We start from the raw sequence: 60948 nt of genomic DNA, 5'->3' as shown, positions 1-60948 counted from the left end.
TTGTTGAAACAGTGGGTCCTTGTAGCTCCTCTCACCTGAGGAGGCCGGCTTCAACTCTGCAGTCTCGGGGATCTTTTCATCCAGCAAACAGCAATCCTGCAGAGACTTATTCCGTTCGCTGCACTGAGTCATACTTCAAAGCCTCGCTCGGTGTGTGTGCCTGCGGTACGGGCGAGAGGGTATTTATGTGTGTCTGCTGTCCCAGTTAGAGGGGGGGGAGAGGGACTTGGGAAGAAAAGGTGCTGCTTTGCTCACTTTGATGAGGCAAGAGGTGAAAGGGAAGGGAAGGGAAGGGAAGGGCTGCGGATACTTGGAGATCTTCACTCCAGCAGATAGTCAAGATGTACTTACTAACACAGAGCAGGTTGCTGCTGGTGCGTCCTACTTCTACTGATGTGCTCTCATGGCTACAGGCGCTGCAGACAGACGCAGTACTGACGTCCACCAGCAGAGGGGAGCAGAAACAAACACAAAAAACAACGCACTCTGGGCTCATTTCACTTGGGTAATATTTTATTTACTCATTAGATCTTCAAAACTATTTTTCATAATAAATTTCCACTTTATGTTCATCAAAGAACTGTAACAATAAAAATAAAAGTAAATACTGTAGAAAAATTGTACATATAGAAAATAAACATGGTTAATGAACACCTAGATGTAGAATCCCATTGGTTCAGACGCCTCCTTTTGTTTCAAATGGCAACACAACAGAGATAGAGGGAAAAGGAAGAAAGACAGACACAGGGAAGGATTGTTTGGCAGATGGGGAGAGAAACTAAACAAGGGGAAAACAAGAGAGAGGAGGGACACAGTTAAGGATAGGGAGAGCGAGAGAATACATGAAGTTAATCTTGCCATTATACTTTGAGATTCCATACATAGTCCATTTGTATCCTTGCCTGCCCTGTTCTGATTTGCATGCATCTGATTGGTTGGTGGCATTGCTTGGACGACCTGGCTGGGGCTTGTCCATGGCACAATATTTATAGATATTTCATGTGGGTTCAATTTGTAGAGCAGGCTTGGTCGTAGCAGAGAGTAGAGGGCTCAAATACTACAAAAGTCCATAAACTCACAAACCCCAACACAGCCCATCGGAAACCCTTCAGTCTGTCTGGGATCGGTCATGTCATGAGTATAGACGGATCAATCAACCAATGGCGTGAAGACAAAGGACGCAAAGAGAAAGAGAGAAAGAGAGAAAAGGGAGGGGCAACAAAATCGAAGCAACAGAAATCCTCATATAGCCAATGGCATCATGAACTGGACTTTTCTATCTATCAGCAACACATGGTAACATTTACTTTGTTCTGTTTTTGATTCTTTTCCTCGGTTGGATTTTGCTATAAAAGGTGGTTGGTTAGAGCAGGTATAGTGGGCGTGGTCTATAGGACATCAGGCTAGAAAACAGGGCGTGGCCTGCGGCGGGAGCACACATCCAGTCACTGCACCAGGGTTACGCTGCAACCCGCACCCCCCCACCAACAAACCTACCACCTCTGGACTCAGTGGGACATTCCACAGCACGGCTCAGAGACTCAGGCATGCAGCACACTCGAGATGGTCACACTTTGTCAATGAGGATTTAAACTGAGAGTCCGTCTATATGTTAAATCATTTTTGAATCCCACGGACTGAAAACCATTTTAAGTGTGTATACAGGAATACTTCAAGCCAAGGTGGTAAGTTTATGATGGCGGTGCGTTGAGGCAGAACCTCTGGAGTTTCAACTCGGTATAAATCACATGGAGTAAGATAATTCACGTGCAATAAGTCCCCCCCCTCCCGCCCTCCCCAAAGAGTCTATACTGCCCAAATGTTCTTCATATTCATCATTATCATCGCCATAACAATAATCATAATGGTCGTTGTCTTTTTCACCATCGTCCTTTTGTATAATCAAGATCTTCAATGTCAGTTATGAAGATATGGTGGGTATCTAGCGTTGTAGGTATGTGTGTCTGCATATTTGTGTGTGTGGGCGTGTGTGTGTGTGTGACACCACAGTCATGCATGACTGGCGTCTGTAGGTAGCATCTGAAGTCTCAAGTTTCCTCTCCAGGAAAATATCGCTCAGTTTTCTGCTGATTCCGTCTTCGTGATTTATAGGGCGTCGTAAAACAACATCGGCCCTGCGGCGTAACACGCAGAGCAACACTCGCAGAACATCACACAACTCATTTTAACTGCGCCAGCCTGCCCCATCGTAATTCACTGCGTGTCTATGGCTACACCCTGATTTCCCGTCCTGTTGCTTGGGGTTACGCTTGGACCATCGGTGTGCTTCTTTCCTCAGCATCCTCAGTGCTTTGTCTTGAGTCCCGGCCGCTAAAGGAGAGGAAGGCCGAGAGGCTTGGAAGAGACACTTAGTGTTGATCTTGGTGCTTTTTCATCGTCTTTGTTCTGGTGCTCTCTCTCTCTCACTTTAACACTGAACACAAGCCTGCTGTGTGCTTCATTTTAAGTCTTCCCCGACCTCTCTGAGTCCAACATGAGAGTTCCTACTGCGGCAAGGGAGTGACTGGTCGTTTCTCCTGGCTGGCCCCTTACTGGTTCTTAACTGGGAATTGAACTGGTGCTTTCTATATCATTTGTACTGGTGTATGTGTTCATAAAACAAGCCTCTCACAGAGACTTTGCTCATTGGTTAATACTGTACAACGTGGGTCCATGCCCTTGGGCCAGTCTGTGTGTGTGTTTGTGTGTGTGTGTGTATGTTTGTGCTTGAAAGTGTGTTTATGCTTGTGTGTTGGTGTGTGTGTGTTTGACTGTGTACATGTTTATTGTTTATTGTTTATTCGGATCCCCATTAGTTGCTACCGGGGTAGCAACTATTCTTCCTGGGGTCCACACACAAAACAAAAAAAAAATAAAAAAAATAAAAATGTGTGTTTGTTTGTGCTTGCCAGCATGTGTGCAAGTGTGAGTATCGGAGAGTAAACATTAACGTCAGCATGTCTATGTCAGTGTGCGTGTGTGTATTTTTTTTCGAGAGTATATCTATGTATGTACATATACCATTATATATAAAGGTGTATGCGTATATGTCTGCATGTTGGACCCTCCCGCCTCAGACGTAGTACTCCTTGTCCTTGTTCTTCTTGTTCTTGGAGATCTTGGCGATGCCCAGCGGCTTGTCCTTGGCGCTGCCGTTGGGCTGTGTGGCCGAGTTGCTGATGTAGTTGCGGCTCTCGTCCACGTGGTACGAGCCCTCGTCGCGGTTGCGGTACTTGTACATGGCGTAGAGCAGGATGAGGATGCAGAGAGCGGCGGCCGCCACGATGCCCACCACCATGCCCGTGGTGCTGCTGCTCTCCCGCACCACCTCAGAGGGGCCCGGGAACACCGTCACCGCCGGCGGTGGAGGGCGGGCTGGGAAGGCAAGGGGGGGAGATACGTGATGTTAAATTATAGCACATACATTATTAATCTGGGTTATGCATGTCGAGGTGGTGGGTGGAGGGCTGGAGCAAGGGGATACAATGCATCATCATGATACATTATTTTACATGTTTTTTGCATGATGTTACATGCAGCTAGGGGGAAGCTGCAGGTTAGGACTAAAGCTATTTCCTTATTATCATAATATACAAATAGATTATATTACACATTGTTGCAGGTAGGGCTACAGCACAGGGCAGCATTATATCAAATTATATTACACACATTTAGCATTATATGACATGCACAGGCAGCAAGGGCTGCAGCACAGTGATATATGACATCATATTAAATGATGGTTGGTTAAATAATTTGCATCCCAATTCTGTGGGCTGCATGGAGATGAGGTGAGGGAGAGAGGAGAACGACAGGGAGAGGAAAGGAAAGGAAAGATGAATAAAAGGAGTGGGAAAATGAGAGGAGAAGGGGTGAAAGTGAGGGAGAGGGACGGAGTCAGAGATGGAGAAAAAGAGAGGGGAGTGTTAGGTAATGCCTGAGACCAGAAATGGCTACCTAAGTGGAAATGAAAAATTCATTGTAGTGACGAAAAGAGAGGAAAAAGTGAGAGACGGTGAGTGTTTTGCAGAGTGTTGGGGACATAAATGGAAAGAGCTCTAAGGAAGTGTGTGTGTGTGTGTGTGTGTGTGTGTGGGTAGGTGGGAGGTAGGAGGTCTAACCTGAGCTGGGGTCACAGGGGTCGATGTCCTCATCATCACTGGGACACTCAGCCGATGCCACCAGCAGGTCGTCTGTCGACTAGAGAGAAAGGAGGAGAGAAATTAGGAATATGAAACACACACACACACTCAAAGATAGACACATGGTATGTGATGGAGAGGTGCTGTGAGAAGAGATACACTCGCTGCTTCACACCACTACCTCCAGGGCTCCATAATGACCAGTAATCGACACCATGGTGAACACTTTGATTCCTGTTTATTTTCTACATGTGTGAGCACACAGCACCAGTCCACCGCCCGCCCACTTCCCAAATCGCCACAGACACTTTGCCTGCTACTGCCCCCAGCAATGGCAAGCAGCCAGCATTACAGTGAGAGAGAAAGAGAGAAGGAGGAGAAAGGAGGAGGAGAGAGGTATAGGTTCCCAGCTGTGTTTTAAACCACAAGGGACAGCCACCGTTATCTTCTCCTCCTCTCTTGACCCTCCCCCTGCTTTTTCTCCTCTGGCATTCCTATCTTCTGCACCTCCCTCTTTCTCTCTATCTGTTCTCTCCATCTGATATTGACTGAGTGATCTGGGCTAGCGCGTGTGTGTACGTGTGTAGGAGTGCTGCGGTTGTAGCCTATGCACGCTGTGAGGCTGAAGAGGAAGATGAAAAGCGGGAGTTTTTCTCCAGTTTTCATCAAGAATTCCAGCAGAGCGTTGGGGAAGATGGGTAAGTCAGTCACTCGATAGTTAATCAAACCTCCTTCATTTAACCCCTCTCCATAGGCCTCATGTCAATACCCACTCTTATTCAATATCTAACCTACCACAACCCACTATTATCTCAACTACTCTATCTCCACCTCTCTCTCTCTGCCTCCCTTCCTTCTCTATGGAAAAGGCGCCCTTTCTCCACTCCATCCCTGCTCCTCCTGTTGCCATGGCAACTCTAAGTTCAGGCTGTTAAAAATGATGGGGAATAAAAAGGGAGTGTGCGCGCTCAGTGGGGACCTGTGCATCGATTTACCATTCCAGCCAGAGTGGGGAAAGAGGAGGGAGGGAAAGATGGATGGATAGATAAAAAGGAATTAAGGAAGAAGTGATTGGGGAGAAAGAGAGAGAAAAGAAGACAAGATAGGAGGAGGACTTCAAAGTGCTGCGGTCTTTACTTAACACGGTGCTAATGTGCTCCGCATATTCATGAGCTACTGTTAAACATCGGCCGCCCTGACGCTTCAGCATGAGAGATATGATTGTGTGTGTCAGTGTGCGCGTGTGTGTGTTTTAACTACGCTGGGCGCTCAGTGCCAGCACTAAATTAAAATTGGATTGTGATGCATTGCAGTAGTTGTTACTAACCCACAGAATAAAGGAGAGGGGAGAGAGTGGCAGAGCTAAAAAAGAAGAGGTCTAGAGGCAGATTACAACCAGACCGGCACAGAATTAGAACGAAATCAGAGTTCTAAGTGTTTGATGATGCCTTCGCTGAAACCTGTGGGCAATATTTCAAAGTGGCATTCATTAAGCTCTATTCTCTTTCCTTGTTCTCTCTATTTCTCTATCTTGTCCTTATAAGACAATGGATTATATAAGATTAGAGGTGCACTCGGCAACCAGTGCTGATCCCAATTCAGCTAAAAAAACCTGGACTTGCCTGGTATGATGTGGTGTGGTCTGGTTTGCTCTTGACAGGTCTACTGTGGTTTAGTTTGGCCTGGAACATACAGTAAGCTACTGGTGCCTGACTCTCTCTCTTTCCTCCACTGCCTTTCCAATCAGTTCTGCCCACTGGACTGTCAAATGCTGCTGGAGTGAGCTTAGCCACTGGAGCCCAGCCAGTCAATAAACCTCTGTGCCTTTGCCAGGATCCAAATAGCACAAGAGCCAATCAGCCGGTAGAAAACACATCACCCCTGACATCTGTCACAGATCAGTGCCGAGCCACCCTGCTTGATTATTGATCCAAAGACACCTATGTGTCATCCACAGGAACCTGTTGGGTGTCCTGATTTGAGCTGAAAAAAAGAAGAAAAAAAGAAAAAGAAAAACAACAACAGATAAATAAATGTAACCAGGCTCCTCCTCTGATCTGTGACATCATTTTGTCAGCTGACCGCTCCATTCAACAGGGAAGGTGTCAATCGGACTATTGATCCACCTATCACATGGGAGACATTGAACAAGGGGAAAACTAGAGGCATGCCAAACAAAACTACAAGCACATCAATAAACCAGTCCAAAGTGAGACAATGTATTGAGATGTCCCTGAAGAGAAATATATCCTAGAATCCTCCCTTTTCCTTCCTCCAACCACCCTACATCTCACCATCCTTCTCTCCCTCCCTGTTCTCCTCTTCTTTGCAAGTCTTTTCAAGCTTTTCTTGTCTAGCAAGAGAGCATGCTGACATGCCTACGGACACAGATCGACAAAGATGGAGAGAGAAAGAGAGTGACAGAAAGAAAGAAAAGAAACAAAGAAGACAGAAAGAAAGAGAGAGAGAGACAGAGAGATGTCTGCATGCTGAAAGAGTAAAATCTCTACCTGAGCAGCCGAACAGTGCCAACGACCGTCCATGCCTCCCTGACTGCCTAGTTCACACATAGGTGCACTCTTTTCACACACACTCTCGCTGAAGATTCACCGCCTTGTCTGATACTTACACAACTGGAAATCACACACACATGCACACACACTGCACTATAACTGGCAAAACTCCTCCATTGGTCTATTTCTATGCATTTGCACACGTTCCCAACACACACACACACATACACCAAATTAGGTAGAAGTTGGCACGCTGGTGAAGCGATCCTGACGAGAGAGAAGAGCAGCTAGCTCCACTACTGCAGATGGTGAGATAGACTCATACACCGCCTGCATTAACAGCCTATCACTGGAGCTCAACCACAGAGAGAGAGAGGGAGGGAGGGAGGGAGGGAGGGAGAGCGAGGGAGGGGAGGGCAGGCGACGGGTAAATATGGAAAGATATGGAGAGAGAGATAGCAAAGGAGAGAGAGAGAGAGGAAAAAATGAGCAAGTGAGGAGGGAGCAAGTAACTCCAAATGATGGGGAGTGAGAGAAAGAAAGGCAAGAGGGAGAAATAGATGTGAAAGATATAGAGGGAGGGAGGGAGAGATTGGGGAAAAAGAGAGAGAGCAAGAAGGAGGGAGGATGGGAGAGAGGGAGAGATGTTCAGAAGGCTTGTAGATCTGTCTGGGTCAGCTGATTCCCGATACCCAATCAGACACCCCGCTGAGCCCGAGGTTTCTTCTATCAGTATTACCCATCAAGCAGAGGTATACACACACATGCACACGCACACACACACACACACACACACCACACACACAACACACACACACACAGACAGTCAGACACCAAACATCAAAACCAAACTGAGCACTGTGAGTCAGAGCAGCCTGTAGCAAAATACCGAGCCAGATTCTGCGCACAAATAGACACTCACTCACACACACACACACACACAACCCTCCTCTCTGGTGCTCCACTGTCATGCATTATTAATCCCTTCCACTTTTAACACACAAAAATCTCAACAACACACAAAAAAATCTCAACAAACTGTAGACTGCAGGAGGAGGCACATAACACACTCTTATTGCACTAAGCACCGAGGGTAGGAGTAAACCCACGGGGAAATTTAGGCTGACCCACTTCAACACACATATCACACAGACACACACACACCCACACTTGGGCGCGTGCATAAAATCGATAAGTTGCTTGGACCAATAGGACCTTGGGAAGACGGCGCTCACTGCCCCTCCTCTGATGCAATGTACTGCAATTCAAACCTATTGTTCTCACTCCACCTGTCTGTTTGTGCGTGCATGTGTGTGTGCGTGTCTGTGCGTGTGCGTGCGTGAGTCTCTGTGTTCCTCTCTACATTATACGTGTGCGCTGGTTAAGGCCAGGTTGGTTGCTAGGCAACCCTAGGCAGCCTCAATGGAGAACGGTAGATTCTTCTTAAATAAGACAAACACACACACACACACACACACAGTTTGGGGCCAGAAAGAGCGATTGCACTTACACACACTGCAGTATATTGAGCATATAATGAGTGTGACCTAGTTCCCATATAGTGATATTGACTCCATTGCATAGCCCTGCATACCAGATGCAGCATTGACATCAGCATATCATAGGTGCAGGAGTACTTATGAAACATACTTATACATGCACAGAGGCATGCACACACACACACACACACACACACACACACACACACACACACACATAAACAGAGGGAGCCTGAGAGGTGAGGTGTGAAAACAAGCCCCTGTGACACAGTCTGTCACTCTGGAGCGCCATCCATCCAGCTCTCATATCCATTATTGATGCCTGAGGCTTAGCTCACAGCTCTCTGCATTCTATTATTTATGTCTGAGACAGCTGGCGGCTTATACACAGAGGAGTTATTCTCTATGGGAGACAGGGAGGGAGAGAGAGAGAAAGCAGCGGGTAGTGGGGTTCACTATCTCCATGGCAACTCGTATCGCTGGGAAAAAAAAAATCTTTTTCAGTGCGGCAGACTCACGGTTTTATAACACAGAAGAAGAACCACGGCACACACGTACGCCCACGGAGCTCGACAACATCTCAGTAGTGATCATAACAATAGGCCATAACAGTCTGTGGTGTAGCTTGTGATAATGTATTGCATTAACATTTGTTGTGCAGTTACATCCACTGTCAATGAGAATCAACAACAGTTATGTGTTTCCATTGTAGAGTGCCATTTGCATCAGTTTACTCAGCATGTATTGGGAAAAGCTATTACAGCTTCCATTAACACAAACATTCCTCCTCTGTAATTTAGTGGGTGGGTACCACTTACTTTGAACTCGCTGAGAATTCGCTACCTAATCCCCTCATCTGTGTATGTGGGAGAGCAGGGATACGTGTATGTGAGCCTTCTACTGATGAAATAATTTTGGTCTTGTTTTGAATCTAAAGGACATTTGAGAGTCATGTAAGTTTTAATATAGTTAAAAGATTATGTTACATGACAAATAATACAAAAAATGTGAATTTTCATTGTCTTAATCATCAGAAAATGTTGTAGCTCTTGTTGAAAAAATAAGCTGCAGGTAAAATTCATCTTACAGCAATAATTTTTCTTACGAGCATCAATCAGACGCTTATGTCAGCTAAGGTATGAACCATAACTACTTGGATCTGATTCATGTACAGCTCACATTAGTTGTTTATAACACATCTCAGCGGGCTTTTTAGCTGTAGCCCAATTTATTCTGATTTTATCTGGTGTGACATGGCATAGATTTGTGAATCAATGATTGATTGACTCCCAGCCTCATCAAGGCGCTAGCATGGGAGCTTAAAACCATCCCGCGTTTGCCACTTCTTGCTATCCACTAGTCCTTCAGTAGTGGGCTGTCTGCATGCTAATCCTCTTATTGAGTTCAATAAGGAAGTTATCACAGAAAATTAAAGCTCATTAATTACCCATTACCACCGTGAAGTATGTTGGCAGTGGGGTGGTAGATATATGTACAAGATATCTGAAGAATTACATAGGAACAGTAAATCTTATTTTTAACCACACGCAGCCTGGATTTAATGGGTTTTCCTGACATAAATAAAAGATTAGATGGGGTTAAAAATCAGACCTAGTGAATGTGCCGCTGTACTGACCTGCTGCGTGGCGCCCTGTTTCCTGTTGGTGGCCGTGGTGGTGGTGATGTCACTGATGGAGGGGGCAGAGTCGGAGCGGTTGCCCCCGGCGGCGGCGCTGGACTGGGGGGTGATGGAGGAGGAGGGCATGTCTCCCACCAGTCGTGCGCTGCCCTCCACCCTGATGTGCGGGTGGCCCTCGGCGGCCATGTTGAGGATTCGCAGGCCGTTGTAGTAGAGGCCAGACAGCTGGCCCTGGAACATGCCTGAACCCCGCTCACCTCCGCCCACACGAACCGTCGTCTGGCTGTTGAAGATGGTCAGCTGGCGACCTGCACGGACACAGACACACACACACACACACACACACACACACACACACGCAAAGTCACACACAGGCAAAAACACACACACACACACAGACAGGCACACAGGAAGGAAGGTGGACAGACACACGCATACACAAATACAATCACACACACATACATACCAGTGGTCACATACGTGCATACAGACACACACAAGAGTGTTTGAGTGTTACACAATCTACCACCCCCAAGCCACGGTGAGAGGATGGGATAGATTAAGCATGGCAGAGCAAATCGAAGCCGTGGAGCACCGTGGAGGGGGCTGAGACTGAGAGAGGTAAGAGTGAAGAGAGGGGACAAAAAACAGGAGAGGAGAAAGGGGGGAGGTGTGTGAAAAGGCTGAGAAGTCGAGGAGAGGAGAATGAAGAGGCGAGGGAGAGAAGGAGGAAGAGGCAGCAGATGAGAGGAGTCAGAGGGCCCTGAGAAGACGGGGCTGACAGATGGTTGCTATGGCGATGGCTGTGCGGCACGACATTGTGTTTGAAAGAGCAATAGACAGGCAGACAGAAAGAGAGAGATCTAGAGAACTGTTGTAACAGCCCTATGAAGCATGCACAGGTTATAAGCTCTGGCACTGCTCACTGTTAAAGGGACTAGAGGCTAATTTAAGGAGCTCTGCCGAAGTTTAAGAGGAAAACTTTTACATTGTTCAAAAAAGCAATGCTCTATTAGTCATTTCAAATTTACATAATTCTTACATGTCACAATACTTTGCAAGTACTTTAATTTGATTACAAAATTGTTTTTCAACATGGGTAAATAATCTTTAGTGAATGCTTTATAGTTTACAATTTGATAAAAAAAAAACAAATCTTATTAACCAGTCTTAATAAAGCATCTTTTATCAGTACTTGTTTTCTATTTTCTGATTTATTCACATTTAAATCTCTCCATCGTCCCTTTAACCTGATATTATCAGATACACACTAACAAGATATGTTCACAGGCACTACAGTTTACACACTATTACACACTACAGCTGCCCCACTTTTAAATACTTAGTTATGGATTTAGATTTTTAGATGTTAGTTGATGGTGCACAGTATAGTATATTCAACTGGCTTCAAATTGTATTTTTTAAGCTCAAAGTTTTAAGGAATTTTAATCAGGGTTTTTACCTTTGTCGAGTAGCCAATCGTCAACTACTCGACCGAGCCGATAGGGGATTCGCTGTCTGGCGATGGCCAGGCGCTCGTTATCAATGTTGCCTTTAATTTAGAGATGAAAACACAGTAGTAATTACGCACATCCAAACGTGGTACAGGAGCTGGATACAAAAAGAACAGCAATGAAAAGAAAGTAATGGTCTGCTCATTGTTAGCATGTCGCTGCGTTAAGATAAGCTTTATCCAAGCTTGATGTGCTATGAGAAAAGGAGTTGAATTCACTAGGTTTCCAGTGAGCGGACTCTTACTCTCTGTTCATTGGGTTTAATTTAAAGAGACATTTCAGGGGTTAACATCTGCAAGAGCACAGGGAAATAATGTTACAGCTGCCACATACTGTCTATATGACTGTCTGAGTTTAGAGTTACATACAGGAAGAACCCTCACACACACCTCACAACAACTAGCATTTAGCATTTTAGCTAACAGCTACCTAAAACCTGGACCTCAGTGTGTTAAAGGTGACTACCTAAGATTACAACTTTAGGATGAAATATAAAAACAAACAAATATAAAACCAAAGACTATGTTCAACAATATACACTCTTTTTTCTTTTTCTTATTTTTTTTCTCTCTAGTTATACATTTAACTCAAAATATGACATCTTTTTAAATTATTGTTTGTCCAACAATGCACCAACTGTTATTATTTTCTTTTATGATGAGAAAAACAACTGATACCTGAATTGAATATTTTCATAAATTACCTTTAACACTATTTAACAGGCCTAACATAACATAGCTGGCTAGTACATGTCTATTGTAATAAATATCTCATTTTATGGTTTAAACATTCATGTTTCATATCATATCACACATATTTCATTTCACACACAATAACATAAAACAAAGCTGTAATTATATTTCTAAACCACAGTGTTTGAATATAAACATTGATAAGAACAAAGATGTGATTCATCAATCAAGAAGTGGGCTGTTTGAAGCCATATGTGATTGGCTCTGCCCCAGCTAGGCAGTGCTGTGGTTGGTGGGTTGGGTTGATGTGGGCGGGGCAGGGCCTACCTGAGGGGTAGCGCTCAATGACCGGCAGGTCGTCCAGCTGCAGGGTTGCATTGCCTCCGCTGCGGGTGAACCGAACTATGTGGTATTTCCCGTCGTTGACAAACTTGGAGCTCTCCTCGATGTTGATGTCATCAGTACCAACATTAAACACTACTCTAATGTTGCCCTTGTCCTGAGGAGGCAAAAACAGTGAGCACGCTATGTCAGCATATGTAATGTAGAGATTAATCATTAACGGAAGAGTACTATGTTTGTCCTCTTCCTTTAAATTAAATTGTATGCAAGTATATCAAAAGCACCATTTTCACTCTGCCTATTGTTTGTATGTGTACTTACTATCTGCAGCTGGAGGTAATCTCCCAGGCCAGACGCGCTGTCCACCCTGAGCAGAATGGCGTGTTTCTGCTGGGTGCTGAACCCGAGGGCCAGGCGGTCTGCCCTGGTGCTGGGACGTTCATTGGGGGGCCACGTGTACACCACCACGCCCCCATCACGGCCAAAGATATAAGTGGTCCCAGCTGGGCCAGACAGAGACAAAGATTTAAGGGCAGTGACACACTTACATATGTCATGAACAGTGGTAGCTATCATCAAAAGTTCCCCATCAGGCATCTATCTGGCCTCAGTCCTGCATTAGCACTGCAGAGGCAAATTCTGCCTATTCTTTCCCTAAAGTTTAATATACAATGGGCATACTGACACTAAAAACTTAAATGTCACAGTCGACTGGCTGCCCAGACTTTGCTTGTGCCTTCTGCAGGCTGAAAAAAAAAGAATTAAATTTGCATTTTCCAAACCACTCCTCAGCATCAGGCGGCAGGCAGTAATAAGTGTGACTCATACAATGGCTACATAATGAGATATCTTGCCTCTCAGGCTGAGGATAATTTAGTGTCTGAGGCTAGAAAGTGTAAAGAGGAAGTCATTCTATGTTAAAGTATCGACCCTCGTGAAACCAAACCAGCTTTTTGAGTAGGTAGTAGAGAACCTTTTAGTGCCAGTTCAGAATCAACAGTTGACACTGCCCTCATGTGGTGGCTCTGTTCAAATGCACCCAGCAGGGCTTCGATACAGTGTTTGAAATTTACTTGGAGGTTTAGAACTGGCACATAACAGAGGCAACCCTATAATCAGAGGAACTCTAACTGCTATTTACTGAGCATACCTGGGTCAGACATACTATTAAAAATGTTGTTGATTCTATGATCAGGCAAAAAGGAACTAAAATGCAAAGCCACCCCATCTTGCACTCCCAGCTCTCTACACTATGAGCAATTTAAATGATTCAGTTTGATGAATAACCTACCCAGGTCAGAGACATGAAAACATGAAACGGGAATCAAACAGACTCACCATCATTGCACAGTGGCCCAGCATACGAGGTCATGCTGCAGTCACAGCTGAAGCCCTCCCACTGCTGCAAACAAACTCCCTGATTGGAGCAGGAGTCTTCTTGACAGGTAGTGCTGGGACCTGGAGAGATAGAGATAGAGAGGGGTAGGGGGAAGTGGGGGGGTCACAGAAAGTTAGGCAAAGATGAACACACACCTTTTCTTGACTTTGTCTGGAGCCCAGTGTGTTCACTACAATGTCAGAAGGGTATGGTCATATTCAGACCTGCTTTTCCTTGAATCAGCATTATGCAGTTCTGAACGGGTTGGTAGACTGTTGTGCTGCATTGATGTTAATGGTACTTTGTAGTGATTAGTAGTATTAGTAGAAGATCATTGTGAAACTAGGTAGTATTATTGTTATTGGCGGATAGGCTCCTATTCTTTACCTTTCCCTTACAGAAGATACTAGATTTTACAAATAGACTGAACTGGGATGGAATTTATTGTTACTGGTGAAAAGAGCCAAATGTGGAAAGCATGCAGGCGGTGGGGCTAGATTTGTGTGGCAAGGACAGGAGGAAGAGTTAAACATAAGAGGGCTGAATTATGTTTAAAGGACTTGGCCTTCATCTCAATACTCTTTCCTCAGCAGTCTAGCACCATTCCCTCCTTGCCTCGTGCTGAAACCACGTTGGAGGAGAATGTCAACGCTCTAACCTTCTCTTTCCATGCGTTCCCAGTATGAGGCACGGAGAAAAGGGTATGAAAGGATTCACAGATAGAGTATTGATATCCAACCAAGGTTAGGTTAGGAGTCAGTGGGAGGGGTTAGAGAGCATGCTGCTAGGCATGGAGGAGGTGTGGTCAAACTCAAGCGGTGGTGATGTCACTACTGTGATGGTGTCACTACGGTGGCCAGGAGAGGACAGGTCAGTGTCCGGTAACCTCTGACCTTTGACTTGGATCACTGGGATCCACACAACACTGGGCACCACTGGGAAGTTGTAACACACGCGCACACACGCACTCACATACACACACACTCACACACACATTTTCCCATTCACACACGTGTCTCACATGCACGCACAAAGTGATATACCTTGCAAGTCAGCTTTCATCAATGCAACTTTTGTCGGCCAAACAAAAAAAGCAAACAAGCAAATTAAGTTAGATGGTTAGTCAAAGCACACAGATGCCTGTGAACTGCTGAAAGAGAGTGTGACAGAGAGAGCCATAAAAGATAAAAAAAGAGAACACAATGTGCAGAACGATAAAGGAAGAGATGAAAAGAAAGATAATACAATTCACAGCTAAAAGACCAAAAGCTGGGTTAGCGGGTTAACCTAATAAGAACAGAGAGCATGAGTAAAAAAAAAAAACAGAAAAAAAAAAAAAGGTTTGATATGCAATGGGGATATGGGAGCAGGCAAGGTTTTCTAGTGTGTTTTCAGTGTGTGTGTGCCTCACCTTCACAGCCTCTTTCTACTTGTCCTATGGTTGCCAAGGCATCAGCCAAAAGGTCAGGAAGACGGCCGTTCAGGTCAACTGTTGCTAGGCAACCCTGGAAGCCCTCACGGGAGTGGACCAGCTTAGGCAGGTCTCGGTACATCTCTTTGGACACGCCCCCAATGTAAAGGTCACCTATGGGGGAGCAGCACGATCACAATGCTTTATCTTAGTCAAATTGTATGAGTATAGGTTGATATTGTGTCAAAATCAGTTACATACCAAGTAATGTATGTGTATGTTTTGTGAATATGTGTACCAATGTGTACAGTATGTATTTTCAAGTGAGTGTTGTATTGTATAGCGGGGTATCACTGTGTACCCTGTTATATTGCATGTATACATGTGTGTACCCTTGAGGTCGAGGTTCTTGGCTCCCATGGTGGTCTGTGTGGTGACCTTGGTGTCGATCTTGACCGTGTGGAGATTGTTGGTGTCTCGAGAAATAAGCACGTTGTGCCAGTGGTTGTCATTCAGAGGGGTGTTAGAGTTGCCCTTTATCAGGTGGGCTCCGTTGCCCAGGTCAGAGATATAGTGGAGGTATCTAAGGAGGGAATAAGGAAAGGAGACAGGGAGGGATTAATCAAATGAGGAGGGAAAGGTATTAAACTAATGAATTGTATTCATGATGGAAAACAACATGGGACCATGCACTTTTTTATTTGTCCTGCAAAAACCTCATTTCAGGAATTGAAAAAAGCTGCTTGACGTGTGCATTTTTGACATTTTTTCATGTCAGTTTGATTGATTGATTGGATTATTCTCAGTCAGGAGACATTTCTGTACATGAGGGATTATGTTAATTGAAATTTACAGTAAAAAATGGCAAAATTGGATATACAAAGTTTCTGCAAGACACAGACATGTATTATAATACATGCACATATGTTTTTATTGTGCATACGTTTTTACATATTTGTATTGTTGTTATTATTGTTTGTTTTTATCTGTTTTTAATGCTCTTGATTTTTTTTTAATCTCTGATGTTAAGCACATTGCACTGCATTGGATTATACGAAATGTGCTATATATATAAAGATTGATTGTTTGCTAGATATTGTGGTTACATCGTATACACTGTACATTGTCTAGCTCACCCTTTAACCAGCTCTACCACTATGAAGTCGTTGCCGTCTCCCCTGTTGTAGAGGATGAGGCCGTCGGGCGAGGTGGTCTTGAACTGCAGGAAGAGGTGCATGGAGTAGTAGGCCTGCAGTGTGGGCAGCGTCACGAAGCTGGAGCGCGAGCGGAAGGTGACGGGGTCGGCCACGATGCTCTTGTAGCCGATGACGGCATTGAGCTCGCAGTAGTCGATGTCGCCGTTCTTACACAGGTCGATGTAGGGCATGCCGTTCAGCGTCAGGCCTTGCAGGTGGCCAATGAAGTTGGAAGGCACCGCGGGCATGAAGCGCTTCTCCGTCACAATGCCCGTCTCCACATTGTGGAACTCCAGCTGGGTGTGGTCGCCCGCCATCTGACCTGGTGGCGGGGGCAAAGGTCAGAGGTTAGAGCTAGGGGTTTCATGTGGAACTATGCTAATAATAATGCTAATACTAATATTATAACTAATACAAACACAAATAGTATAACTAATAGTATAACTAATACTAACACTAATACTAATATGAATAGTAACACTAATACAAATACTAGTACCAACACTATAACTAATATTAACAGTAACATTAATACTACTACTAATACTAATACTATAACTAATACTAATACTAGTACACTACATTTCATTCAATTATAATTATAGTCATAATCATAATCATCATAATTCAGGATGATTATTTGAACAACTCTTTTCTATACATAGAAATGGCATAGCATTATTTTCACTCATGTAAAAGATAGATATATCCCATAATTTACTGTGCATTCAATTATGGATGCACAGTAAATGGCTGAGAATTGAATAACAAGCATCTCCAAGCAGTTCATTATATAAAAACACAGGTTTCCATACAGAATGCTAAGCAGAAGCCAATACACAGTCAGAACAGACCAAGACCTGGGTAGAGTGTTGAGATAATTTTGTGGTGAAAAGCTAAGGGGTCTAGCTAAGTTAGGTTGCTATGGTTACCTTCGACAGGCTGCAGGTCGTCCACGGTGAGTTTGAGGCTCTTGCCACGCCGGACCACTCTCACCGTGTGCCACTCATTATCATTGAGGCCCACCCCCGCAAAGATGGTCTCTGGGCCTTTACCTACACATAGCCCAGAGCACCATTAACATATGCAGAGGGAGAGAGAGAGAGAGAGAGAGAGAGAGAGAGAGAGAGAGAGAGAGACATAGATAGAAAGAGGCATAGAGGCAGCCAGGCAGGTATAATTAAGATGTAAGGACAGAAAGAGAGGAAATGGAGAAAATAGCAGAAGGAAGGAGGGATCACACGCATCCTGGGGAGACAAACATCTCCTTGTCAACACTCTCTCTCTCCACAGATACACTGGCAACAAGACAGATGACGCGACAGAGATAGACAGAGACAGACAGAGACAGACAGAAAGATTAACATATATGGATGCCATGAGTGCCTATGATGGAGATTGTGAGTCACACCAGGCCCACGCCAAGACAATCCATCTGTGGACAGGATAAGTCACACCACCATGACAACCAACCTACTACGCACACATACACAGACACCACACCCCCTCCTCAATCCACGCCCTTCACTCCTAAAAACCCATATGCACACAATACAACGGGCCTATGTATGGGCTTACACCTGTCTTTTTTCCCCAAAACACAGAGTGCAATACTCTCCTACGCCACATGGTGGCACCAAATACACAGCGCAGCGGCATCAGAGCTCTCCGTGGTGCTGAATTGCAGCAGAATGAGAGAAGTTGAGCTGTTGACTGCACACATTTGACAGCCTGCCTCTTCCCAAAACCTTGCTGTCCCCTCCCTCCCACCCACTACATCCCAAGGGTTAAACACCCCACCAACCCCGAACACGACCCCCCCCCCCCCCCCCCCCCCACACACACACACAAACTTCCACTCCCTTCAAGCCCGTGTCCGCTGGAGGCAATGGCAGTGACTCTGCTGACAGTGACCTATAGGAGGTAATGGGGGGGGGGGGGGGGGGGGTAAGAGGTAAACTGCCCCAAACAGATTCTGCTGTGGAAAATGTCAAGCATGGACACACGCCTACATTACTCATGCACACACACACACATAGACAGACAGGGAAAGAGATATTCAGGCAGACTGACACACACAAACATAATTAAACAAATATGAGAAGTCCATCAAAAGGGATGTGGGACTGAGAGTCTCTGTGTGTGTGTGTGTGTGTGTGTGTGTGTGTGTGTGTGTAAGTGTGCGCACAGCCAAAAGAGTGTGTTGAGTGTTCAGAGAGGACATAGGGGTCCCCTGAGGAGACTCAGCTGTGCTCTGGGCATGAGCATTTCACCCTGTTACCATGGATCACTGCCTGGCACTGAGTGAAGGAGAGAATATGTGCATGTGTGTTTGTATGTGTGTGTGTGTGTGTGTGTGTGTGTGTATGTGTGTTGATGTCTGTGTGTTTTTGCATATGTAACCGAACACTGAAAGGGTGAACAGGCTGATGTGAGAATGAGGCAGTGATCCGTGTCAACCTGGGAACAGGCAGAGGCGCACACACACACACACACACACACACACACACACACACACACACACACACACACACACGCACACACGCACACACACACGCGGGCACACACACACACACGGGCGTCTGGGGTCAGTGCTAATAGTGCAGTGAGTGACGTGGCGAGCTACTAGTGTTCGGTGTTACTGTGGTGTTCAACACACAGCGCACCTCTGTGCCGTTATACCGAAAGAAAACAAGGCGAGATGATTCAAACAGAAAGACAAGAGGGACTGTTCGTTGCAATGGAAATACAATTCAAATCAAATGACAAAAGCTACTGGAGATTATAAGAGCGAGATAATGAAAACAAAACGACAAAAAGCTTTTCATATTTCATTAGCTCCAAATAACAAATGGCTTTTCTACTGGATAAGCCTCAAATCTCTCCCACGCCGGGGCTTTTATTTGACTGCTGAGTGGACTATTTCAGTGGCGCCTGGCTTTTAAATACGTTTTTTTTTTGCTTCCCCCTCGAATATCAGATGTATAATTTATTGTATGCACACGGTGTGCCAGAAAAGTGGCTGCCTACTGAAATGTTCATTGAGACAACCGGTCTAAAATTGGCCGACAGACGTGCGGGATAGCAACAGTGCTGTACAGCTAGTTGGGTTTCTATGGCAACCACAGTCGTCCATTTCACCACCTCTTTGCCGTCACAGAGCATTCCTGCCTCTCTCGCTCTCTCTCTCTCTCTCTCTCCCTGGTCGTGAGAGAGAGAAACTCCACGTGAGGGAATTAAACTTCATCAGGGATTCAGCTCCGCTCGTGACAACATGAGCAGATACACACACACTCTCACACAGGAAAACACACACAAAACACACACACACACAGATGGGCAATGAAAAAAAAATGCACAGGCATGTACTAGCTCACTCGCTCACACATACAGGCGTGCACACACACACACACACATACACACACACACACACACACACATACACTAAACACATGGAATGAAACACTACCCAAAGTCCCACATGTAAGGTTTGGAAAGAAACAACAAGCTAACAAAGAAAGCCACCAGACAGACGTTGGGATGAAGGTGCGGCAGAGGGAAACAGAGGGATAACACGTCTTTTGTCTCCGGCGTGAAGGAGAAGTAATTAGCCGGCAGCTCTAAGTAGCATTCATCCAGCACCTAGCGCTCTCTTTCTTTCGCCCACTCCTCACAACATCCCTCGCTTTCCCTCCCAAACACCTCACACTCAGCTTTCGTCCTCATAGCTTTCTCTTTCTTTCTCTCCGCGCTCCATCACATATTCTGCTGTCCCCTCGCTTCTCTCTCTCTCTCTCTCTCTCTCTCTCTCTCTCTCTCTCTCTCTCTCTCTCTCTCTCTCTCTCTCTCGAGTACCTCTGCCTCTCCTTCCTTTCCTTCCTCTCTCTCTCTCTCCCTCCTCCAAACCCCCACACCTCCCCTCCCTTCCTTCTATTTCTCCTCACTAAAATGGCCGACCTGGAAAACCCTGGCCCTCAGCAAAAATCTCACCACTCCTGTGGAGTAGCTGAACAGGCGGACACACGCGCGCATATGTGCACGCACACACGCACCACACACACACACAGACACACACACACACACACACTCACACAGACACCTGTGTGTATGCCCACACATATACACACATATTCACACAAGCACATGGTACAAAGATATTTTGAATCAAGAGACAGAGGAAGAGCATTAGATGGGTTGACAGACAGAGAGAGTGTCAGATAGACAAACACACAGACAGACTGATGGATAGACAGACAGCCACACACACACACACACACACACACACACACATAAAGACATAAATATACACACGCACACAGACACACACACACACACACACACACAGAGTGAGGGGAGGGGAGTTAGTTGAGATGGAGGGTCACTTACTGGCTGTACAGTTTATCCTGATACAGTCTGGAGGGAGAGCAGAGCAGAGGGTTAATGCTGCACACACACACTCCACGCCCTGGGGACGCACACATCGACACACCCTGCACTCATATACACACACGCACACACACTGCTGAGAAAACACACACTCTCCTTTGTCATAGGACCTCAAACTGGACTGTGCACTTCCTAACAGTGCAGACTAAAAATAATGATTGGTACCTTGGTTTTAGCCAATAAAGAGTTAGGACAGTGAAATCTGGATCATGATTGGTGGATCTATATGTGGAATTGATGTATTGGCTAAGGAGAGTGGTGGGTCCCAGCATGAGCAGTGTGGTCATTGGCTGCTCTAGCTTGAGCGACAGTCTCAGTCACCAATCAAAAGCATCAGGAGTCTGAGATGGGTATGTGTGTCAGTCTGTCTGATGACATCTAACACATCCCATAATTTAGTCGCCCATGCAGAGCACCAAACTCCGCAAAGGGAGGCTCACGGTAGGCCAGGGGGTCACAAGATTCAGCCCCTTTTTTACCCATGATGCCTTGGTGTGTCGTGTGGCGTCAACCACAGTAAAGACGCGGCTGCAAACAACCAGAGACCAACACATGCACCCCTCTGTGAGTCTGTGTGTGTGTGTGTGTGTGTGTTTGTGTGAGAGAGTATGCTTGTGAAAGTACATGTGTGATTGTAATAGACCGAGGCTGGAAATGTGTGCAGGAGCTGAAATAAGAAAGATAAATGTAAGAGAACGAGAGAGATGTGTGTGTTTTTCATACTGTCTGTGGCGTGTTTGTGTGTGTATGTGTGTATATGTCTGTGTGTGTGTGTGTGTGTAGTGTCTGTGTGGGTGTTGAAGGCATTAGGGATGCACAGGTCATCTGGGAGTGAGCAGAGAATGCAGCCTGAGGCTTGACCCTCTGTTCAACACAAAAACAGACAGCAATAATATTTATTTGTGTGTGTGTGTGTGTGTGTGTGTGTGTGTGTATGTGTTTTTGGTTGGAATATAAGCTATAATTACATCATACTGTCAGCCTCAATGCTAAAAGTGCCTTTCTTTCAATGCTGGTGAAACAAATGTCTTGAATATAACCAGTCCAGGAAAATGTCCATTATCTATGCTGGAGTCTCAGTTTATTTTCTAGGGATAATATATTATTAATCAACATTTAATGACGTTTCTGTAACTGAGCCAGAATTAGCCAAGAGGCCAGTTTCAGCTGTAGTCCCCTGACAGGTAATTAAACTATGTTTGAGAATGTACGTGGGTGTTCGTGTTCAAGTTCGTGTGAGCGTGTGCATGTGTGTACCTAGGTTGACAGTGAGTCGGACGCGGCCCCCGTCCAGCTCCAGACGAAGGGTGTCTGCGGAGTTACGAGATGTGGTTGCCATGAGAACGCCGTAGGCCCGCTGGGAGCGGAACCGTAGCGACACGTCCTCCGCCTCGGTGTGCATCGCCACGGGCAACTGCACCTTCATAAACTTACTGCCGTCGTATGACAGAATCGTAGCATCTATACGAGAGAGAGAGAGAGAGAGAGAGAGAGAGATGGTTGAGACAGATGCAAAGACAGGCAGAGAGAAAGAGACACGGATGATAGTGAGGGAGAGTGGGGTGGGTAGAAAGAGATACACAGCGACAGAAATAGATAGAAAAGATGATTGACAGGGAGAAAAGAAAGGGGGTGGGAGGAGACGAAGGCAAATTTGACGTTGAGTGAATCGAATTTAAACATGACAAAGTGCGGCGCAGAGTGGCTACACTCCCTTGTTCCCCGCCACATAATGTTGAGTCTCAAACCCTGCATCCAATTCCTACTAAATTACCCCATCTCTTTTTCCCTCATTCATCACTCCCTCTGTCTTACAAAAGAATATGTAAAAAGACTCGCGGCTGGTTGGCTGGCCCCACTATCTGGTTAAATCAGCATGCACAGCAGTGAGTGTGTTAGCCACTGTCGCTGACATCCCAGACCCTGGAGTCATAATGTAACAAGCTCAGGTGATCCCACTTTAATGTCTTTTGCATACTCATTTGCATATCTCTCCCCGCTACCTGCTGGGGCCAATCCCCGACCACTAAACTGTTTACCTCCAAGGACCCTGTTTTTTATTGGCCAATTACATACACAGCTAAACACACTCTCCCTGTCTCTGCGTCTCTATCTCTCCCTCCCTCCCTCTCGCCCTCCCTCCCCCCCTTCTATCGCCCTCTCTCTCTATCCCTCCTTCGCTCGCTCTCTCTCTCTCGCGCGCGCGCTTGCTCGCTCTCCCTGTTTCCGTGGGAGACGGTTGGAGCCGAGGCGAAAACAAGAGAACAGGAAGAGAGGGAGGCCTCATGAATACTGATGAGCTGAGCGAGAGAGAGATAGTGTGTGTGTGTGTGTGTGTGTGTGTGCGCGCGTGCGTGCGTGTCAGAATAAGTGAGTGAATTTAAGTGTGAACAGAAGAGGGTTCAGTAAAGTGAGAGCGAGGGGAGGGAGAAAATAGGGACCGAGGGAGATAGACAGAGAGAGAAGGGCAACAGAGAGAGCAGAGGAAGAGAGAGAAAGAGAAAGAGAAAGAGAGAGAGAGAGAGAGAGAGAGAGAGAGAGAGAGAGGGAAGAGAAGAGGGAGAAAAGCTCTTGGCTAAAATGCAAATGAATCCTCATTAACTTGAGGAAAAAGGAGGTGGTTGGCCTGTTATATCACAGATAACATAACTAACAGCCGCACATACACATACACCCACCCACGCACACTCACACACACACTCACACACACGTGCACACATCTCTGATAAGGGAGACAGCTGACTAAATTTTCTTCGCCATAGCACCTGACTCACTACCAGGCAAACAGAGGAGGGAGGGTCAGAGAGAAGGAAAGCGGGAGAGCAAGGAAGAAAAAAAAAAAAACAGCGTGAATAGCAGCAAGCGAACGGGAGATAGGTGGAGAGAGCTGGAATGTGTTAAGAAATGTGCAAACGTGTCCTTGGAAATGTGTCTGTGACTGCTCTTTATGGAATAAAAACTCGTCTTGGAGCCAGAGCGTGGTCAGCCATCTTTGTTCATTAAAGAAGATACAGGGGGAACAAAGGAGAGGGAGGATGAGGGAGAAAAAAAGGGAGGGAGAAACCGCAGGTAGAAGGCGTAAACATGGCCAATCACTCTCTCCATCTGCTTCTCCATCTGTGCTTCCTTTAATCCACTGAACCACCAGTTAGTGACCCCTCGATGCACACAGAGAGAGGGATGAAGAGAAGGAGGGAGAGATATAGAGGAAGACAAACACAGAGAGAGAGAGAGAGAGAGAAGCAGAGAGCAAGAGAGAGAGAGAGAGAGAGAGAGAGAGAGAGAGAGAGCGAGAGAGGGAGGCAGGGACGGAGTGCATCCCTATGACAAACATACACTGCGGATGCCTGTCCTCTCGCTGTCTGAAAGAAAACATTTTCATATCCACACCTTTCAGACTGTGTGTGTGTGTGTGTGTGTGCGTGTGTGTGTGTGTATCTCCCGTTAGATGATAGTACAATCATCACTTGAGACGCGTCAGCCGCTGTGGCACAAACAACATCTCTTCTCTTCTCCTTGTCTGACTCCATCTCGCTTCTTTTAACAGTGCAGTATCAGTTTCTCCACCAATCTTTCCTACTTTCCATTTCTTCCTTGGTCTGAATTCATACCTTTTCTCTCAACCCTGCCTTTCTCACTCTCTCTCTCTCTCTCTCTGTAAGCCCTTCCACTCCCATCTCCCATTCCTCCTCATCTCCTCACCTGCTGTCATATGGCGGTTCCAGCCTAGTGGTTCCACCCTCCTCTGTCACAGCCTCCTGCTCCCACCTTTCTCCACGCTTCCTCTCCCATTGATTCCCAATTTCTGCATCAATAGCGGTCCTATACTTCTGTCCGCAGCTCTGCTTCTTCCCACCTCCCCTCTGTCACCTCTGTTGCTCCTCCTCTCTCCCTGCCTCTATCTGCCTTCCCTCACTTTCAGAAAATAAGGAGACATGCAGACAGTTACAAAAGATGCACTGTTTTTTTTTTGGGGGGGGGGGGGAATTTCATTTTCTTCTCCTCTCCTCTTTACTCTGTCTCCCACCTCCCCATCGTTAGTTTCCTCACCTCCTACCACCTGTCCTCTTTTCATTCTCACCTTCCCATTCACCTCCATCCCCAGGGATATAGAGAGTAAATCTACCTAAACTCACTTTACCCACCTTTTTATTTGTGGAATACAGTGTACACACCGTTTTAGTCTGACAGGAAAATTTATAGTGTACATCATAGTACTATGGGGTCTTTCAAGGGAAAAAAAAAAAAAATTAATTGCCCCATCACACAAAATGACCAGATCATCACCATATCTTTAGGAGGTTGTTAGGGTTTTTGATCAATACCAATGACTCAATGACTCAATGACTCAATGATTTCTGGCTTTCAAAACTCCCATCTGTTTCGGACCCCCACCACTTGCATTTTCAACTGCTCAGTGTTCTCAAGCCAAAAGGCAAATGACAAAGCAGTATTTTGCGTTGCTGTTGGATCTCTACTGTAATTTGCCAGCTTACTCGTCTCTACCGTGAAAATGCGACTTTATTTTTCATGTCAATTACAAGCTACCACAACACCCCCCCACCCCCAGCTCCCCCCGCCCCCCCCATTTTCCTCCTCCTCCTCTCTGACCTCCGGTCCTGTGTTTTTCCATTCTCACCTCTCTCACAGGAGCGTCCCAGGTAACCCGTCCCGGAGCAGTCGCAGACGTAGCGATTCCAGCCCTCCCTGCAGGTGCCGCTGTGCTGGCAGGGGTTGGACAGGCACTGTTTGGGCGCCTCCCTGGAGCACGAGGGCTTCACCCCCACCGCCCGCTGGGCCTCGGCCAGCCGACGGATGTCCTTGCTCTGGCCGTCCACAAACAGGTCTCTGACGCAGCCCACGTAGCCGTAGTTCAACAGAGCTGTCCAAACCTGAGGAGGGGTTACCAGCAGTTTCACTACATGCACAGTAATTAGACAAGTAGTTTATTTACATTTTGCAGTACCCTAAGTAAAGAAAGTTAACATTCCTTGCACTTCTCCTGTGACAAACCCAGAGTTATTTATTTGCTGTTTACATCAAGACTCTAGCTTTTGGCAGGCAGCTGTCAGCATGTGGGCGTTTTAAACACAATGAACATTCCTTGCACTTTATTTCAAACTGAACACATTTTTTTGCTAACATCCTAATCAGTGCTATTTTTGCAGTCGTGACATTTGAATTATACGACATTGCAGATGCAGATGATCATCTTGTACAAAATAGATCGAACTGCTTTGAGTAACTTTAGATAACAAAGTATATATTGCTCTTGAGGGTAGCTTTATTGTTGTTCAACTTCTTCCAGTGTGAAGTAACTGGCAATTTCAAGTAGTATCAACACTGGGAAATACAATTACCAATACATTTACTCTCCTTAGTTTAGTTTAGTGATATACCATATAAGTGAAGTAGTAAAAAAAAACCCACAATGATAAAAAAGACGACAAACAAATTACTAATTGGCTCAAATCAAACAAAAGAAACAAACAAAGAACAAAACCAACCAAAAACATCAAGATGACAAGAAAAGAAACAACTGAACAACATCTAAATGACAACAGAACACAACATAGTGCAAAACATAAAAATCTTGCAATTAGAAGGCAAATAAAATGTAATGTAATGTAATCTAACCCTAACCCTGATATGATATGATATGATATGATAATATAATGATAATTATTGGTTATATAGATTTTAGATGTAGAATTTAAGGCTCTAATTTATGGGTTTCATTCCAAATCCACACAAATGATTACATCCTCTAACATGTAACTATTTTGTAAGTAAAGAGCAAGATTGCTAATAACATCAATAACATGCCTGCGCACTTTCACGCCAGCAATCTTTTAGTCATAGAAGGCATCACATTTTTTCAAATAACCAATATGCGATTTTAGAGCGAAACCCATCAATTCAGAGAAAACACACATGTACACTTTCTATAATTTCCCACGACGACTTGAGACATGAAGTTTTACCGAGCTTATTGAGCAAACTCATGATGATATATGTCACAGATAAAGACAAACACACAACAACACATATATGCGCACACATACATACACATACATACACATACACACACCTCAGTAGGGAAGATGAGTCCGGCACGGTCCTCAGGTAGTCCTCCGAGGTACAGAGTGTCATCCAGGTCCAGGATCTCACTGTCTCCTGGAGCCGTGTACGCCGTTCGCACACTGTTCACTGAGATGGTTCCTGGATACACCACAACATGACATCAGTGCTTAACAACTTCAGCAATTATTATTACCTTCAACAGCAACATCACCACCGTCATTGCAATAATCATTGTCATCATCATCATCACCATCATCACCACCACCATCATTATCATAATCATTATAATCATCCTCATCCTCTTCCTCTTCCCCCTCCTCCTCACCATCATCATCATAATCATCATCATCATCATCATTGCCAGTCAGTGCAGGCTAGTTTAAAGGAGCTACATGTAACATAGATTGTATTAAACATTGTGTGCCACTGTGTCCGGTTTGCGGGAAATCTGCTGCACTTTACTCCCTTTATGCCACAAAACAGGACGAAGCGTTACAAATGGAGCTAAAGCCTTCAGAGTTTCTTGCAATGACCACTGTCTCACTTTTTATGGTAATTATTATACCAACATATCACATGAATTTGACAATGATATATTGATGTTTAAAAATGGTCCATGTAGCACCTTTAAAATTACACTCAATAGCTACAGTTTGAATTTAATAAAGATGGAAGGGAGATGACAGATAAATGGCCTTGCTATTGCGCCCACAACCCTTAAGTACCATCTCTCCTACTCATTATCCTCCTCCGCCTCCTCCTCATCCGTCTGGGTGAGCATTGGAGGTGAGAGAGCTGTGAGTGTACCTGAGCGTCCGTCCCTCTGGAAGTCCACATGGTACCACTCCCCGTCGTTGACCTTCCTGTCGATGGCCTTGGTCTTGGTGGTTCCCGAGCCCATGTCCAGCAGCAAGTACAGGTGGCCGTCCAGCATCTCAATGGCGAAGAAATCCACCTGCAACTCCAACAAGACACAGAGTCAGTATCCCACAGAAGATAGGGTTGTCGATAACTAGCAATAAAGAAAACCATATCTTTACACTCGCAGCAAGATCCAGCTGTCAATAAAAATAACAATAACGATGACAACCAACAGTATAGTCTGCAAATTAAATACCCAAATTCAATTTCACACAGCTGAATCACAGAAAACAACAACATAGAGACATGAGTTCAGTATCACAACATACATACTGTTTCCATCCAAGTGTGAAGTGAATTTTGAATGCTCTAAATGTTGCAAAAATCAAAATGCAAATTAGGTGCATTGCCATCAGTCAGTCTTTCAAGAATTGATTAGTATTGGACAAGTAATTATTGTTCTTTTGTGTCAGATAATGTCAGACATATTTCAAGCTGTCTGAAGACAAAAACGGAGAAATCCACTTGACAATCTAATGCACTAACTAATGACCATACAACCATGACAGGCGCCTTATACATGTGTTTCCATTGTTATTTTTAGCATAATTTCTTTGACAAAAAAACTTGGCAACAAAACTTGGCATTTCTGTTTTCTACTTGAATACATCATGACTCATAAGAATACTTGGATGGAAACCTAGCTATTGTCTATGTTCAGTGTCTCAAATATTCAGCTGTTGTTCAAAGAGTGTCATGAGTACACATGAACCTATAATTTTTTAGTGGTGAGAATTTGTATTTATTTTCACCTTGACAGTAGGCGGTGTGCGGGGGTCCTTGCGTTGCTGCTGTCGAGGTTTGCCGTGGCTGAAGAGCATCAGTCCGTTGGGCTCCGTGGTCCTGAAGTCGAAGGAGATGGATCCCACCTTCTTTGCCGTCCACTTGCTCAGTGCCACGTAGGATTCTGGGGTGTCAAAGGTCACAGGGTCCAGGGTGGCCACACTCTCACACTTGAAGGCCACCACGCCACTCACCTGGGGCATGGGGAAGAAAAAAAACAGGTTTAGGGGTTCTAGCATTTGAAAAGACTGGCTTATTATACTTATGTCCAGTGAATAGGGAATGAAATCGTTCCTGCAGTGAACAAGACCTCTGTAATCTAGGACTGTGATAAAGCTTGTTGCTCTTACCGGTGAACTGACTGAAAGTCAATAGCTTTTGGCTACCTTTCAAAAATATAATCCTATTTACTGTGCGTTGATTTTCTTAAGAATCCCTACGGTACAAGTCTCATGGGACCTGACAGGAGGTTGTGATACAATAAGATGCCAGTAGATAAGGGGATAATGTGTTGTCTGATTCAAGTTGTATAACGTTGATGAAAATGCATCTCATCTCTTACCTTCATCTTTGGGTCTCCCTGCTTGGCCAGTCGAGACAGCTCCAACCGTACATCATTGTTCTTGTACACCACCTTCAGGGCCAAGGAATTGGGGCCGGGGAAAGAGAAAAGCATGAATTAATCTCTGCCGTCAATAAAAAGTAGCTTTTTCTTCACTGTTGGTCAATAGATGTACCCTTTTCTTAGTTTCCTTTCAAAGACTTCCTGGACTGGTACGGAGTTGGACTGTTGTGGGACAAAATCATTAGGATGCTGGCCACAGTACTGTTTTTATACAAGAGATTTTTCTTCATTCAACCATCTGTTCTCCAAGGCACTTCTTTTTTCCATAGGTATGGTTTGAGTAAACGGATAAAGAAAAAGGAACCCTTTGAATTAACCTTTTCAAAAGTTACAATAGAAGAGAATGATAAAGAGATCAGGCGGGACAAGCCACTTCAAATATGACCAGAAATCCATTCATCTATCCAAGACACTTATTTTTTTTTTTTAGTTCAAGTGTTCTGGCATTTTGATACAAGAGTGACTACCCAAAGACCAGCTAGCCACTCAAGCCCTGTCTCTTGATAACTCACATTTGTCCCTGCCACTTGCCCGATTGCTTTTACTCTTTTTCTTTTTTTTTTCCTTTTCTCTTTCTCTCCCTCTCCTTTCCCTGACACAGTCCTCTCTCTCTGACCGAGCAGAGTGTGTGTGGAGAGTGTGCTTGTGCCGAGCATTTTGATGTTGAGAGAAAAGAGCACACACAGGCTCTGCTTTATTACGACAGACCTCTTTCTATGACCCGTGCACAACTCGGCAACACACACACGTCTCAAACTCTCTCCTGCATTTGCTTTTTACCTCCATTTTTTTTTATTCTGTGCGTGCATGCGTGTGTTTTCGTGTCTGTGGGAAAGTAACGTGGGTGATTCTTGAATATTCATGTACTGTAAGTGTGTGTAAATGTGTTAGTGTATGTGTGTGTATGTGTGTGGGAGTGTGCCCGTGGGCATCAAATGCATGTTATTGTTAAAGCCATGATTGCTCATGCGCGTGATTCGCTGCATACATCTTAATTTGCTCACACGGATTATCATATCATCGTATTAAATATGTAAATGTGCCAGTGGAGGGTTCACTTTGACAGCGGCAGCCTCGTTTAAACACCATCAGTCTTAATGAAGCAACACAGAGCGCATTCACCACTGATACAGATAGCTCTCTGTTTGGCACATCATCTGTCGGCTTGTTTGGTTGTTTGTTTATGCCTCTGTGTGTGTCTGTGTGAATGAAAGAGAGACAGAGACAGGGTGTGTATATTATGGGTGTGAGGGTATATTTGGGAGTTTCTTTGTGTTTCTTTGTGTCAATAGCTGTGCACGCACGTGTCCGAGTGCATGTGTGTTTGACTGTGTTTATTTTTGTCTCAATCTGTGTGTGTTTACTGTATGTGTGTGTATTGGCGGGTATTTCTGTGCATGTGTATTTGTCTGTGTGTGTGTACATGTGCATGTATACGTCAAGATTGTGTGTATGTGTACACGCACATGTATGCGTATTAGTATGTATTAGTGTGTGTGTGTGTGTGTTTTTGCATCAATATGTGTGTGTTTATGTCTTCGTGGGAATGTGTGTGGTGTGTGTGTGTGTGTGTGTGTTTGTTGTTGCAGTGTTGTGGCCCATTTCAAGCAGAGCGGATGGATGGAACGTCTCCGTGGCGTAGCTAATTAGCATGTTAGTGCTTAGCGCTGCGTCTACTCCCTCAACGACACTCATCACTGATTCTCTCTGATGCTGGGGAGGGTGTGTGTCGGGGACTGTTTGTGTGAGTCTGCCAAATGGAAGCATTGCTGTGCATGTGCTTTATAAGATAATGTGTGTGCATAACGTTTGTGTGTGTGTGACAGAGAGGGAGAAATAGAGTGAGAGAGGGAGAGAGAAAAGACAGCAAAAAAGAGAGAAAGCAAAAGCAAAAGAGAAAGCATAGTGTTTATTTAAGCCTCAGAGTGTACAGATATCCCTGTGGCATGAGTATACGAACACTTCAGATGTGTTTTTTGTGTATGTGTATGTGTGTGCGTGTGCGTGCGTATGTGTATCATGCATGCATCCCACCTCTTTGAGACAGCCCATGAAGTTATTGCTGACTGGAGAGCCAGGCAGGTCGGCGGTGCTGGGGCTCCCTCCCACATAGAAGAAGTCATCGGAGCCCAGCATGGTGTAGTCCTCCTGGGTGTAGCCTGTGGTAGTCAGGATGCCGTCCACAGAGATGGTCACCTACACAACAAAGCACAGGGAAAGGACACGCTATATACTCACACCAAAGGCAGCGCTAAGCGCTAGCTAGGCGCTGACCAGCCGAATTAACCCCCATTACTCTGGCAGCCACTGTGTGTGCGTTCTGGTGGGGAGATGGCCTGATCGGGTTTGGGCATTGGTCAGTTGTGCTGTAGGGAATTTGATTTGGTGTGGTTGGATTAGTGCTAACTGTGCGGTTTAATTGAGTTGTGCTGCCTCTAGCCTTTGCTGCTACCACTGGCATTAAAAAGAAAGCTATACACTGTTAAATGCCAGCTGCCAGATTCAGCTCTGCCTCAGCCTGCCCACAGTTAGTAATAGTGTTACACTCTGTAGCACCATCTACCACTTGTACACTTAAACTGGAATCAGACAATATGGTCTGGTTGCTTTGGCCTGTCTGGCAATGGTGAGTCTATTGTACAGCAAGACCACTCAAGTCTGTGTGTGATGGATAACCATTTACTGCTGGCCAAATCTTATCTTCAATCCCAGCTCTGGTGGACTATTAAGTGTTCGCACCAAGTCCGCCACTTCAAAGCCAGCTGATTATTTTCTCACTGCACATGATGGTGCTGGCCTTAGAGAACAGAGCAAGCCAGCCCAATGTGGGCAGGGTTGCACTGACAGGCTAGCCCTGTCTACTATGAGCACACTGATTTAATCTTTACATTTAAAGCTTTTCCTTCTTTTATCTTTGAGGCAGACTATAAGCTATTTTATCTTTGAGGCAGACTATAAGCTATTTGATTCACTTCACAATATTGGTACTAACTTGAACTTTACTTACTTCTCTTTGTCTAGAGTGACAGTGGTGCTGGTGGTCTTATTCAGCCAGCCCACTCAGTTATATAATAGTCTCTATAGAGGGCAGTTAGCTAGCATTGGTAGCCAACCCTGTCTCCTACAGGGATGTCACACTTAAATCACAGCTAGTGGTACAACAGTCTGACTGGACTGGCTAGAGAAATTGTACTGTATTTGGCTGCAATATGTGGCCATTTTAGACTGCCTGTAGTGGCTGTGTGCTCTCTGCTATCCCACTACAGGAAATTTCCTTTCACTGACGGTGGCTATCATTGCTAGGCAAACTTGCCCAGCCAGGCAGGTGTTAGTAATGCCTCCACAGGCTTGTTAGTATTGTACAATACAGTAGTTAGTTGTTAGTACTGGTTGCTAGTTAGTAGCTGTTAGTTGTTAGTAGTGGCACTGCTGGCAGCCGCAGTAGTGTTAATTGTCTCAGGCCAAGCTGTGTTGGATTACTGAATGGTGTCAAGGTTAGGGTTAATGATTTCAATGCTGTTAGTAGTTGTGATGATGCTGGTGTGTTTGGTATTAGGTGAGTTGTGATGATGGTGTTAGTTTGAGGTCTGGGGCTTGTTAGATCAGCGAGTCTGAATGAGGTGACACAGACAAACACACACATATTGATGTACACACACGCACACGCACAGGTGTTAGATGGATTAGCATTACGGCTCATTCCACGCACACACACATAAATATAAAAACATGCAGCCTGTTCCTCTCCCTGCATGCAACCACTGGCATAGAGGAGACAGTATTTAAAAAAACGACAACATCAACAGAGGACAGGATGAAACTCGGCTCAGAGGCATTATGGAAAACATGCAGTGGCAGAGTGGAGGACGAGAGATCAAAAAATAAAAGGAAAAAAAGAGGGGAAGGGGGAACCTCTCTATCCATTTAACGGACCAGTCAGAGAGGGGAAGGGTTTCTGGGTCACGCCATGCAGGGAGGGGGGCTCGCCAATTGCGTGCAGGTGAGGGATGAGCCAATCAGTACACGCCTACATGTCAATCACAGAGTGATGGGGTGAACGGCAAAAAAACGGGGGTTAAAGAAAAAAAGTGGTTGGCAAGGAGGAGGGGCGGGGGCTTTTTAAGCCTAAAAGATTACCAACCGCATTTATCCTTTTTTTGGTTTAGTTTTGATGTCTATGGCTCAAAAGGAAATAGACACGGGGCAAACCCAAACTAAGAAACAATTAGAATGATATCTACCGAACAATGGAGTTTGTTTACCATAGCGTGTCCAATGCCTGAGTGCTTTGTAGGAGAGGGGGAGAAAGGAAAGCAAAAAACTGTGAACAGAACAACTTCGGGAACAAAAAAAGAAAAGGTAGAAGGCCTCTGGCGAGGTTAGTAGGTTGGTTGGAGTGGTTTCGCTAGGAGAAGGGCACAGGTTAGGTTAGTAGAATGAATCATTCCATGGATGGTGGTTAGTTTCACTAGCAGGTTAGTAAAGTTAGTAGTCAAGTTAGTAGTACAGACAGGCAAACAGGAGAGGCAGAGCACAGGTGGGCTACAAGCACCTGAGTGCTTGAGACCCTCAATGTTCTCTCTCTCTCTCTCTCTCTCTCTCTCTCTCTCACTCTCTCTGTTACACACACACACACACGCACACGCACACGCACACGCACACGCACACGCACACGCACACGCACACGCACACGCACACGCACACGCACACACACAATTGGAGAAGCACTCACCTAAAGCTGAAAGCAGTGCTGGTCTGGTGGTTAACCCACTGTAAACTAAGACCTGAACCTCAGATATTTTCTTCCCACCACAACCTCATTGCAGTTAGACAAGAGACCACTGTCTGTAGGCTCTGGAGTGATTAATTCATTACTAGCCAACTAAAGTCTTTTCTACTGTCCGGCTCCCTTCAAACAACTACAATAGCCACTGTGGTTCACCATTGACTGTCTCACACGCTGTCTCAAATATACAATCAAACCATTTAACGGGCAATTTAAATCCATCCACTCTTCCATCCATCTATCCACCGATCATTTCATCTTTTTGTCCCTCCCTAAGTCCATTCCCATCTATCTTCTACAAAGCTTATCAATATCATTCTAGCTCATCTACATCCTCTGTCTTAGCTCCTCTCCTCTCCTCTCCTCTCCTCTCCTCTACCATCTCTCTCTCTCTACTCTGCTACGTCTCTCCCTCTTCCACCTCTTGTTGTCTGGTTACCTGTCTCAGGTTGCGGGTGACCTTGACGTCGTGCCAGGCGTTGTCATTGAACTTGCCGTTGACGGGCTCCACCAGGGCCTCGAAGGCCCCGGAGCCCAGGTTGATGACGAGCGACACAGCGCCGTTCTTCAGTGCTAAGTTGACGTAGTCAGCTGACTTGCCCGTGTGCAGCATCAGGCCGTTGCGCTGCAGCGTCTTGAAGGAGAGCGTGATTTCGTCGCTGCTGGACTGGATGGGGCTGGGCGACAGGTCATAGCAGAAATACTCAGAGCCCTTGAACGTGGCCACGTACTCCTCGCGAGCTGAGGGGATGGGAGAGGTGAAGGAGGAGGGAATGGGGGAGGAAAAAAGTAGAGTAGAGCCATTACATTCTTGTTTTACGTTGTTGCAATGATTAGTACAGTATCCAAGCTATGCTGCTTCATCCCACACTGCTCTTCCCAATATGCTCAAAGATGATAAAATGGTGGATGTTCATCAGAGCCAGCCGAGTAAAACAAAGCTCAGCTGGGCCTGGTTAAATTTGATTTGGATATGCAGTACAAAACATATTGTGTAAGATGCTGAAAATGTTGTTATTGTCAAGCAAAGCCACACTGATGCCAGCACTTGGAAGAAACATTTCCTTCCATACCTCTAATCGTACCATGGAGTGGTGTATAAACAAGCTTTGATCACTCATGTGGGTTGGAGATTAAACGGTGTGGATGTGAGAGAGGCAGTCGTGAATCTGTAGCATTCCAAACTCGTTATGAAACCTGCCATCCTCCCTTTTGAGAGAAAAGCTGTGTTGGCAATCAGAAGTGATGTGCTCTTGTTTGACAACATGGCTCATTTTGTGACGTTCTTCAAACGACACAGTGTGTGTGTCTGCTGTGTGTGTGTATGACAGCGACAGAAGGTTAGAAAGTTTTCGGGATGATTTACGCGAGGAAGGCAAAAACTGATGATGAGGATGGAGAGCAACAGCCTATAAGCATCATGCCAGCCACAGCAGGCAGGATTGACCAATTAGAATTCAGAATAGCAGGCAGAGAGCCAATAGCAACTTACCGTGCGCACCCTTAGTGACCCCCAAGGACACCAGACCAAGGTTTTGCAATCCATCATCCTTAAGCTCACACACTCTTATCTGCACTCACACACTTACATACACAAGTTCACTGCCACATACGCAAGCAAGCAAAGAAACAATCACGCACACCTACACACACACATCTGCGTGCACAAAATGATCATACTATTGTGCTGGCATACACAAGCAGGGGCGACATTATCTGTCTCCTTCACACCCATCCCCCCCTAAGCGTCATCCTTCCCCCGCTCCCTCTCTATCGCTCTCCTCACCACCATCCCTCTATCTCTCACACCTCCCTCCTGCTCCCCCCCGCCACTCCTCTCCACACATCTTGTTGGCCTCCTTTTCTCTGATTGCTCGTGTAGCCTTCTGTACGGAGCCTCTGGCGTAGCCACCATCTTCTAGTTCACGCTAATGAGGAGAACAGAGGGGAATTTAACACACTAGGTCAGGCTGGAGCAAGACAGAGACTTGGTAAGGAACCACTGGAGAGGAGGGGAAAAAAGACTGCCACGTAATGAATAGACTAAAGTATAATAGGTTATTAAGGTAGTAAGAGGCAGAGAGAAGACTGTTGAAACGGAATCGGCCGCACTTGAGTGAATATAACACAGGGAGAATAATGAGGAGGAAAAAATTAGAATGTATCACAATTCAAAGAGCAGTCGTGCTAAATTGTCTTTCTTTGCCTCTGTTGCTTGAAAGACCGAAAGTGTGAATGCCAATATGTAGGCAAGTGAGAAACAACACATTGTTTGCCAGCATGTGTGTGAGTTCCCCCTAGTGTGTGATTCCTTCCCTCCCAGCATGTTAATTAAGTGTGTGTGTGCATGCTCAAAAGATGTGTGCAACTTTGCGCATGGTCCCCTTCTGTATGTGGGTGTGTGTGTGTGTGTGCTTGCGTGAGTATATGAGTTTGTGCTTTTTATGTGTGTGCGTGAAATGTGTGCGGGGGTGTGGGTGGGTGCTGGTCTCTGTAAATATTGGTGTATTGCTGTCAGAAAAGCTATTACCAACTCAGGGCCTCAGGCTAGTCTTTACTGAGAGGAGCGAGAGCGAGGGGGAGGAGGGAGACACACACACACAGACTGGAACGGCCACAAACGCTAAAACAATCACACACACACACACACACACACACACACTCTTGCACAGCTGAAACAGCCGTACAGCTAACACCACCACACGCGCACACACACACACACACCCACACACACAAATACGCACTGACACACACAAGCAGAGCAGACGTGCAGACAAATGTAGATGAGGTGGCAGAGTGAGGGGGGAGCCAAGTTGTTCACAATGAGAACACACGCAGCCGTCCAGCGGCATTCTAGCGGTAATTTACAGAGGTGCCATTAGGTTTCAGTGCGGCGCTCCGCCATTCTGTTGCTAATTTACAGACATGTCATTAGACCAGACAGGAGCACATAAAGCATCTCTGCATCGATCTGGAGGCTCTGGCCCGCAAACACTCAGTCCTTGTTCTATTACATCACACACGCACAGGCGTGCACACACACACACACATCAGGCAGGAAAATGCATATTGGGTCACACAAACACACAGACGGACATACACATGTGTCATGTATGCATGTACGCCTGCCTGCATTTGAGTGCGCTCATTTATAGACACACAAAAACACCACACACACACACACACACACACACACACACACACATACACACACATACACTCTCAAGTGGGCAGGGTGGAGTGGATCTGTTGTAGCTCAGATTAATGGAGTGAGTCAGTATTAGCTCAGAGTAAACAGTGAGACAGACACTGACATACACACCACATGTCACACTCCATCCTGTGGAGAGCTCTGTCGATCAAAGCGAAGCAAGAAACAGAGAAAGAGCCGGAGAGAAAAAGGATACAGTGAAAGAGAGAGGAAAACTGAACGAATAGAATCAAATGAGAAAGGAGGGAAGGAAAGGAAAGGAAAGGAAAGGGAAGGAAAGCAAAGGAAAGGAAAGGAAAGGAAAGGAAAGGAAAAAAAGGCAGCAAGAAGGTAGGAAATACTGGAAATGGCGCGAGAAACGATGCATGGAACTAAGAAAGGACAGCAGGAAGGGAGGAATGAGGAAGGAAAAAAATGTGAAGACTGTGAGCGATTGGCATGAGACCTTGAAGGCCATCATTAACCTACCATTCTAATGAATAAGGCAGGCTATGTGGAAGGGGGAGGAGAGCGAGATAGAGAGAGAGAATAACCGCTCTGATGGTTGCTACTGCTGGGACCAGCTGCAACTGTACCACCAATGATCAAACACACATCACTTCAATTTCTCTGTGTGTTTGTGTGTGCTAAAGAGTGTGTATGTGTGTCTCACATGGCTTTGTCTCTTCTCATGGGTCTTCTCCTCAACCTTTCACACACTGATTTGTCATTTCCATGGCAACCCTGTGTTACAGGGGCTACAGATATGAATATGTTTGTGTATATGTGTGTGTGTGTGTATGTCAGAGAAAGAGAGAGAGAGCAAGAGAGATGGAGTGAGAGGGCGAGAGAGAGAGAGTGATTGAGTGAACAGTACATTATCATGGACAGCTGTACTGAATCAAAATGGCGGATGGAGGCAGGGAGCACATCAGGGGAGCCTACATTATACAGCACCTGATAGAGGGAGCAGGGTGGAGGGGAAGAGGAGAAGAGAGGAGAGAAACAGAGGGAGGAGAATGAGAGGGATGTGGAGGGGATTTCGAAAGAGGACAGGATAAATAGGGAGATGGAGAGAGATCAAGAAAGAAAGACTCATTGAGAGGGGTAACACAAAATGGAAGGGAAAAGAGACATGGAGAGAAAGGGAGGCAGAGGGGGAGGGATAGAAAGAGAGACAGGCAAAGGGAGAGGCAGGGAGGGAGGGTTGGATGGCTAGAGAGAAAGGAAGAGAGGGTGAGAGGAAAATGCTGGTGTATCTAAATCCTAGAGTAGCAAGCCTCAATCATGGCAGCCCTGTCATTCTGGAGATAGCACACTGCAATTCCCCTGCACCTCGTTTTAGCCCACCATGCATTTCTGCTATCAGCTCCCCTCAGACTGTCCCACACACACACACACGCACACACACACACAAATGCAAACATACACACGCACGCACACACACACACAACACAAACTCATACAACATGCTGTATGAAAGCAGCCCTTTTTAATAACAGACACAGGTGGATTAACTATTCGCTCTTACAGTATATATACAGATAGATGACCAGTGTAGGAAATGCATGTAAATGTATGCTAACATATGCAGACTCTCTATATTAACCTAAAGTGTAAAAATCCATACAGCCAAGTTCACTACGGGCTACGACTCCCTTTTCCATCTCTATTCAATGATGTATCTGCCTTTGAAACCTACTGGGCTATCACATCACAGCCAAGGGAGCAATGCTGTTGGATGGGATATTACTGTCGTGACACTAGTGACAGATTGGTTGTCTACTGGTCTCTCATGCATTTTTTTTTTTTTTATTGAAGGCGTTCGTTCCCAAAATGCGACATCCATAGTTTGAAAAAACTGACACCTGCTCTGACAGAACTATTACTGGCCTGAAAGTAAAGCGCATTATGGGCTACTATTAAAGTTTTGATAGTTATGTTTTTGAGAGTAGAATCATCTGTGTTTTTGAAATATTGTCAGGTAGCATAATATTTCCAAAATGGATATACAACTATGTAGAATGAAATACTTCATTTAAGTGTTTGTCACATACAACACAACTAGATCCTATTATATTTGACCAAAATTATAGTTTACCTTTCTATCTGAGGGAATCAGTCTGTCAATAGCAAATTGTGTTTAGGTGGCCAATCCCTTTAAATGTTATTAACGGAAAATCAACTGAACAACACACTTCCTATTTTCCATCCTTTTTGCTTTTTCCTTTTTCTTCCTCTATCTGTGCTTATATCTCTCTCTGTCTGTAGCTCAGGTTTGGCCTTCTCTCCGGTACCCAGGGAAACCGGCTTGTTTCCATGACAATGTCTGCAGGCAGAACAGTGTATTTGTCTTAAGCTGGATAAGATCAGAGTCAGTTTCATCCCTTTTACACACACACACACACACACACACACACACACACACACACACAAATACATACCGGCACAAAGAATGGTAAGTGTGTGGGCAAAAGCATACACATGCATGCATTCATGCATACAGTCACCCACGCATACATACACACACAAATTTGAAAGCGTGAAGATAAACATGCCCAGATAAAAAAAATAGTACGCACACACACACACACACACACACACACACACACACACACACACACACACACACACACAGACACACTGTCACACGTAAACGAACACACGTAGAAACACGCACAGACCTAATGAAACCCTCTTATAGCAGGTCGTTAACAAATAACAAGAGCATAAAAACCTCTTTTCATAAAGGTAATGTAATGGGTTTTTAATGAATGGTGTGGCTATTTCAGATGTCCTAGTTATGGCAGACAAGCACAATAAATGAATGTTTGTGTGCGTGTGTGTGTGTGTGCGTTTGTGTAAGTGTGCATGCGTAGGTGTGTGCTAAAGTGTGTGTGTGCGTTCTTGTTTTGGCAAACAACAAAGAAATGAACTTCAAATGCCAGATGGGGTACTGGAGTGAATCGCCAATTGGGCCACTACCTCAGCACCCTCCCAGACACAATGGAAATGCTTGGAACAGGTAAAAGACAATTGGGACGCAGACCAGCCCATTTCTCAAAAAGAGGGGAGTGGAGGGAGGGCATCTGCATCGCCAATGAATCCCATCCCGGGTGATGTGAGAGCGTGTCAAGACGGGGAGCCCAAGGAGAGATCCAGCGCCCCTGCTGAGAAACGCTGCAGTCTTATCTCCCTCCTTGTCTCCCCCTGCGTCTCCGACCTTCTCGTTCCCTCCCTCCTTTCCCACTTTCTGAATGCGTCCCTATCTTTCCTCGCCATCACTTCTCTACACTCTTTTGCACTACCCCACCCACCCCCTCTCCATCCCTCCCTCCCTCCCTCTCTTTCACAGACTCTCACCCAGCCTCCTCTCTATCTTTCCCCTTCATCCTCTCTGTAATGGTGAGTCCGTTTTGATGTCTTTATTTTTAGGCGGTTACAGGGTGCGTCGGCTTCCCGTGCAGCCTATTAGCGTTACAGTGAATGCAGGAAAATGTTAATGTGTACATTTACTAACAGGGCGGTAATTGTATACAATTACCAGTGGGGTTGGTACACATTTCCCATGGTAAATTCGGTAAATGTGTACATCTCGCCGATAATGTGGGTATGCACTGCATGCAGTGCTGTGGCTTTCATTACAACAACTCCGGGGGTGTTAAGCATTAATGAGCATTGTATTTTAATGTGTTGTATCATTACTAGTGGGATCTGTGTGTTGTTTTTTTAATAGTGGTGAGCAGGGGTAGAATTAGTCCTATTAGTGGAGAGAATTTATCTAGCAAAATTATTAACTTTGTAAAAAGAACATGAAACTTAGTCCATTCATATCTTACATAATTACAAATAATTAAAGACATTGTGCACTCATTATATCACTGCAGATGGCCAGAGGGGGCGCTATTTAGTTTTAATGGTGTTTTTTACTGATGGGTCTTGATGTGGGCAACCGGAGCCATTCAGCTCAGCTCACCTCTTATTGAGTGATGCTCACTCGCAACAGTCTTGCTAATGTGTTTACGCTTTGCAACTGCGTCGGCTAATCTATGTATGACAAAAAAATATTTTTTGCCGTCAAATATTTTAGTTACAACTACATTGAGCTAGCAAAGCAGAATTTTTTATGTTTCAGCAATGCTACCGAAACATTTTGGCAAACAGGCTACTATGCTACTGAAATACAGCTAACTTACTGGAGTGGAGCAATATAGTAGAGTATAGAGTGGATTTATTCTTTTTCACAATACATTGGGTGAATGATGTCCTGATTATTCCAGGACTGCAGTAACTTAAATTACAGCAACAGTTGATAATGCACATCTACTGGACAGCATCTGCACTTTTTTTCCTAGAGACAATATCTGAGTGTGTTAATTTGAGAAATATTTGACACATAGTTCTGGATTTGGTTTTGGTGGACCTGTATTTTATCAAACACACTAATAGCTAGGCGTTTTGTGATTTATTATTAGGACTGTTGGATGATGATGAGTAAGAGGTAGGAGACATGCTGTACTTTTCTGGTACTGACTGGTTCCTCTTGTCTTGGCGTCTGCTACCACTCCCAACCCCACATATGGTGAAGTCAGCAAGGAGCTCGTCCGCTGTGTGTGTGTGTGTGTGTGTGTGTGTGTGCGTGTGTGAGGGAGGGAGAGAGAGCAAGTGTGTGCATGTGTGTGTCTGGGAGACAGCGAGAGAGGGAAGTGGACAGAAAAAAAAGAGTGCGAGAGAGAATATATAGAGAAATCCAAAAGTGTGAAAGTGAACATGTGTGTGTGTGGTCTGTGCATGAGTGGAGTGTGTGTCCATCTGTGTGTTTTTGCCAGAAGACAATGTGTGTGTGTTAAAATGAGCTGCTTTGATTGCCGACGCTTTATGAGTCACAAGTGATGACTCACAATCCACCTCCCCTTAACACACACTCATGCGCTCACACACACACAAGCACACACATATGCATGCGCGCTCACTCACACACACACACACACACACACACACACACACACACACACACACACCTCGCTCTCTCCCCTGCTTTCATCCACTGACCGTGAAGAATATGTGCAGGCAGCCTTACTCATGCATATTTACACTGAACACACACTCACTCACCTACTCAGCGGGCACTCTGTAAAGGTTATTGTGTGTGACTGTGTGTGTGTGTGTGCGCGTGAGTGTGTGTGTCGGTCTGTCCGTGCGTTCACGTACGTGCATGGTGTAAAGGTCATTTCGAGCGAGGCAGACCACTTGTCTATGCCGTGCACAGATTGTTGGATTGATATCGAGAACACTTGAACATGCAGACAAACAACCGTTATTAACTGGACACACACCGCCCCGAAGACAAAAAACAAACAAGCCCCGCTGCCAATTACGTCCAGAGAAACCACTCTTCAATCCTATTCAGAACCTCCAATCGCTTATTCACCCAGAACCCTTCACGGTCTATTCTTGGCCAGACAGAGAGAAGAGAAAGGGCAAAATCTGCTACTTGGCTTTAAGCACATTTTCCATCCAGATTATTGCTGCTCAATACTTTTCAAAAAAAAAATCCATTTCCCCCTCTTCCTTTTGCTGCTCGATACTTATGAAAATCCAATTTGGCTCCCTCTTTTCTTTCTTCCCTCCACAATTCGTGCATTTTCGCCCACTCAAAGTGATTAGTGATCTGTGGGTATAGTTTCCAGGGAGAATGATAGCTGTGTTTTATAGAGGAGGGGAAAGGTCCAGGGCTCCTCATCAGGCCTGATGTCCCTGCGAGAATGACTGGGCTGGGAGGGCAGACTGGAGCATCACTGGCCCTTTGCAGATACAGGCAGTTGCTCTACATCACAGGAGCGAAGACGACTCGCTTTATCTTCCTCCCTCCCTCTCCCTCTTTCTCTCTCGCTCTCTCCTTCCCTCGCTCGCTCCCTCCTTCGCTCTCTACCTCCCTCCTTCTATCATTCATTCTTTTAACTCCTCTCTCACAGGCACAGTCTCTTTTTCTCTATTTCTCAAGCATAGACACACACACACACACACAGACACACACGCTATATCTTTCTCAGACACCCCCACCCTATCCACCCCCTCAAAGAAACTCATTTCAGCTTTGCGGGCTCCTCAAAAAGCCTCTTTGCGCTGAGCTAACCTAAGCTAGGCTTCGTCTGCACCATTTGACAGCCTTTACATCTCAGTATGCAGAGCAAAAACACACTCACACATAGGCTACACATACACACACACAGCTTTTTACGTGTACAGTTCCTGAAAGAGACTTCAATAGCTCAAAAAAAAAAGAAAAAATCAACCACAGTTCTACCTTCAGCCTATCGCAATCCAACCATTAGTAATAGTGAGGGTAGCCACTATACGCAAATATACTGAATACATTGTGTAATAATGCTGGGAACATATGTTAATACATGTCGGTCCTTGAGTAGGTGATTTAAAATGCTGAACATAAGCCAGATGAAGCAATTAAATTTTCACTGCCACCTGGATGATTCATGGCAGCCATTTTGAGGCAGTAAGCCCACCATCAGGAGCTTACTTAGCAATCAAAACGTAGCGAAACGCTCAGATAGAAATATACAGTACTTGTCAGAATAGACATGTCTCACCATAATAGATGGCTTGAGACATAATTTGGGCGCTATTCAGGATATTTCTATCCGGAACTTGGTTGAACGTTTCATTAAATAGCACATTTCACTGAATACATAGCGGACCTGTCACAATGGGAGAGAGCCGTCATCATGTCCTCTCTCATCCAATCAAAGAACACAATAGCCTCAGATCAGCCCGTCACCATCAGGCCTGTCTTCACATGGGCCAGTCAGTGTATTCATCAGCGTCATGCAGAGTCAATCAATCGAGCAGCACCTACCTTCAGATTTCCAAAAGCACCAGAGGCTGGGGCCCCTAATCATTCACACACATGCACGCACGCTTAGTTCGAGCACGCACACACACACACACACACACTCACACACACACATGCATCAACAGCTTACCTTACCAAAAATGAAAGATTCCAATTTAATGGCGGCTGCAAATAAGAGCTTGAAGCTGTACAGCTCTAAAGGTCTGCTTTATCATACATATAAGAGCTTATCATCACATTCAATATCTCAAAACCATCCAGAGCAGCCCAATAGCCATACATATGAAAGAGTCGGGGGTACCTCTGAGCTTGCCTAAATTCACACAGAGGGTGGTGTCCCAAACAGTGAGAAAGAGAGTAGGAAACAAAGAGGGAAGGGGGTACAAGGGTGGGGGGGGGGGGGGGGGGAGAGAGAAAGAGGGCAAGAAGAGAGAGGTGGCATTGTGAGTTTTGTCTGTCAGTGAACAAGTCTTCCATTTTCAAAAGGCAGAAAAGCGGCACTTGTTTTTCGGGTGGTGTTCAAAAGCACTGGCCAACTCTGAGGTCGAGGTTCAACAGCGCTGCTTTCATATGCTGTAGAAACATCTGTTCAGAACAACATGCACTCGCCAATGGATGAGGAGGAGCCCCGTGCGGGAACCAATGGCAGCAGAGCGGGACATGCTGGAAGCCAATGAAAAGGCGTGGATGAATGTGGATGAATGCGAGGGATTTGAGGGATATGAGTGCCTGTGAAAACTGCCACGGTCAGTGATTCAAAGCACATAACCCTGATGTAAAGGCACACACACACACACACACACACACGTATACACACACACTCACTTAATGCTCCCATCTTTCCTATCAAACAGACTCATACACAGATGAGAGAAGATGAGGTGAAGTGGAAGAGTAAAGACCAAACCAAACCATCCATGGAGTCAGTCGGTCAGTCAGCCCTTAGCTCCATTTCCATGACCAGGAGCCCGGCCAAGTCTAACCCAGCCAAGCGCTGTCAAACCCCAGCCGTCTACACCCTCCCATCCTCCCTCCAGCACCAGCAGCCATGATTGCATATCGCAGTAGAAGTTGCTCTCAGACTCTAAGATCAGCTCATCACCCACCCCTCCCAAAAAAAAGATTACCAAAATTACCCTTAAAGGCATATTTCATGTCAAATTGGTCCAAGTCATAATTACTTCATCCATTTAAGCTTAAATTGAAACTTAATTTTTTGTGCTTTGCCAAACGGCACCATTTTAAATCTAAACCCCAGAAAAAAAAACTGACCTTAGTTCAGTGCCTAGAGAGATAACTTCCTCCCGCGCCAGGTGGTGATGAAGAGGAGGGGGGGGGGGGGGGGGGGTACAGGGAGTTGTAAGGGTGTGGGTGAGAAGGGGGGTGGGATGATGGTATAGCAGAGGACAACAGGAAGTGAGGTAAGAGGAGGCCATACCTTGGTCGCCGATCATCAGGTGTGCCAGACCTTAAAAGAAGACAAGAGCACAGTCAGCACAGCAAAGGATCATGGGAGTGATGTCTGTGTGTGTGTGTGCATGTGCATGTGTGTGTGATAACAGGACTTTCTTAATGACACGCTGTTGAAAGCTGCACTTCTGTGTGTAAGAGTCTCTCTGTGTGTGTGTGTGTGTCCTCTAAATTATACCAAATCTCTAGAAAACTCACTTCGAAGACACTTTCTCATCCTAGGCAGTGATCCCGCGCACATGCACACACACACACACACACATACACACACACACACACACACACACACACAAAGTAGTTAGTGTACTTAGTGTACTTGTGTGCCTGACCGTCTACATAACCTTGAGGCAACAGCCACTTCAGATGATAGCACATGGAATGTAGTACTTACCAGCTGTCAGCAACCAACCCCCACATACATACACACACACATACACACAAACACACACACACACACTCCCCAACTCAAACCACATTTATGCTGGCTACCTTTTTATTTTTGTATTAATAGAAGACGTAAGGAGAATGTGAAGGACAGATATAAGGAGGTAAAAGACAAGATGGATGTGAAAATGCTGTAAACAATTGCAGAGAGCGTGGGAGAGGAAGAGGGAAAATAAGACGATGACAGAGCTAAAGAAATAGGTATTAGAGTAGGAGAAAAAGAGGGAGGAAAAGGTAGAAAATGTGAAGAAGAACCAAGTAGTGGGGAAAGAGAAAATGGTTGCTTAAGTGTGAAGGCACGGCGCGTCTTTTACGCGCTCAAATCAATTCATTTCAATGGGGCAGACACGCGCAAACGCGAGGCCGATGCGGTTGCGACGCGCACGCGTTTCGACGCGCCTTTTTTTCTACTGCGACCATGGCGCAGAGATAAAAACATCTCAACTTTTTGGAACGCTGCAAGCGCACTGCATGTCACATAGCCTGAAAGCGAAAGAGAGAGGGATGTATTCATGGCGAGATGTTTCTGCTCCACATGTAGATCAAGAAGTAAAGCTACTACGACAGTTTTACTGCGATGGTAATCCATTATTTCAGATAACTACTAACAAACATGTGAAGTTGTTGTCTTTGGTTGCTTGGCAACGGCAGGCACACCCGTAGCGCAACCGTCCAAGCGCACTTGATAAATGTTCTGTGTTCACTGTCCACTCAGCGCGCCTCGCATTTTCCAAGCATTTTAGAGCGTTGCATGTGAATCGGCCCTAAATGGACAGAAGGGAGAAGAACTCAAAGACAGACAGACAGAGATAGATAGATAGATAGATAGATAAAGAGAGAGAGAAGGGTGACCCACCTGGAGTGTAGATGTGTTCTGGGAAGGCTTCGCGGCCGGGCGAGGAGAGAGAGAGACAGACATTCATTAACATGCATGCTCAGCCCCTGGGTTACCATGGCTACTCACATGCACACCCGCCCCGGGTTACCGTGGTTACACACATGCAAGTCCACGCAGACGTCACGATGGATACCATGCTGCACTGGTAGCCAAACTGGAGTCGTCAGTACATACGCATACAGCCGCACAAACACACACACACACACACACACAAGCACACACACACACACACACACACACACACACACACACCTGTAGACACAGAGGGTTGAGGGGGTGGGCAAAAGCGTACACTCCTACCTGTATGTTTGGATTCAAGAGCCGTTTACCCCAGAACTTACCTTGCAGCCGCCTCCTCTCCCCAGAGCCCCCCGACAAGTAGCATGCAACACACACAAACACACACACACACACTCACATACACTTTCACACTCTCTCCTTCACTTTCTCTGTCTCACTTTCACACATACACACACACATACACACCTACATTGACTATGGCAGTAATAGTAATGATGTGAAATAGCTGGAAAACATGTAGGGATGGATTAGCAGTGCAAGAAGACGAGGGGCATGCAGGGGTCAATACTGGGACAGAGTATGTGTATGTGTATGTGCGTGTGTGTATATTTGTGTGTGTGTGTGTGTGTGTGTGTGTTTGTGTGTGTGTGCTCTGAGCTGTATCCTGATCTGAGTGTTTCCTTGCCTCTGCCCTTGTGCTGGTAATATGGCGGAAACAGGTGGAGCCATTAGCATGCTAACAGCGATCTGCCCTCAAGGACAATGGAAGCCAGGCCAGGCCTAACAAGCCAGGTTCACTCTGCCTTCACTGGAGGACAGAATAGCTCAGACAGTAAATACATCTATGCATAGCCCTGCCCAAACCCTCGTCCCAGACAGTTCAGAATTAGATAGCCGCCTTTTGAAAAAAAAAAAGTTGCGTACTACTGTATAACAAAACTACTGCTGTCATGAGGGTAATGCATGTTATAGGTGACTATTAAAGTACTAAGACCTTTATTTAGTACAGTTGTGTTATTGAAGGTGGAATCATCTTTTTTATTGACTATTTCAGGTAGGATTTTGTTTTCCAAAAATGTATATAGATTGTAGTATTTTGGAATGAAACCCTTCCTATAGCCCTACAGCTTCCATTGCCTTTACTAATACCAGTATTAAAGCTCTGATATAGCTTTGGGGAGAAATAAAGCATATATGATAATCTTTTGCAGTTACTTTACACATATTTCTAAGTTTGTCACAAATTTGCAGAAATAACCATGTGAAGGAAGGCAGATCAACAGTGAGCCTTGAAGATATCTCTTCTATTGTAAACGCGATGGGAGGCTAGGACTGCCACAGCGAAACTGCATATTTCTGGCTTCAAACAGGGTCCTAAGGATCAAATATTCCCCTTGCTGAGGATATTCATTCAGTATTCAAGATTTATAATAGATTTTTTTCTAATTTTCAGAGGTTCAAATTTTCACCTGAGCTTCATTGTGCAGCTTCAATGAGGTTTCTGGGTTCAAAATAACATCATAATTTGATGGTACCACATAACAGAACCACCTTTAGACCTGACTCTCACAAAATAACTACACAGCCTGGATTCAGATCAAGGCAAATAATGATCATTACCATTACCAAAGAGACAACTACAGTCCAACCACATACAATCAACATCAAGTAATGGCCTTAGATGCTGTTTACACAGTATTTGCTCTTTAGTCAAAGGGAGATTCTGACAAGAGCTTTTATTCCCTGGTCCCTAGCCCTTTGCCATCCACCTGATTTCTCCCAAGTACAACCTTTGAATTTTCTTCTCCACAGCACCTTAAAACTAGTCATTAAGCCACACTGAATTACTACCTTCATGTACCACTCATACTCTCTACCCTTGAACAATGTCCCCCTAGACTCTGAAATACCAATCTCACACAGCAATCCTACGCCCTGAGATTAAAAAAGGAGCTAGAAAGGACCCTTGTATTCCCACTGCAGAATCACAACCAAATTCACCCCAAGAGCAACCCACTACTCCTTAGGGGGCTTTTAACATACGCAGATTAAGCTTGATCCAAAGCTGTGTTTCTATTCAATTAAGACCTGTGCTGAAAATGTATGTTATTCTGGTACTAATACATGTTACAATCCATGTAATTCAAAGCTGATCCTAGCATATCTAATGGAAACCATACCACTTGAACCAAATACTGCTTACCCCATGTACACCCATCTAAGCAGGCCTTCCAACTGGAACCATTTTATGAGGCTATGACTACTACTAGTGCCATGGTTGTAGCACTTGTTCTCAACAGTAACACTCGGTGTCACACACCAGTGACACCCATACAAATGAGGGTCCAACTGTAGAAATACAGCGCAGCCCCTTAAAGGAGATAAGTAGCCTCTTGCCATGAAACAAACATCCAATCCAAACGCAGGTAATGCACCTAGTGAGAGGCCTTATGTAAAATTTAGCCTGTAGACCTGCACTGCTGCTATGGACCCCAGTCCCGCTGCTGCTAATGGTGGTGCTGGAGCCCGCTCACTGGGTCTGTGTGTGTGTTTGTGTGTGTGTGTGCGTGTGTGTTGTACATGTATGTGTGCCTTTGTGCATGTGCCTCCCCTTCCTGCCTGAGTTATGTTAGCATCTCATTATCCACTCAACTGTGTACACTGTCTCTTTGGCAGGATAGCATGTACTATCTGGGTGCTCATCTGTATTTGTGTGAGTGTGTGCGTGTGTGTGTATGTGTGTGTGTGTGTGTGTGAGTCTGTCTGTGTGTGTGCTGAGGTCCTCTCCCACTGTGCCCTATACTCCCACCTAGCAGCAGACTGGATCAGACTGGCCTGGATCACATTTTATTCTCATCAGCACATCACTGGGTGTCTGCAGCAAGTGGATCATATCTTCACCTGTGACTTCCTCAACTTATAGACACCCCACATAGAGAGCAATAAGCATATTGCAGCAGCTACCTGCCCCGTCCTACTTGGAAAATTAAGACCACTTGTCAAGACAGCCATTATTGCCTCAGGGATGCCTGCCATACATACAGTACATACATACACGCCAGCACACACACATACACACAGATCCGAGAGACAGTGACACCGCCTGCAGCCACTAAGAGTCACGATGGACTTGGGAGGAAAGGAAGGGGAGGTTGGAACGGAGGGATGGGGGTAGTGAGGGAGGTAGGGAAGAAGAGAGGCAGTAAGAGGGGGGAGGGAGAAACACTTATGACTCCCTATCAGTCCTGTCTCCATGGTAACCTAGGCCATCCCACTGTCCGCTAAGTGGTAGGGTGTGATATGGTGGGTGGCTATAGGGAGGTGTGATGGCAACAGTGGTGCTGGGTGGGGTGTGAGGTCAGGGTGGAGAGGGACGGCAGCAAGGCCACTTGTTTTGGCAGATGCATTGGCGTCATTGAAAAATCAATAGCTAAGGCAAAGCTGAAAAGCCTCTTTGACGTCAAAAAGAAAAAAAAAATACAGTACAGTACTTGAGATAGCTAATGATTAAAAATGCAGATTTGCTCTGTGAATGAACTGAAGCGAATCTGATGACACAGACCACTAAGCAGGGGGAAATTAAAGCATTTACAGTATTGTCCATAACAAGGTAGCTGAGTTCATTAAACAGCTGTTTCATTCGTTTTTCTAATGGCCATCATTACAGTGCCCTTTATATTGGCACTTGTATGGACCACAGTATTTGACAATATTAAGGGATGATATTTTGTAGAGTTGAGATATCATGTTTTTAGCAGATCACTTGCACAACAGCATTTTTCTTTTGCCTTCCAATAACATACAGTTAGAAAATATATTTTTTTTATATAAGGATATTTAAATTCATAGTTCTATGTATTTATATAGTAATACTGACAGGACACTATTTAGGTTTTATAATACAGAAGGACACCGACACACACACACACACACACACACACACACACATGAAAACATCATCTTAACAGGCTGCAAGTTGTTCAAATAAATGGCAGGAAACAGATTGGTTGTACACACTTCAATTCAGCACCCTATGTATGGCACCTATGAAGGCCATCTAGAATCAATGCAAATCCATTAACACAGGCAGCCAGGTGTCAGCCATTCAACATCCACTGAATTCCAACCTCTTAGCCTATTTCCAATGAAAGTCTTTCAACGGGAGCCAACAACCCCATTCATAATGGATCTATACTGTTATTGTATTTTGCCCATACACACCAATATAGCCCAGCAAGGCTTACGCGCTAGCCAGGCAAGGCTTTCAGCGAGATTCAGGAATTTGTCTCAAATCTCCAGACTCTCCAGCTTCACAGTCTGAATGCAGCTCAAACAGCAGTTTTCAAGCTCTCAGCTCCAACTCCAGTAAACTAACTGCACTTCTTGGGAGGGGGCTTAGCACTGAGCCCTGGAGATACATACTCAGTTGCGAGCCATTGGCAGCCATGGGAATCAATATTAAACATATTCAGTATGCATGCCTTGTTTGTGAAGGCTGCCAGTCCAGTGAGGGTGCGAATGAGAAATAAATGTCTACACTGAAGAATTGGAAGTATTAATTTGGAGATTTGTGTTCAGTGAACTCTGTGTGTGTGTGTGTCTGTGTATGTGACTGTGTCAGTGTATGCAGGTGAATGTGTGTGTGTGTGTGTGTGTGTGTTTGAAGGATGAGGCGGTGTGTGATGACCATGTCAGCATGGTTTTGGGCCTTACCTTCGCTGCAGTCGTTGCCTTGGTAACCGGTGTCAGAGCAGTCGCAGACGGCCTGATCGTTGACCACGCTGCACACCCCTCCGTTTTGGCACTGGTGGTCCGGCCCACAGCCAGCCGTTACCGTGACGCCCTCTGAGCTGTCCAGCCTCACTAGTGAGCCATTGACGCTCACTGCCGTGATCCAGCCGCGGAAAGCAGGATGTTCCCGCACCGAGGGGGAGGTGAGGCGCAGGGGCGAGGAGTGTAGCTCCGGCGACACCCCGCCCATGAAGGTGTGGCTGAACACCGTCATGTCTCTCCTCTTGCTCTTCACCTCCGCCCATCCTTCAAGCCGCCCGTCCACCTCTAGCGAGGTGTTCCTCCAGTCCCGCTTGACACGCACGGCGTGCCAGCGCCCATCGCTCACCGCCACGCCCGACTGCAGCTCGGCCGGCTCAGCGCAGAAGATGGAGAAGCGCAGGCGGAGGTGGCCGTGGAGGAGCAGCAGCTCCAGGAAGTCGCAGAAGCCCTCATCGTCCAGGTAGAGCAGCAGGCCCTCCTGGCTGTGAGTCCGCAGGCTGAAGCTCAACACGCTCTCGCAGCAGGCGTTCCACACTGGGAACCGCCCCCATTGACCAGACACACCCCCAAACTCCAGGACCTCCCCCTGGGCCTGGCCCCCCACACTGCACAGGCACAGCCCCAGGAAGAGCAGGGGGGCCGCCGCCCACACACACACCGCCATCACACTCATACACACACTCGCACTCGCACTCACACACACACACGGGAGGAGATAGGGGCTAGAGTTGGGGTGTACCCTCTAGCCTACAGCTCATGGTGATAACTGTAGGGCACTTCGTGGCGCACTCTAGGTGTCTCAATGGCACCCTGCTGTCAACCTAGGGCCCTTGGTAGTGGTCTTCACAGGGCGAAGCTACAGCTGTGGAGGGGGTGGGGGGGTGGGGGGGGGGGTGGGGGTAACACAGCAGCTCCCTTGGTCTTCTTAGTGCCCTTGGGGCATCTTCTCCTGCCCAGGCCCGGGGACCGTCTGGTCTTCTTGCCTTCTCTGAGATGCTTTATTCTAATGTCTTCTCTCCATTCAGTCACTCATTTCATTCTTCACATCTGGGGTGTGAGATTACAGGTGTGTGTTTCTCTGTGTGCATGTGTGTGAGTGTTAGATATGTGACGAATTGGATGTGAGCTCCATCTTTGTGCCCTAGATAGGGCCTTATCCCCCATGCAGGCAACTCCCCACGCAGTGTGAGTGTGTGTGTGTGTGTGGCTCACACACCGGTAATGGAGAGAAATGACACCGTCATAGCAGAATTTTCTCCCCCTCCTCCCTGTCTTAGTAGGGCAAGACTTAAAGTGTGTGTGGGCAAGTGTGTGTGTGTTTGTGTGTGTGTGTGTGTGTCTGTGTGCGTGCGTGAGTGAGTGAGGGAGTGCGTATGTGCGCTTCTCACTGCCGCGTCATCACTCTCTCCAGCGACCTACAGAGAGAACAGAGACAGCACAATCAACCAGGGTCACACACACACACACGCACAAACACACACGCACACACACGCACAAGCCGAGCCTGCTATTGTACTCAAATTACTCTCTCTCATGCGCTCTCTCTCTCTCTCTCTCTCACACACACACACATATCACTGATACACATTTCTCAGGCCCATATCAAGACTCTCTTTGAACATATAGACACAGTAAACACCCAAGAATTGTACTATTTCACCACAGCCAGCACAACAACGACTCTGGCCACACACACACACACACACACACACACACACACACCAACACAGCACCTCCTCAGCAGAGCTCCCATCATGCCGCAGGAGATTCCTATAAACTGGCATACCTGCTACTGTCATAATGTCATATAGCCTACCATGGAGTTTTCAATTCGCGTCCCTCAAGACTTAACACTTATGAGACTTAACATCATGCTGAACGAGGCACTGTAGCCTACGAGCTATTTTTTTAGCCTATTTTTCTCTCTCGGAAGCTTTAATGACGGAAAGCGACGGCCACCTCGCGCCACCGTCAAGGATTCGGTATACAGCACAAAGAGCGGGAGCAGCACCGCGCGCTGCGGCGGATGACTCAAACGCGCCTCGCTTATCGAATTAACGGCTTCCTCGCTCACTCACTAACGAATGAACACACACACATACACACGCGCGGACACACACACACACACACACACACACACACACACATACACACACACACACATACACAGACGCACGCACGCATAGTCTATAGTTTCTTTTCCGCCTCTCAATTCTCTGAACGGGAAAATCGTTTATCACATTATTGATACAGGCGGTGAATGAATGCGGTTGAAATATCGATTCTCGATTTGCGGCCATACCTCTTCTCTGTTTTTTTTCTCTCCTCCTGTAGCCTACCGGAGCGCGCCCGCTACTCGGGGTTTCAATCTGTCTCATCACCTGCGCCCGAGCACTCACAGTTTAACCGTAACACCACCGGGTACCTAGCATTTGTCCTTTTACTTAACGGTATTTACTAAACTGTGTTAATTCTCAGCACAGCCTGTAACGGTTGATGTAACAACCTCATCCCGGTAAATAAAACAACAGAACAGCGGGTTTTCATCCATGAGCCACACAGAAAACCATCCTACCTCACGTACATCCTGTGGCTCCGTGGCAACAGTGCCGCGCGCGACTCATCGATTTTCTTCTTTTCCATTTGACGAGAATCTCAAGTCGCGAGAGGAGAGAGCCGCGCGCCTGGTAGATAGAGCCGGTATACCGGACAGGGACAGAATTATCACAGGCTCGCCTCCAGGCGACAAGGTGCTATTGCTCGCTCTCTCGCTCTCTCTCTCTCTCTCTCTCTCCCTCCCTCTCTCTCGCTCTCTTTCTATCTCTCTTAATGTCTCTCGCTCTCTCCTCTCTCCGTTCTCTTGAGGAGGAAAAGGTGCAGTCTGATGCTCTCCGCGAGACTCGGCAGAGGGAGCGTCACGTGGTCGCGGGAGAGAGAGAGCGAGAGGGAGAGAGAGGATGGGCGGGGCCGCGCGCTGCTGCAGCACCTTGGACAGCGCGCGCCCACCGCCTGCACGAAACAGAAACGCAATTACCGGAGGCAGAAAATTCGGCGAAAACCGGGAAGATCCGAATGATTAAATTCGTCAGCGACAATGACAATGGCCTTTACCTTCTCTCCACCACAGGAGAGAGTGGGAGACACCGATTCAATAAACTGGGAGGGGGGGCGGGATAAAAAGGAACTGCAAAAGGTCCCCTCGAACCCTGTCAATTTACAACGCTCTCTCTCTCTCTCTCTCTCTCTCTCTCTCTCTCTCTCTCTCTCTCTCACACACACACACACACACACACACACACACACACACACACACAGTCTCACACTCATCTGGACACACACACACATCTGTAAGTCCACACTCTTCTCGACAGGCACAAACACTTTCCAGGATGCATACACGCAAGCGCAGACACACAAGCATACAGATACACACACGTATAATTCTCAAATATAGACACAAACACATGCACAAGTTCATGGGCATATAAACACACATACACACACACACGCACGCACAAACACACACACACACCACACACACAGAGGGAAGGTAGGGCTCTGTTCCAGCCTGTCCCAGAGAGGGACTCTCCAGCTGTGTCAAGCCCAGCTCAGAGGTGCTCTCCCTGGGCACATTGAGCCAGCTGCTCCCTCTCTCTCTCTGGGTCTGGATGTGTCTGTCTCCAACTAGCCAGCACATCTGCCGTACTCTCTCACCGTCATTAAGTGCAGGAGTTGGAGGCAAGGAATAGTGGAGCTGGTGAATCAACTGCCGAAGGCTGAGGCCTTGTAAAAAAGAACAGCCCTGACCTGAACAGAGAAGCTGATGCAAGATGCAATCTGCAGAAAAGATGAATGGAGTAGCCTTTCATGCAAGCACTCACCACTTACTGATGTGCAGCCGCCAATTGACTATGTTACAGCACACACATTCCTCCTACTTTTGTACAGTACTTGTCACCTTTACCATCTGTGTGTGTCTGCGGAGGAGTGTACAGTACATGTCGGCTGTTTGGTTCTATGAGATATTTGCTAAAATAGATATTTACTCCAGCAAGGCAGGCTGGTAGGCAGCCTTAAATGGTGGAGCTATATATTAGTGTGAGCACACAGCTGGAACATGAAGGCTGAAATTGATTTGTGCTACAGATAATGAAGCGCAAGGGGTTGACCACAGGGACCGGGGTAGAGAGAGAGAAGGTTTGTGTATATGCAAGTGTGTATATGTCTGTTTGTGTGTGTGTGTATGTGTGTGTGTGTGTGTCTGTCTTCGTTGTGTAATGACTGTGTGTGAAGGGTGTGTTGGAGAGGGAAGAGGGGAGTAGGAGAAGGAGGAGGGGTTACTATGGAAACTATCTCAACATCAGCACCTGGTTTCCCATTGGACTGACCACTCCCCCCCCTCCTGCACCCCTCCCTCTCCCTCCTCTTTTTGCTCTCCTTCCCCCTCCCCCTCCCCCTTCTCTCTCTCTCTCTCCCATCCCCAGGCCAGGCTGACCTTTTGGACCAAATGGCATTATCAAATAATAACATTCCTCCATCTCTTCCAGGTGCACCGAGAAACACCACGGAAAGTTCTGGTAGAAACACACAAATGTCTTCGTTGAAGTGAATGAACACACACACACAGTTAAAATTCACATATTATACGCACACACTGCTCGACAACTGCACTGACAAAATTAAAGCTATCTTGAAATTAAGCAGTGACTAATTATCTAATTCACATTGTACGCACACACCGAGAGATTAATTCCTAACTGAGATATTCACCATTTTAAAAACTCTCAGAAAATGATTGCTGTTGTGAAATTAAAGCTCAATGATGAATATCATTTGTGGTATTAGCTTTTTTGAGACCTTTGCTTTTGCTTCACAAAATAACATTTTAGAGGATAGAATTATTTGTATTTCTGAAAGATTGAGCAGTGAACTTCAGGTAACTTTTGCTTTCCAAATGGGTTTAGCGTTTTGGAATGTAACTCTTGTTTGCAGCCAATTAAGACGAACAGAAAATGAGTAAATGGTCAGGCATAATGCGGCCCAATTCAGCATGCTGCAGAGCAGGTTATCTGTTTCTACAAGAGCCATCAAGGCGTGATGTGATGCATCATCAGTCTGTAAGAGGCACAGGGAAATGCATTATACCATGAGCATTTTAAATTGCTGCAACTCTATCAGCCAACATTAACCGTGACAGATATGGGCCGCCTCTGATTGCATTAGTCTTTATTGAATGAAGAGGCGGAGGAGCTCCATTCTGTATATTCCTCCATCCACTTTTGTTCTTCCTCTGCTTCTCCTCTCTTCCTCTCTCCATTCCTCTCTCTGACAGGCTGACAGCGAGCAGTGACCCCTGACTCTTTGCCTACTCAGCAGAGAGAAGGTCAGTGTATATGTGTGTGTATGTGTGTGTGTATATATTGTGTTTATGTATGTGTGCGTGCGTGCAGGCGTGCTTGTGCACAGTAATATGTGTCTGAACTGCCAGCAGAGAGAATATACAGCCAAAAATAAAAACTCATCTGTCAGCATACAGAGAGCGCATCAGTGTGTGTGTATGTGTGCGTGTGTGTGTTTGTCTGTTTGTGCGCGCATATTTTGTGCTTGCATTTATGTCAGTTTGTGCTACAGTATTTGCAGCTGAGTTTGAGACGGTGAGATTTACCTAGTTTGTGTTGTGAATGGTGACAAACAGTGTGGGGAGGTTGAAATGCCACAAGTGGAGAGGGTGCAGCTTTATAATGGTGATATGATGTATGCTGGAACAACAGAGAGGAGACAATATACTTCCACAGTAGGAAGAATACTCTGCTTCTATGTCATGGAAAATACTGTGCTTCTACAATGGTGAAAATACCAGTATATTATTATTATCATATGGGTCAGACAGACGCTCCCACTCTCATTGAATACTGAGGGAGTGGTCTCTGTGTATGTACAAGTGTGTGTGTATTTGTGCATGTGCATAAATGAGTTAGTGTGTGTATGTGTGAGTGTGTTTGACAGGCAGCCACCCTTTTCTAAATGAGATTAAATGGGAGGTTTGTCTCTAATCGTGTTGTAATGAGTTTCTGTGTAGCTCATACATTTACTAATTCCACTTGCCAATAGTGCAAACAGCCACGTGCGCATGTGTATGTGAGTGTGTGTGTGCATGTGCATGCGTACGTGTGTGTGTGGGTGGGTGTGCGTGTGCGCGTGTGTGTGGTGAGAGAGGTCACCTCCCTGCAATCTTACTCTCATTTATAACAATAGCACTGACCTGTCCTCATCAAAGGATTGCAATTTCTAAACACAAACAACATTAGCTCATGTGCACACGCATGCACACATGAATACACACACACACGCACACGCACACACACAAACACAAACACAAACACATACGCACAGTCCATCTGTGTATAGATCTGTGTGTCATTAGAACTCTCAACAGGCATTAGCATTGATCACCTGACTGGCAGATGGAGAGTGACCGACAAGGACCAAACAAAGCCTGCGTGTGTGTGTGTGTGTGTATGTGTGTATGTGTTGGGGGGCGTGACGGAGGTGAGGGGGGGCTTGTGTGCATGTGTGGCCAAATGGAGAAACTCAAGATCCATAGTTCATTACAACCCTCCTCAGACCACTGATTTACCTTTGTGTGTGTGTGTGTGTGTGTGTGTGTGCATGCACATGTGCACAGCTTTGTATGTGTCCATGTGTGTCAGAATGGCTATAAATCTTGACCTACAGTATGTGCTGCCATTGGTTGTCATGGCAATGCAGCCGCTCATAGCCCGCGGCTGTCCATGCCCTACAGTTAGAGGGCAAAGGTCAGGGCAGTTCTGTGCTGCGGAATAGACTCTCAGAGTGGATAATGAACAGGAAAGCCAGTAACAAGGAACACATCATCCCCTTTTACCTTTCACCTTTCACCTCGCATCCCTCGAAATGTCATAGCAGCAGCTGTACAGCACACACAGAGAACCTTCCCACTGCCCTACAGCCTGAAGCTGCAGCACCACACAGGGCAACGGAAGGAATGAAATGAAGTGGGTTTGTACACCAGGCAGGACAATAGACGCACATACTTGCCAACAATCACACACCCACATACCTGAACACACACACACACACACACACAAAGCCGGATGAGTTATCTCCTGACGAAACCACACATTGAATGGGATCTCATATCCTGTGTATACACAGGAAGTACCCTATTTGTGTGTGTGTGTGTGTGTGTGTGTGTGCATGTTTTGCGCACGTGTGTGCGCATGTGTGTGTGGGAGCATGCGGGTGCCGGAACGTACGCTCAGGCCGTGCTGGAGCGGTTAGCATGAAATAGGAAGTGTGAGCGGAGAGAGGAGGGTTACTATGACAACGGGGGAGAATGTTCCAGGTGACAGTGAGATCGTTGAGATGCTAATTGTCCATTTTCAATCCTCCATAAAGTTTAACAGCCACTCTGCCTCCACATGTTATTCTAACTCAGTCACAGAGTATACCTCTGGGATGTACAGCACTCCCTGTCTCTCGCTCTCTCTCTCTCTCCCTCCCCCTTTTCTCATATATAATGACACCCCTCGCTCCCCACCTCCCCAATCCCTTCATCTCTTCCTCCCTCCCTCCCTCTATCACTGGCAGAGAGAGACTGGGTAAATATCATAGGAGATCTGGAGCATATGTGAGCGTCTCTCAGGAGGCCAGCGCACACCTGATCATCAGACTCTCTCTCTCTCTCTCCCTCTCTCTCTCTCTCTCTCTCTCTCTCCCAGTCGCTCTCTTCCCATTTGCATTTCGTTTGCCTGCTCGTCCTTGCTCTCCTCCCCTCTCCTCCATGCCCATCTCCCCTCTCCTCATTTCCCCTGTCCAAATTCGTCTCTCTTTAAGTTCATTCTCCATTTTTTCCCCACTCGCGTTCATTCCCCTCTGTTTATCTCTCCCGCTACAACCCCCCCCCCCCCCCCCCTCCCAACACAGTGCGTTTAGCCACTTTGTTCCCTTTAAGATAAAGATAATTAAATCAGCAGCTAAATGAGAGAGAGTGTGCTGCTGGCGTCACCATGGTTGCGCTTTGATGTTCTATTTCAGCGCGATAATATCATCATCAACTCATCAGTCCAAAACTACTGTTGCACATACGCACACACACACACACACACACAAGCACAATTCATGCATTCACACCCCTCACTCCGCCTACTACCTGACGCCTCCACACACACTTATACCCTCTTGTCCCCACTCATACACAAAGACAGATTAGGACAGCCTAGGCTCTACTGTATGTCTCATTCCATCCCTCTCATGGTCTCTCATCCAACCCCAGCATTCTTTTCTGTTGATCTCACCCATTTCCCTTCCTTCTTTCCTTCCCCCCCCAGACCCCTCCATCTCTCCTCTTTTCTAATCTTATGCCTCTCTCTCTCTCTCTCTCTCTCTCTCTCTCTCTCTCTCTCTCTCTCTCTCTCTCTCCCGCCTCCTTCCTCCGATCAGCAGGTTGCTAGGCAACTGTGCTCCATTGATCTAGAGGAGCAGGATGACAAGCTCACATAACTGTCATGAAAAACACGTCCACATCCACACACACACAAACACACACACATACACACACATGAACGCACACATAGTTATCAGAGATGTGTATCTCAATAGCACCTTTGGAATGAATACATCCTCTCTTATCTGATCTGACTAAGGACAAGGAACAGGAGGAGAGAGGGAGGAGGGACAGAGCAATAGAAATGACAGAGGAGGAGGAGAGGATGGCTGTTCATGTTGCTTACCTACTCATACCCTCCCTCCCGTCTCCATTCTCATTCCTTATTTCTTCCTTTAGCTACCCCATGTAACCCCTGCCTTCCCTGGAAAACAATTACCTTCCCTGGTGGCCTGGCTAAATTTCCAATCTGACCCGTCACACAGTCATGGCCACCTCATCATTCCAAGCTGGATACTGGTTCCATTCCATTTCTGTCCCCACTCCAGCACTTATTACATGTACTGTCACAATGAAATGAAATAAGATGAAAGACAGTGGTGAAATAAAGGGAAATAAAGTAGAGGGAACATGCTTAGCTCATTAGCAGTGATTGCCCTAGCCACTACTAAGGCTCTGGTAGAAAATGTCTGAATGTCATACTGTAATCGGCCACATACAGCCATGCATGGACTTTAGCTTTTCATTATGGATTGGAGCGGTTTCCAAATTAAGGGGCCATTAAAATATGTTGAGATAGTTGGTATATTTTCAGAGGCAAACTGAAGTGAACATGTTTCTGAGTCTAGACTAACAGACCCTGAGGAACAGTAACCATCTAGCCTA

General features: G+C 45.9%; 1 protein-coding gene across 4 annotated transcripts; it reads right to left on the bottom strand.

The window, feature by feature from the left end:
• Positions 1 to 3073: 3073 nt before the first annotated feature.
• nrxn1a (neurexin 1a) lies at positions 3074 to 52311 on the bottom strand. 4 transcript variants are annotated; one of them, XM_071524015.1, is made up of 25 exons: positions 51579 to 52311; positions 46803 to 46820; positions 45471 to 45500; positions 35169 to 35180; positions 34411 to 34712; positions 33448 to 33471; positions 31220 to 31381; positions 29123 to 29194; positions 28530 to 28754; positions 27664 to 27811; positions 26864 to 26994; positions 25412 to 25664; positions 22030 to 22233; positions 20713 to 20739; positions 17259 to 17381; positions 16267 to 16648; positions 15523 to 15713; positions 15131 to 15304; positions 13680 to 13799; positions 12663 to 12844; positions 12327 to 12498; positions 11256 to 11345; positions 9791 to 10101; positions 4122 to 4200; positions 3074 to 3375 (listed from the first exon to the last, which is right to left on the bottom strand). In XM_071524015.1, the coding sequence occupies exons 1-25, from the start codon at positions 52309 to 52311 to the stop codon at positions 3074 to 3076; spliced, it is 4467 nt and encodes a 1488-aa protein (XP_071380116.1). The 4 variants fall into 4 exon arrangements, with proteins under 4 accessions (XP_071380116.1, XP_071380118.1, XP_071380115.1 ...); XM_071524017.1 differs by lacking the exon at positions 35169 to 35180 and adding an exon at positions 14763 to 14789; XM_071524014.1 differs by lacking the exons at positions 35169 to 35180; positions 46803 to 46820 and adding exons at positions 20782 to 20791; positions 21887 to 21900 and having other exon boundaries at positions 33427 to 33471; positions 51579 to 52302.
• Positions 52312 to 60948: the final 8637 nt, after the last annotated feature.

This window comes from Centroberyx affinis, unplaced genomic scaffold, assembly GCF_046629955.1.
Source record: "Centroberyx affinis isolate AG114_WGS23_722 - 3 ecotype Tasmania unplaced genomic scaffold, CSIRO-AGI_Caff_v1 ptg001131l_1, whole genome shotgun sequence".
Lineage (NCBI taxonomy): Eukaryota > Metazoa > Chordata > Actinopteri > Beryciformes > Berycidae > Centroberyx > Centroberyx affinis.
This window is presented reverse-complemented; position numbering and strand designations above follow the sequence as displayed.

Excerpts from the sequence above, each read along its gene's own strand:
- nrxn1a (XM_071524017.1), bottom strand. The coding sequence starts at position 52,311 with ATGAGTGTGATGGCGGTGTGTGTGTGGGCGGCGGCCCCCCTGCTCTTC. Across the intron at positions 31,382-33,447 it reads CAGGCATTGGACACGCTATG|GTGACCATCTCTGTGGACGG; the intron begins GTAAACAAACTC and ends TTTGTTGTGTAG. Across the intron at positions 29,195-31,219 it reads TCATGGGCTGTCTCAAAGAG|GTGGTGTACAAGAACAATGA; the intron begins GTGGGATGCATG and ends TTGGCCCTGAAG.